General features: G+C 40.5%; 1 protein-coding gene across 1 annotated transcript; it reads left to right on the forward strand.

Moving 5' to 3' along the window:
• The first annotated feature begins 14368 nt into the window (after positions 1-14368).
• Positions 14369-38364, forward strand: ZNF235 (zinc finger protein 235). The gene is made up of 4 exons (XM_007086631.3): positions 14369-14400; positions 17525-17651; positions 18369-18452; positions 35725-38364. Exons 1-4 carry the CDS (start codon positions 14386-14388, stop codon positions 37659-37661), a joined length of 2163 nt encoding a protein of 720 aa, XP_007086693.2. The 5' UTR covers positions 14369-14385; the 3' UTR covers positions 37662-38364.
• The last annotated feature ends 33725 nt before the right edge of the window (positions 38365-72089 follow it).

Below are 72089 nucleotides of genomic sequence, written 5' to 3' on the forward strand. Positions count from 1 at the left end.
GATTCTAATTTCGTTTTAGAAGAACTTTGGGCAAGTTTTGAGCGTCCCTGAAATTTTAACATGCTGCCAGGGTTGGGAGATACTATCTTGGAAGTTAAGGCTCTGGGCAAAAATCCTGGCTTTTCTGTTGGCTACTGGCTTATCAGGGAAAAGTTCCTGAACTCTCTCTCTGTGCCTTAATTTTCTTATCTGTAAAATGAGGATAACTATTGTCCTTATCTCCGTCTTATTGCTGTGAAAATCAAACAAGATATTAAATATAAAGCACTTAAATTACTGCCGTGATATGTGTAAGTGTTCCATAGATGTCAGCTGCTGTAATTATTATTGGCAGAATTTTATTAATGTTTACATTTCATTATGGGATGGAGACTGCCAGCAGTCAGTCAGGCGTGGGGAGGATTTCTTATTTTTACAGTGAGAAGCAAAGAAGGCCACCCAATGTAAAATAACCAATTTTCCATTGACATTTGAGCAGAGACCCAAGGAAAGTGAAGAGTCATCCATATGCTATCTTAAGAGAGTTCCAGGCACAATATAAGCCCCTTTCAAAGGGTGGCTTTCAGAGTTTGTGTTGTGCCCTGTTCTTTTCATTCTCCCAGGCTCTATCTGTGTTGTGAAAGATGAGCTTTTTCACTCCCCCCCGCCCCCTGGAATTTATGGAGCTCTGAATTACTATTTGGTTGTAAAATAATGTATGTTATCACTTCTGCTTTCTTTCCCCCTTCGTTTTCGTGGAGAAACCATCTCAAAGGAGCCAAAGGGCCACTCTCTGCTTAAACACTGCCTTTCAGGAGTGGGTGATAACGTATCTTCTCCCAAACTTGCAAGTTATTCCAACTATCCCAGGGCCTCACAGTCCCTTGGGCATTGGCATCTTTCCAATATGATACTCAAGACAGAAAAAGGATTTAAACTCTGTATGAAAATATCCCCTTGTAATCTATCTGTAAACATTTTAGTAAACATTTTGAGCAGAGCCCCGAAGTTCCGATGTGCAGTCTGGCTCTGATTCTCAAACGCTCTTGTAGGCAGAATTACATAGAGGCTGTTTACCAGGCACCCGCCACAACAACAGAAGAAACTTTTAATGACTATTACAGGGAGGGAGGTGAAGTTCTCTAAACATTTCCTGCCAAGTCATGTAGCACTGAATTGAAAAGTTCATTGAAAAAAAAGAAAAACGACCTCAAACATTTAGATATCAGTATAAATTTAGAAACTTTGGAATAATAGTGAAAAACATTATAGAAAATAAAATTCTGAAATTATTTTGGAGGTCGAGAGTTCATAATAGTGGTTGACTAACTTATAAATGGTTATAAATCTAGAAAACATGATTAGATATACATGTTGTGCAGTAAGATATAAGCTCTACGAACGCAGAGACTTTGTTCACTGCTGAAGCTACGGTCTTTGCTTTTTGCCCCGAAAGCGTATATTTTTTTAATATTTATTTTATTGCTTTAATTCCAGCACAATTAACCTACAGTGTTATATTAGTGTCAGGTGCACAGTACAGTGACTCAACAATTCTATACATTATTCAGTGCTCATCATGATAAGTGTGACCTTGACCCCCTTCACCTATTTCATCCATCCCCCCATCTACTTTCCCTCTGGTGACCAGAAGTTTGTTTTCTATAGCTAAGAGTCTGTTTTTTCATTTGTCTTTTTTTTCTTTGTTTTGTTTCTTAAATTCCACATACTGGTGAAATCACATGGTATTTTTCTCTGAATGACTTATTTCACATGGCATCATACTTTCTAGATCCATCCATATTGTCACAAGTGGCAAGACTTCATTTTTTTTTTTTTTTTACAGATGAATGATATTCCATTGTGTATGTATTTACCACATCTTCTCTAGTCGTTCATCTATCGATGGACACTTGGGCTCCCTCCATGACTTGGCTATGGTAAATGGGTGCATATGTTTTGTTTTGTTTTGTTTTGTTTTGTTTTCACTTAGTGTCTTTGTATTCTTTGGGTAAATAACCCGTGGTGGAATGACTGGATCAAATGGTAATTCCATTTTTAATTTCTTTTTTTTAATGTTTGTTTTTGAGAGAGAGACAGAGCACGAGCAGGGGAAGGGCAAGGAGAGAGGGAGACACAGAATCCGAAGCAGGCTCCAGGCTCTGAGCTGTCAGCACAGGGCCTGACATGGGGCTCCAACTCATGAACTGGGAGAACATGACCTGAGCCGAAGTCGGATGCTTAACCAACTGAGTCACCCAGGCGCCCATATATTTTTAATTTCTTGAGGAACCTCCGTGCTGTTTTCCACAGTAGCTGCATGAGTTTACATTCCCACAACAGTGCACAAATGTCCCTTTTTCTCCACATTCTTGCCAACATTTTTTGTTTCTTGTGTTTTTTATTTTGGCCATTCTGACAGGTGTGAGATGATATCTCACTTTAGTTTTGATTTGTATTTCCCTGATGATAAGTGATGTTGAGCATCTTTTCATGTGCCTGTTGGCCAACTGTGGGTTTATTTATGGCCTCTCTATTTTGTTCCATTAATCTATGTGTTTATTTTTGTGTTAATATTTTACTGCTTTTATTACTATAGCTTTGTAGTATATCTTGAAATCTGGGATTATGATATCTCCAGTTTTGTTATTTTTCAATATTGCGTTGGTATTTTGGGTCTTTTGTGACTCCATACAAATTTTAGGATTATTTGTTCTAGTTCTGTGAAAAATGCTATTGGTTTTTATAGGGATTGCCTTAAATGGGTAGAGTATTTGGGTATTATGGACATTTTAACAATATTTGTTCTCCCAGTGCATGAGCATGGAATATGTTTCATATGTTTGTGTCATCTTCAATTTACTTAACGAATGTTTCATAGTTTTCAGAGTACAGGGCTTCTTTTACTTTCTTGGTTAAGTTTATTTCTAGGAATTTTTTTTTTGCAATTATAAACGGGATTGTTTTCTTAATTTATCTTTCTGCCACTTCATTGTTAGCGTATAGAAAAGCAACAGAATTATGTATATTGATTTTGGATCCTGTGACCTTCCTGAATTCATTTATCAGTTCTAGTAGTTTTTTGGTGGAGTCTTTAGGGTTTTCTATATATGATATCATGTAATCTGCAAATAGTGAAAGTTTTACTTCTTTGCTGATCTGGATGCTTGTCATTTCTTTTTCTTGTCTGATTGCTGCGGCTAAGGCTTATGGTACTATGTTGAATAAAAGTAGTGAGAGTAAACATCCTTGTCTTGTTCCTAACCTTAGGGAGAAAGCTCTCACTTTTTAACCATTGAGTATGATCTTAGCTGTGGGTTTTTCATATATGGCCTTTATTATGTTGAGGTATGTTCCCCCAAACCAACTTTGTTGAGGGCTTTTATCCTAAATGGATGTTGTACCTTGGTAAGTGCTTTTTCTGCATCTATTGAAATGATCATATAGTTTTTATCTTTCCTGTGTTGATGAGCTGTATCACATTGATTTGTGAATATTGAACCACCCTCTTATCTCAGGAGTAAATCCCACTTGATTGGGGTGAATGATTTTTTTAAATCTGCTGTTTGATTCAGTTTGCTAATATTTTGTTGAGGATTTTTGCATCTATGTTCATCAGAGATATTGGCTTGTAGGGGTTTTTTTTGGTAGTGTCTTTATCTGGTTTTGGTATCAGGATAATGCTGGCCTCAGAGAATGAATTTGGAAGCTTTGCTTTCTCTTCTATTTTTTGGAATAGTTTGAAAAGAATAGATACTAATTCTTCTATAAATGTTTGGTAGAGTTCACTTGTGACTCTGTCTGGTCCTGGAATTTTGTTTGGTGGGAGTTTTTTGATTACTGATTCAATTTCATTGCTCATCTATTCAAATGTTCCATTTCTTCCTTATCCAGTCTTGGTAGGCTATATTGTTTTAGGAATTTACCCACTTCTTCTAGGATGTCCAGTTTGTTGGCATATAATTTTTCATACTGTTCTCTTATAATTGTTTGTATGTCTGTGGTATCAGTTGTTATTTCTCCTCTTTCATATCTGATTTTAGTTTGAGTCCTCTCTCTCTCTCTCTCTCTCTCTCTCTCTCTCTGTCTGTCTTTCTACTTTTATTCAACATAGTACCATAAGCCTTAGCCACAGCAATCAGACAAGAAAAAGAAATGACAAGCATCCAGATCAGCAAAGAAGTAAAACTTTCACTATTTGCAGATTACATGATATCATATATAGAAAACCCTAAAGACTCCACCAAAAAAACTACTAGAACTGATAAATGAATTCAGGAAGGTCACAGGATCCAAAATCAATATACATAATTCTGTTGCTTTTCTATACGCTAACAATGAAGTGGCAGAAAGATAAATTAAGAAAACAATCCCATTTATAATTGCATAATCCTCTGGCTAAAGGATTATGAATTTTGTTGATCTTTTCAAAGAACCAGCTCCTGGTTTCATTGATCTTTTCTATTGTCGTTGTTGTTTTGTTTTGTTTTAGTTTCTGCTCTTATCTTTATTTCCTTTCTTCTACTGGTTTGGGGTTTTGTTTGTTCTTTTTCTTGTTCTGTTAGGTGTAAGGTTAGGTTGTTTTTTGAGGTTTTTCTTCCTTCTGGAGTAAGGCCTGTATTGCTAAATTTCCCTTTTAGAACAGCTTTTGTTGCCTCCCAAAGATTTGAGACTATTGTGTTTTCATTTTCACTGGTCTCCATGTATTTTTTTGATTTCCTCTTTGATTTCTGGGTTGACCCATTCATTGTTTAGTAGCATATTATTTAACCTCCATGTACTTGTGTTCTTTCCAGATTTTTTCTCGTGGTTGAGTTCTAGTTTCACAGTGTTGTGGTCAGAAAAGATGCATGGTATGACTTCAGTCTTTTTTAATTTGTTGAGACTTGTTTTGTGGCCTAACATGTGATGTATTCTGGAGAATTTTCCACGGGCACTCAAAAAGACTGTATTCTTCTGTTTTAGGATGGAATGTTCTGAACATATCTGTTAAATCCGTCTGGTCTAATGTGTCATGCAAAGCTACTGTTTCCTTGTTAATTTTCTTTTTGGATAATCTTACCATTGATATTAAGTAGGGTGTTAAAGTCCCCTACTATGGTATTATTCTCGATTATTTCCTTTATGTTTGTTATTAGCTGCTTTATATATTTGGGTGCTTTCGTGTTAGGTGCATAAATATTTACATTGTTATATTTTCTTCTTGGATTCTTCCCTTTATGATTATGTAGTATCCTTGTCTTTTGTTACAACCTCTTTTAAAGTCTATTTTGTACAATATAAGTATTGCTACCCTGGCTTTCTTTTCATTTCCATTTGCATGATAAATGCTTTTCCATCCTTTCACTTTCAATCTGCAGGTGTCTTTAGGTCTGAAATGTGTCTCTCATGGGCAGCATATAGATGTGTCTTGTATTTTTATCCATTTTGCCATGTGTTGTCTTTTGAATGGAACATTTAATCAATTTAAATTCAAAGTAATTATTGATAGGTGTGTACTTATTGCCATTTTGTTATTCATTTTATGTTTTCTTTTTCTAGTTCTTCTCTATTCCTTTATTCTCTTGCTCTCTTCTTTCATGGTTTGCTGGATTTCTTTAGTGACATCCTTGGAATCTTTTGTCTTTATTCTTTGCATATTTATTAGTGGTTTTTTATTTGTGGTTACCATTAGGCTTGTATATAACACCTTCTGCATATAGCAGTTGGTGGTCATTTAAGTTTGAACCCATTCTTTATTCCTCCCTCCCCCCCCCCCCCCATGTTTTAGGTAAATGGTGTCATACTTTATATCCCTTTATTTTGTTAATCATTTGACTTATTTTTATAGATATATTTAATTTTGCTGCTTTTATGCTTCCTACTTTTCTTACTCCTGCTTGGGGCCTTTCCTTTCCACTCAGAGTCCCCTTTAACATTTCTCGTAGGGATGTTTTAGTGGTGATGAATTCCTTAACTTTTCTTAGTTTTTGAAACTTTTTTTTGTCTTGGAAACTCTGAAACTCTTTATCTCTCCTATTCTGAATGACAGCCTTGCTAAATAGAGTTTGTTTTGCTGCAGGATTTTTTTTTTTCTTTCAGCACTTTGAATAGATCATGCCACTCCCTTCTGGCCTGCAAAGTTTCTGCTGAAAAATCAGCTGATAGCCTTCTGGGATTTCCCTTGTATGTAACTGTTTTCTTTTCCCTTGCAGCTTTTAAAACTCTCTATCACTACTTATTGCCATTTTAATTACTATGTGTCTTGGTGTGGATTTCCTTGGATCGATTTTGTTGAGGGCTCTCTGTGCCTCCTGAATTTGGATTTCTGTTACTTTTTCCAGATGCAGGAACTTTTCAGCTATTATTTCTTCAAACAAATTTTCTGCCTCCTTTTCCCTCTCTTCTCCTTCTGGGGTCCCTATAATACAAATGTTGTTATGCTTGATGGTGTTGCTTTTTATTATTCTTTTTTCTATCTCATGTTCAGTTTGATTGCTTTCCATTACTCAGTATACCCATCACTGATCCATTCTTCTACTCCTCTAATCTACCCTTTATTCCCTGTAGAGCATTTTCAATTTCACTTTTTGAGTTCTTCATCTCTGGTCCTTTTTATGTTTTGTCTTTGTTGAGGGACTCACCAAGGTCCTTCACTCTTTTCTCAAGTCCAGTGTGTATCTTTATGACCATTTCTTTAGATTATCTGTCAGACATATTACTTGTCTCCATTTTGTTTAACTCTCTTTTGGTATGATTTTGTCCTGTTCTCTCATTTGTAACATATTCCTCTGTCTCCTCATTTTGTCTAACTCTGTGTGTCTGTTTCTGTGTTAGGAACGTCAGCTATGTCTCTTGCTCTTGAAAGTAGTGACCATATGAAAAAGAGGTCCTGTAGTGCCCTGAAGTTCAATGTCCCCTGTTCACCAGAAACTTGCACTTCATGGATGTCTCCTACATGTGTTGTATGCACCCTACTGTTGTGGCTAAGCCACATTTGCCTTCAGTCCAGTCATCTGCACTGACTCTTTGCCTGTTGTAGGCATAATTTGGTCTCTGTGTTGTTAGGGGGCCAGTCTGGGGCCACCTTAGGCCTGAGTTGGGTCAGACCAGGCTTTTTCCACAGATTTAGTAGCACTGAACTGCAGGGTGCTCTCCGTGTATTGCCCCCTAAGAAGTTTTCATTGGTTTGCAGGGCCTGCAATCAGACCAGATGTCTGTCCCTAGCCAATTGCTTGAGCCACAATTGGACTGATATATGTGCTTATCTTCCCCTCTCTCTGGGAAAAGAGTCACTTTAGAGTGGTGGTACTGGCCTCTGTTGGGGCTGCTTGCATACTGCCATATTTGTGTCACCACTTTGGATAGACTCCTGCTGAGGGCACGTTGGAGATGTTGGTCTACAGGAGAGTACAGGGGAGGGGGCAGCTCATGATGTTAGCAAGGTTTACACAGGTCTGTTGTGGGGGACCTGTAGCCACTTAGGAATACTGCACAAGGTAGGTCAGAGGGTGTGAGTCTTCAGGAGAGTGTGGGGATGGGGCATGCTGTTCGCAAGCTAGGTGGAGAGTGTTGACACTATGCTGACTCCCACAGTTGTCTTGTATCTAGACTGGGGTTGGGGGGAGGGGAATGGTTTCCACCAGTTCTTTTGTTCTTGGAGAAGTCTCATAAAGATCTTTGTCCCTCCAGCACATGTTCTGAGATTAGTAAATAAATCCCCTTCCTTTGAGCCTCAGGTGTTTTTCAAACTGCTGCTTCTAAGCTATATCTCGGTGGGGCTGTTTGTTACGCTCTTTTTAAGGGCAGGGACTCAGTTTCCTATCAACCTCCACTTCTCCTAGATCTGAGCCCCACTGATTTTTAAAGTTCTAGGTGTTAAACCCCACTGATGGTAAGAACTCATGAAATTAAGTCCCTCTGATTTTTAAGCCAAATGTTAATGGGGATTTGTCTTTCCAGTGTGGGTCCCCTATGCCGGGGTTGCCTAGTGTGGTCTGTTCCTTTCCTTTCTCTCCAACTGAGGCATCCTCTTGCGTATGATCCTGCAGGTCAGTTTGGTTCCTATCTGCATCTCCACCCTTCCTACCCTTTTTTATGTGGTCTCTTCTCTACATTTAGGGGTGGAGAGTCTGTTCTGCCAGTCAACAAATCACTTTCTGGGTTATTTACACTGATGTGGATGTTATCTAGGTGTATCCAAGGGACAGGGTGAACTTAGGATCCCCCTACTCCACCATCTCCCCCCCACTTCCTGAAGCTACATCTTACCACTGGTTAGCACTTTGTAGCTGTGCCCAGAACTTATTTGTTAAATGGGTAAAAGGGAGAAAATTATATTGAGTTCATCTCAAAAATTTCATATAAATTTTACTCAGAAGAATCCTGCAAAAGGTCTTAATATAACTAATACAGGTAAACAGTCAAAATGAAGAAGACCATTGACTTTACTGGGGCCTTATTATGTAGGCATGATCGAATGAATCATTAGTCTTGGGGCTCAGTCTCCAGTCTCCTTCCCCTCCATAGATTGATATCACCTGGTTCAAAGTACCAACCCTTAATCACATGGTTAGTCTTTCTGGTGTGATCAGCCCCCATCCTGAGTCATCCATTATCATAAAATTATCTTGCCCTCCCCCCAAAACTCATCTGTCCGGTGTAAACTGTCAGGTGTGGTCTGAGGGAACCCTCATAAATAAGAAAGACTCCTGTCACTTAGCAGATTCTAAGGATTTAATGGCTATCTTCCAGGGTCTGGGGACAAAATTCAGCCTGCCTATTAATTATACAGGTGCACACAATTTAGAATTGTTATATGTTCTTGGTGAACTTAACATTTTATCATTATGAAGGGTCTCTCTAGCAATGTTTTTAAAGCATGTGTTGATTTCACATTTTATAAAAGTCACCCTTTTAAAGTATACAATTCAGTGGATTTTTAGTACATTCACACAATTGTGTACCTCACCATTATTCTCCCTCCAGAACATTTTCATCACTCCAAAATGAAACTCTATACCCATGCACAGTCCCTCCCTATTCTGCCTACCCACCCCCAGCCCCTGGCAACTCCCAGTCTACCTTCTGTCTCTATGTATTTGTGTATTATGGACATTTCATATAAATGGAATCATATACATCCTTTTGGGCTGGTTTCTTTTACTTAACATAATGTTTTCAAGGTTCATCCATTGAAACTTTATTCTACTTTATTCTCTTTTTATGGCCAAGTTATATTCCATAGTATAGATAGACCACCTCTTGTTTACCCATTCATCAGTTGATGGACACTGGTTTCCACTTTTCTGGATATTAATATAATAGGCTTTGAACATCCATGTGCAACTTTCATGTGGTCTATCAATAGTTTTTGACTTAAAATATATTTTGTCTGATATTGTATTTAAAAATTTGTCAAAATAATTTCAGGCTTAGGGTGGTATCTTTTTTCCAAAGAAGATATTCACTTGACCCTCAGGTACCTGAAGGTATTAGCAATTCAGGATTCCTTTTACATAGTTTTAAGGTTACAGCTGATTTGGATTTGGGCTGCAGACCCCTACCAGGGCAGATCTGTACGCTATTCACTCTTACCTCCAGGGTTCAGTGGTTCCTGGTATCCAACACAAAATATAGGAGTTTTATCAGTTATCCACTCTTGGCAGGCCGTGGACTCCAACTTTTATAACCCTGGAGTCATCACAGTGTCAGAGATGAGTGCCTTGCTTCTCAGCCTTACCATTTTCAGAACTGGCCAGTGCCCCTCAGGGGAAAAGTGGCTCCAAGTTCTCCTGAATTTCAGAACTCATTCTCCTGAAATTCTGTACACACTGTTAGCTTACTGGTGCTTATCAACAGACTGTGTGTGTGTGTGTGTGTGTGTGTGTGTGTGTGTGTGTGTGATTAATGGGAGTTACCTATTTTGCCATTACTCAAAGTGGAAGCCTCTGTTATATTTTTTGTCAGTCATTTTTATCTTTCCTATTATCAGGTTGATCCTGCTTAATATATAAAACAGCAAAACAAATGTTACCAAACGTTTTTATTTTGGGGAAGAATCTTTTGATCTTAAAATGGTTCTTTTCTTTAAAATCAGCATTTTTCACATATTTAATGTTATCTATTTTCCTGTTCAGAGGTGCATTGCCCAGGATTTGAATTGGCTTCAGTTGGTGTTCAGATATTTTCACTATCCTCCATGGTCTTTTTGTCCAGAGAGATAAACTCAAATCTATCAGGACTTTAGATTTAAACTTTTAGGAATTGAATCACTATACTATACACCTGAGCTAATATAACACTGAATGCTAAATAATTGGGATTAAAATTAAAACTTTAAAAAATAGGGGCACCTGGCTGGCTCAATTGGAAGAGCATGAAACTCTTGATCTTGGGGTCATGAGTTCAAGACCCATGTTGGGTGTAGAGATTACTAAAAATAAATAAATAAATAAACTTAAAAAGTAAACTTTAAAGGAGATACATAGAAGAACAAATTATTTAATGACACAAAAAATAATTGGAGAGATCCAATTATTTGGATCCAGTTAACTGGGACATCATGACAACTGACCCAATTCCTCCACAGGTCAAAGATCTGAAAAGGTAAACTGAAAGGGCTGTATTCAAGGATAAATGCACCTGAGTGGATAAACGGAATGAACAACTCTGGATGCTGACTTGACCAAACCAGTTATGAAAGATTTGGGAGGTAATTGGAAAATCTGAATAGGGATTGGGTATGTCAAAAGGCAATTTCTGCATACTGAATGAAACAAAGCAGGATGAGTTTATGGCAAGGCTTTTGACCTGCAAACCAGGAATCTCAAAGCTACAGAAACAAGAGTTCTGAGTTGTTCACAGGCTAAGGGGTATTTATGGGACAAATATGGAAATCATTTGTCTTTTTTAGTTGATTGGCTGCCTAGTGGTCTTCTTTCTTATTTGGATCAGGGTAGCTGAGTCAAGGAAAGGAAGTCCAGACACAGCCGTGAACAGACTTGGCATTTGGGGATTGACTGGTGTCCTCCACTGATTTCTGAGATGAGCTGTAAATTCCTGTAAGGTTAGGTTAAGTTTCCTTTTTTGCACCTGCATTAACCATCTCCATTTTGTCCCTGACCTAAGAGACTCCATTTTAGTTCGGTTCTGCCACCAAACTAGCGTGAGTTTGCTCCTTGTTGAGTTACAGATAGAGACAACACCAAATGGAGCTGTCACACAAAGGAAATTTTATTTGCAGCAAATAAGGAGATCACAGGGAATAACTTCCAAAGCTGTGACTCCCCTGGCAGCGGTGAGAGGTTTCTTTTTGGGGTTTAGGATGAATATTCAGTAGGAGGAGCTTTGTCATTTTATGCAAAGGTGGGCATAAGGTCGTGCATAGGCGCTTAGAAAACATGCCTACACATGCATCCTATGTTATGTTAATACCCTCTTGTGCTTCTCTTTGGGTGGAGACTTCAATAGGATAATGAAGCAGAGGTAACTGTCGGACAAGGAGAAGGGGCTATGGGCATGCTCTGAGAGCCAGTATAAACTGGATAGGGTCTTGGGCTCTTTATCTCAGGTGAGGAACGAAAGGTCTTGTTTACTTTGGAAAGCTCCCAGGAGCTTCTTTCCATTTACTAGAAGGGATGCTGCTTAATTCATGAATGGTTACATAAAGCCAATTAGATTTTTTAATTTACTTGGCTTTTTTTTTTTTAAACACAACTCATTTTTTTTAAATGAAGTTCAAGATATTTCTCTTTTAGGCGTAATCAACATTTGTATCTACTTTTTGTAAATTCTTAGCATATTGAAATGAATAGATCATGCCACAAAACGGTGTCAAGAGCCCTTAGGTGCCTTGTGGAATAAAGGAGGCAGAGGAGTCAAACACACTCCCTTCACCTCTGTTCCTTCCCCTCCGCACGAGACACAGCGTGGAACAGCTATGGTCACCGAAGACTGAAATTTCCTATCTACCTACCTCCTTTACCACCGTCTACCGTCTACGTTAACATAACTGTTCAGTCGTCATTAGCACAGGTTTAGTACTCCAGGGGATTCCTGTCCTAGCAAAGTGCTTGATTGTTCAACAAAGGAACTTCCACAAGGTCCATCAATTCTTCAATCTCTGCAAAAGAAAGCAACCGTTGGCACCTAAAAACCCTTGCTGTTCTCCCCAATCCTGGCCTACGCGAGTCGAATCCAAGTCCGTCGCACTGAAAGACCCGCCTGCAACCGAACTTGCAATTCTCAGTAAATTCAACCTTGACTTCGTGTCCGTGTCAAGGTGCCGTGTCCATCGCGGTGGTGTTCTCCCTCCCTGGGATTAGCAATAAACTCCGTGTATTACCCGACGGTGGTATTGGAGATATCGGGGAGCCGGCATTTGATACAAGTTTGAGATCCAGCCTTCCCCTAAAAATTTTGGTCCGTTTTTCTTTAATACGACCGAATTTTTTTCAACTCGCAATTTTCTCAGGCGCTCTAAGAAATGAATAAAACAAAAAGAAACCTGACAGTTACAGCACCAGCGAGGTAACCCAACCTGAACCCGCTTTACACCCAAACAAGAGTCAGCTGTTGGAAGCGCGGTCCCGCAAGCTGCATTCTGGGAAATGTAGTCCAGGAGTTGCGTGAAATCGGAGGCGCTTCCGCTTGGGCATTCTGGGAAGTGTAGTCCAGGAGCGGGGTACAGTCGGGGACACTTCCGCTCCAGGAAGGCGAGGTCGGGGCCGAGATTGTTGGCAGGGAGGTGAGTTAACCCCGCGCCCCTGCGGTCCCTCCGAGCCTTCTCGGCCTCGGCGTGAGGCCAGCAGCCGCCGGGTCCTCGCTCCTGGGGCATGGGAGCCGCGGCGGAGGGCGGGGACGGAGGCAGTGGCGACGAAGCCTCCGCGTGGGGGCGGGCGCGCGTGGCGTGCGGAGTTTGAAGGTCTCCCGCGCTCTCCGCGCCCAGAGCTCTCCTCCCTCACCCCTAGAGCCAGCTGTGCGTGTGCCTCGAGGTGACACACTGGGCGAGTGATTAGCATTTCCCTGCCTCCGTTTCCCCCTGGCTGAAAAGGGTTAGTGCCTGCCCAGTAGTGTTCTTCTAAGAATTAGATGAGATTATATACGAAACGCTTAAAACCAGTGCCTAGTGCCTAGTAAAATGTTGGGTGGTGCCGGGAATGCTGTCATAATATCGGGCCCCCTGTTATTTAGAAGCTCCTGAGAGGCTGGCATCGGGGGCGTGGGGTCGGAGCCCCGGCTGCAGCTCCACTGGCCCTTCACCGATCTCTGCTGTGGGGCCGTCCCGGGATTCCTGGACTCTTCCCAGACCCTTGATTAGGAAGGAGAGTTATCTTCGGCTGGATCCCGGGGAAAGTTCTTTGTGGCTTATCGCAGAGAAACAGTCCTGCGCACGGCTTCGCAGAGTGCCTGCGGTGTACTGAGTCCTTAAGTGTTGTGAACGTGTAATAGCTGCGTGTTGTTCATTTAAGATGCAGCAGGATTTCTTAGTCTGCGGTTTCAATCAGTCATTGCCTTCATGCATATGGGAGAGGAAACTTTGTTGAGCTTAATAACATGCTCAAGTAATTACACCTATTAAAATGGTCATTGGGGGGAAATCATGGCAGTTTTTCATTAGCAGCAGAACAGATTATCTGTGGGCAACCGGTCGGAATTAGACTTTCCTAGGGGCTCCTGGGTGGCTCAGTCGGTTGAGCCTGCAACTTGGGCTCGGTCGTGATCTCACCGTTGGTGAGTTCGAGCCCCGAGTCAGGCTCCGTGCTGGCAGCCTGGAGCCTGCTTCGGATTCTCTGTGTGTGCCTCTCTCAAAAATAAATTAAACATTAAAAAAGAGTAATAATAATTAGACTTTCCTAGGGTATCGGTGACTCGCCACCTGGAGCCTTCATCTCTGAATTAGTGAGTTTCTGAAAAGATTTATTTTCTAGAAAGCACATTTGCAAGGGAAGTTTCGGGAAGCATGAAAGTATCTGCCTGTCTGACACCTTAGGGAATAGGGAATACCCGCATTATTATTATGCCCATTTACAGGTGACTGGATTGAGGCACAGAAAGATTAATAATTAGCTCAAGGTTTACACTGGTAATGAGTAGAAAGTAGTAAGTGGAAATGCAGAGCTTGAACCCATGCACCTTGGCCCCGTTAAGTTATACTGCCTGCCTGCTTCTCATTTCCTCTGAGACCCAGGCTCAGGAATACTCTGGAAGCTACCAGAAGCACTTTGGTGAGGGGCTGTTGCTGAGCTCAGGCAGCTGTCTAGGGGAGCCCAGAGGAAGCTGGAATCCAGCCCCTGGTCTACAGGGGCACCTCTTGGGGTTCCCACAAGTGCCATGTGGACTGACGGCTCTCTCACGGCGGCTTTCCCATCCACAGCTTTGCCTTCCCAGAACTCTGCCCTTCCCCAAAAGGAAAAGGAGAAAAAAATGACCAAATTCCAGGTAAGTTGGTTTTGCCTTTCTGTTGCTTAAAATGACCTCTCGTTTCACATTAATTAATTAATTAATTAATTAATGTGTTTCTCGCATTAATTAATTAATTAATGCGTTTCTCGCATTAACCCCCTACTTGGGAAGGGTGGAAGCATTTACCCTCCTACTTGGCAAGAACCCCAGGCACTTGAATAATTGTTGTGTACCAGCCTCTTGTTTTTTGTTTATTGCCAAATAACAGCGTGAAAATTGATATTTAAAAAACTTAAAAAAAAAAAAAAAACTCGCACGTTCTAAACATGTTTACAAATGAACAGTTTTAATTGTGCCGTATTCTTGGGGCGCCTGGGTGGCTCAGTCGGTTAAGCGTCTGACTTCGGCTCAGGTCACGATCTCACTGTCCGTGAGTTCGAGCCCCGCGTCGGGCTCTGTGCTGACAGCTCAGAGCCTGGAACCTGTTTCAGATTCTGTGTCTCCCTCTCTCTCTGACCCTCCCCCGTTCATGCTCTGTCTCTCCCTGTCTCAAAAATAAATAAAACGTTAAAAAAAAAAAAAATTAAAAAAAATTGTGCCGTATTCTTTCCCATTTGTGTTTACGTGTCTAGACTTGTAATCACAGTTTAAGTAGCATTTTGGATTTTTAAAATTTTATTTCTTTTAATGTGTATTTCGTTATCTTGAAAGAGAAAGAGTGTGAGTGAGCGGGAGAGGGGCAGAGAGAGAGAGAAGGAGAGAGAACCCCAAGCAGGGTCTGAGCTGTCAGTGCAGAGCCCGACGCAGGGCTCAGTCCCACAAACAGTGAGATAATAACCTGAGCTGAGATCAAGAGTCTCAACCCACTGAGCCACCCAGGTGCCCCCCATTTTGGATTTTTAAAATGCAACTTGATAATTACCTACAGTGTAAAAGGTAACATTTTCTGTCATTGACCTGCTGTTTTACCCCATTCTCCACATAAAACCCACATGGGGGGCGCCTGGGTGGCTCAGTCGGTTAAGCGTCCGACTTCAGCTCAGGTCACGATCTCACGGCCCGTGAGTTCGAGCCCCGCGTCGGGCTCTGTGCTGACAGCTCAGAGCCTGGAGCCTGTTTCAGATTCTGTGTCTCCCTCTCTCTCTGCCCCTCCCCCGTTCATGCTCTGTCTCTCTCTGTCTCAAAAATAAATAAACGTTAAAAAAAAAAATTAAAACTAAAAATAAAACCCACATGGATTTTACCATTTTAGAGATGTTTACAGTAACAATTTGCTTACATATAACCTTTCACCCCATACAAAAATTCTGAGAAGTCAGTCGTTTTTTTTTTTCTCTTGAAAGTTCTAGGGGCTCGATTGTTTTCTCACATGTGGTGCCTCATTCTTTGTGATAAGAATGTCTACAGTATGGCTTGGAGCAGCAGAGTCTGCCAGAGACTGAACTCAGAAAATAATTCTAGTTTTCAAACAGCAAGAGCTAGATTCTGAGAGCGCCTGGCTGGCTCAGGGTAGAGCGTGTGACTCTTGATCTTGGGGTTGTGAGTTCAAGCCCCACGTTGGGTGTACAGGTTACTTAAAAATGAATAAGTAAATAAATTTAAATACTTCTTAAAAGCTAGATTCTTTTTTTTAATTCTAAGTTAAATCATGTGTGTATTATATAGTTAAATATTTGTTTTATTCGTTGATGCGTTAGTATGTTTTGAAGAAGCACATTTAAAAAAAAATTTTTTTTTTTAATGTTTATTTTTTGAGAGAGAGAGAGAGAGTTTGAGCAGGGAGGGGCAGAGAGAGAGGGAGACACAGAATCTGAAGCAGGCTCCAAGCTCCCAGCTGTCAGCACAGAGCCCGATGTGGGGCTCGAACCCACAAGCTGTGAGATAATGACCTGAGCCGAAGTCAGACGCTTAACTGACCAAGCCACCCAGGCGCCCCAGCACATACTTATTTTTTAAAATCTTGAGCGCTAGGGATTTGCCAGGCATTTACTCTGTGGGACAGCTGTGTGAGGATATACCTGGTCTTCTCTGCATTTTCACATGAAGAAACAGGTTTGTGAACCTTCAGATACCTCCTGAAATCCACTCGGTTCCCAGCTGACCCTAAAGTTCCCATTGCCTAAGTCGGGAGTTTCAGGTGTCCGATTAGGGTAAATGGAAAGACCCAGAAGAAAAGAGACTTCTCTGTTTGGGGACCTCAGGCCAGGCTACATGTGTGCTGGCAGACCTGGTGGATAGGGGTCTCCAAACATAACATTGTCGTCACCTGATTCCTTTTCTTAGTGCCTGTCTCTTCTGTGTCAGACATGTCAAGTCGTTGTTTAGTACACAGGTGCTCAGAACTCCAGCTAGAGTTTTTATTTCCATGCAGAAAAAGTTATGACACAAATAGGAAACAGGAGTTGGGTGGGGGGGTGGTGGCTAAGAATTTATACATGCTAGAAAAAAGGCTTGATATTCTCAGTAGGAATTTTACTGATGCATAAGATACTCCGGTAGGATTATGAACAAAGGAAATGAACAGGTAATATGTGAAAAAAAGTGGAAAGATGATCTTTTATTATTATTTGAGCGTAGTTGCCACACTGTGTCGAAAAGACTACGTTCTGGTTGTTTCGTTTTGAAGATTTTATTTTTAAGTAATCTCTACACCATACGTGGGGCTCAGACTCACAGCCCTGAGATCAAGAGTCCCAAAGCTCCACGAACGGAGGCAGCCAGGTGCCCCCCAGTTTGGGCCAGAGTGTAGAGAGTCCAGAATACTTGTAATCTTTTACAGGAAGAGTTAATGGGGGAAAATTGCCATTATATTAACAAAATCAGGGTGCATATTTTTCAAGAGTGCAAATGCCACTTCCTGGAACTTATCCTAGGGAAGTAACAGGACAGTTGGCTGAGATCTGTATGAAAACTGTATAAAGGGCACGATGCTACCTGTATACAAGGTGTTTTTCTCCTTCTTCCCTCTCCTTCCCCTCCCCTGCACGGCCCTAGCGTGTTTGGTAAGACTGTGGAAGGGGAAGAGGAGAAACTATGAGAAGAGTTGCCCGGTTCCCTCAGAATCGGGAACGGCTTCCCCCGGACCTCCACCTTCTCCGTGCTGCCCCGCTCCCCTGGCCACGGGGTGCGAGCTCGAGGTTACGTGTGCTTGGTGTTGTAGGAGGCGGTGACGTTCAAGGACGTGGCTGTGGTCTTCACGGAGGAGGAGCTGGGGCTGCTGGACCCCACCCAGAGGAAGCTGTACCGAGAAGTGATGCTGGAGAACTTCCGGAACCTGGTCTCTGTGGGTGAGCGCGAGACCTTTCTGTCACTCATCCCCTCGAGCAGGGTTTCTTCACCTTGGCACTGTTGGCATCGGGGGCAGATATTTCTTTGTTGTGAGGGCCGTCCTGTGCCTACTGGGATGTTGAGTGACATCCCTGGCCTCCGCCCACTAGTTTAAGGCTTCAGGGCTCCTCAGAGACCAGGGTTTCCCAGTCCCTTTAGAACACGGAGACGAGATGTTTCTAGTCTTTGTTCCGAGGCAGACATCGTCTCGTGTAAATGAACTATAAATGAACAGTTAAGCTTGTCTTCGCCTGGCTCCATATTTCAGGCATCTTTTTTAAACTTGTAGATCATGAGCCACTGGTGGGTCAGGACGTTCGTAAATGGCATCGACTGTCTCCTAATCTAGAATACTTACAGGACAGAGCTCCTTAGCGGGGGTTCACCTTGACGCGTTAAGTTCAGCTGTTTCCATTGAGGGGTGTCAGACGGGGAAGGATGTGAGGAAAACAGACGGTGGTTAGAAACCGTTCGTTTGGTCATTTATTTCAGTGATTTGTGTGGTAAGAATAGATCTCTAATGATGCCAAGCGTACCGCTCACCGTGGGTCGTGACGGAAAAGTGTTTGGTAACCACTGCTGCGGGGCGGGGCAGAGCCTCACATTATGGGATGGGAACCCACGGTTTTCAGTACTCGCGCCCTTCGTGTTTTCACTCGCGTCTTCTCTTTCCACAGGACATTCATCCTCCAAACCAGATGTGATATCCCAGTTGGAGAGAGAGGAAAAGCTTTGCACGAAGGAGATCCACACTCAAAGAGGTAGGCGCGGCTCGCGTCCTGGCAGGGGACGGTCCCGTCGATCTGCCTGCGTCCTGGCTGATCTTCGTGCAGCAGCCAGAGAGACCCCTTGAAAACCTCAGTCCCGCTGCGTCACACCTGCTTCAGTCCCTCCCCGGGCTTCTCCTTTTACAGAATAAAACCCAGCGTGTTCCAGGGGCCTGGAAGGTCCTGTGGTATGGGCTCCTTCCCCCAGCCTCACCATTCATTCTACATTTTTCTCCCGTCACGTCCCCCTCCCTCTGTCTGCCAGCCTCACGGCACTCAGGTGCCTCTGCATTAGGACCTTTCCCGTTCTCTCCTCCGGCCGGAACGCTGCCAGCCCGTACACGTCTGACCGCTCTTGCTTTCTCACTCGCTCCTGTCTATCCGAAGACCTTCTACCCAAGGCCTTATCCGACCACCACTTAAAATGCCGTGTCCCTGACTTGCCTTCATTTGCGTGTAACCACCAGACTTATTAGCATCTGGGATTTTTACATTGTGGTAAAATACACATAATACCCTTTATTTCAACCATCTTTAAGTGGGCCTTAGGTACATCCACACTGTCGCACAACCCTCCGTGCTGTCCCTCTCCAGAACGTTTCCATCATCCCACACTGGAACCCTGCGCCGTGAACAGCGCCCCCTGTTCTTCTCTTACCCCACTTCCTGGCGACCACTGTTCTCCTTTCCGTCTCTTTGGATTTGACTATTTCACGTACCTCATGGAAGTGGAGTCATGCGACATTTGCCATTTGCACCTGGTTTATTTCACTTAGCATAACGTCTTCAAGGTTGATTGTGTCGTAACGCATGTCAAATTTCCTTCTTTTTTATGGCTGAGTAATGTCGCGTCGTGTGCACCTATCGCATTTTCGTCATCCGTTGATGGACATTTGGGTTTGTACCGTTTGGTTATGGTGAAAAATGCTGCTGTGAACATGGGTGTACAAATATCTGTTCAAGTCCTTGCTTTCCATTTTTTGTGTGTATACCCAGAACAGAAGTGTTGGATCGTGTTAGCAATTCTATTTTTTTTTCCTTGGGAGAGGAAGGGAGGGGGAGAGAGAGAGAGAGAGACTGCAAGCAAGTTGGGGAGGGCAGAGCGACAGAGAGGGGGGAGAGAGAGAATCTTAAGCAGGTTCCTTGCCCAGCACGGAGCCCCAGGGAGGCTCTATCTCACGACCATGAGATCATGACCTGTGCTGAATCGAGAGTCCGATGCTTACCCGACTAAGCCACCCAGGTGCCCCTGGTAATTCGGTTTTTAATTTTTGAGGAACTGCCATACCGTTTTTCACAATAGCTGCACTGTTTTATGTTCCCACCAGCAATACACAAGGGTTCCAGTTTTCTTCATCCTCACCAACACTTGTGTTCTGTGGGTTGGTTTTTTTTTTTCCCCTTAATAGCCACCCTAATGGGTGCAAAGCGGTACCTCGTTTTGATTTGCGGTTCTCTGATAACTAGTGATATTGATCATCTTTTCATGTGCTTAGTAGCCATTTGTGTTTCTTCTTTGGAGAAATATCTGTGCAAGTCTTTTGTCCATTTTTGAGTCCGAGTGTTTGTTTTCCTTTGAGTTTTAGGAGTTCTCTGCGTTCTGAATACCAATCCTGTTTCAGATAATGTGATTTGCAAGTATTTTCTCATTTGGCGTGTGGCCTTTTTACTCTATTGACAGTGTCTTCTGATGCACAAGAGTTTTTAATTTCCATGAAATTTTCAAATTTGTCTGTGTGTTTTCTTCCCTGTGCCTTTGGTGTCCTAGCCAAGAAATCATTGTCAAATCCAGTATCACAAAGCTTTTGGCGTATTCTTTCTCCTAGGAGTTTTATAGTTTTTGCTCCTATGTTCTGATTTTTGATGCATTTTGAGGTAATTTGTGAATATGGTATAAGGAAAGATCTGACTTCATGCTTTTGCGTGTAAATAGCCAATATTTCCAGCACCATTTATTGAAAAGACTGTCCTTTTCCCATTCAGTGGTCTTGGCACCCTTGTCAAAAACCACTTGGCTGTGTATGCAATGGTTCATTTTGGGGCCTTGTAGACTATTCCCTCGGTCTGTATGTCTTTATGCCAGTACCACACTTTTTTGACTACAGCAGCTTTATAGTAAGTTTTGAAATCAGGAAGTGACTACCTCCAACTTTTTTTGTTTTTTAAAGGTTGTTTTGGCCACTGGGGGTCCCTTGAGATTCCATGTGAATTTAGGATGGGTTTTTCTGTTTCTGTACTCTTGGGATTTTGATAGAGATTGCATTGAACCTGTAGGTCCTTTGACCACGTAGCACTGATATCTTAACAGTAGTAAACCTTCCAATTCAGGAACATGGACTGTCATTCCATTTTTTTAATGTTTTTAATTTATCGATGTTTTGTACTTTTCAGTGTACATGTCTTTCACCTCCTTGGTTCAGTTAATTCCCAAGTTTTATTCTTTTTGGTGCTATTGTATATGGATTTTTTTTTTTTTTAAATTTACATCCAGGTTAGTTAGCATAGGATTTCAGGAGTAGAATCCAGGCATTCATCCCCTGCATATAACACCCAGTGTTCATCCCAACAAGTGTCCTTCTTAATGCCCCTTGCCCATTTAGCCCATCCTCCCACCCACAGCCCCTCCAGCAACCCTCCGTTTGTTCTCCACGTTTATGAGTCTCTTCTGTTTTGTCCCCCTCCCTGTTTTTATATTATTTTTGTTTCCCTTCCCTTATGTTCATCTGTTTTGTCTTTTAAAGTCCTCATAGGAGTGAAGTCATATGATTTTTGTCTTTCTCTGACTAATTTCACTTAGCATAATACCCTCTAGTTCGATCCACGTAGTTGCACATGGCAAAATTTCATTCTTTTTGATTGTTAAGTAATACCTCATATATACATATGGTATGTATGCATATATTATATTATATTATATTATATTATATTATATTATATTATATATACATACACACATATATACACATACCACATCTTCTTTATCCATTCATCCATCGATGGACATTTGGGCTCTTTCCATACTTTGACTATTGTCGATAGTGCTGCTATAAACATTGGGGTGCGTGTTTCCCTTTGAAACAGCACACCTGTATCCCTTGGATAAATACCTAGTAGTGCAGTTGCTGGGTCATAGGGTCGTTGTAGTTTTAATCTTTTGAGGAACCTCCATACTGTTTTCCAGAGCGGCTGCACCAGCTTGCATTCCCACCAGCAGTGCAAAAGAGATCCTCTTTCTCCGCATCCTCACCAACATCTGTTGTTGCCTGAGTTGTTAATGTGAGCCATTCTGACGGATGTGAGGTGGTATCTCATTGTGGCTTTGATTTGTTTTTCTCGATTTCCTTTGCTGATTGTTCGCTCTTTGTATGTAGAAATGCAACTGGTTTTTGTGTGTGGCTTTGTGTCCTGCTGAATTCATTTATTTTAACAATTCTTATGTGGAATCTTTCAGGCTTTCTACATATAAGATCATATTATCTATGAACATAAATGATTTTACATCTTTCTTCCCAATTTCCATCACGCACCCCACCCCCAATTCTCACGACCATAAATCTGATCTCTGTTTCTGTAAATTTGATATTTTTAGATTCCACACATAAATGAGATCATAGGGTATTTGTCTTTCTGTGTCTGACTTATTCCACTTAGCATAACGCCCGCAGAGTCCATCCATGTTGTTACACATTTTCTTCTATTTTATGGCTGAATCATATTCCTGCGTGTGTGTGTGTGTGTGTGTGTGTGTGTGTGTGTGAGAGTGACATTTCATTATCTGTTCATTAGTTACAAACACTTGGATGATTTCCATGTCTCAGCTATTGTAAATGATGCAGGGAACGTGGGGGTGTAAATATCTCTTTCGAACTGTGATTTTGTTTCCTTTGGAAATATATCCAGAAGTAGAATTGTTGGATCTCTTTTTTGATGCAAGTATTTACAGATAAAAATTTTCTTCTTTGCAATGCTTTCGCTGCTTCCCCTAAGTTTTGGTACCCTGGATTTTCATTTTCATTTGTCTCCAGATATTTTCTAATTTTATTTGTGATTGTTTTTCTTTGATTCATTGGTTATTGATAAGTATGTTTTGAGTTCCACATATTTGTCAATTTTCCAAGATTCCTGCTTTTGATTTCTAGCTTCAGTCCAGTGTGATTAGAAAAATTTGTTGTATGATTTCATTCAATCTTGTAAAAAAATTTGTTAAAGACTTGTTTTATGGCTTCACATATGGTCTGCCCTGGAGAACGACTTGAGGAAAATGTATATTATGCTGTTGTTGGGTGGCATTTCCTGTGTATGTTAGGTCCAGTTGGCTTGTAGTGTTAAGTTCTCTATTTCCTTGATCTTTTGTCTAGTTCTATCCATTAGTGAAAGCAGGATATTGAATGTTCCTTCTGTTACTATCGATAGCCATTTATCCCTTCAATTCGTCTATATTTGCCTCATATATTTGGTATTCTGATGTTTAGTATATATCCATTTGTAATTTTTATATCTTCTTGGCACATTGACTCTTTTATCAGTACAGATTGTTTCTTGTAAGTTTTTGACTTAAAACTCTTTTTTGTCTGACATCAGTTATAGCTATCCAGCTCTCTTTTGCATGGGATATCTTTCTGTCCTGTCACTTTCTGTTTTTCTTCTTCTTCTTTTTTAATGTTTATTCATTATTGAGAGAGAGAGGGTGTGAGTGGGGGAAAGGCATGATTGGGGGAGCAGAGGATCCATAGCGGGCTCTGCGCTGACAGCAGCAAGCCCGATGCGAGGCTCAAAGTCATGAACTATGAGATCGTGATGGGAGCCAAAGTTGGATGCTCAGCCGACCAAGCCACCCAGGCACCCCTGTCATGTCACTTTCAAGCTATGTGTGGTCTTAGATATAAAGTCTCTTGTAGGCAGCTTATAGCTGGATCATGTTTTGTTTTGTTTTGTTTTGTTTAATCCATTCCTCCAATTTATGCCTTTTGATTGGGGAGTTTAATCCATTTACATTTAAAGTAATTATTGATAGGGAAGGACTTTTGCCATTTTGTTATTTGTTTTTATATTTGTTTCAGGTATATCATAAAGCTTTTTTGGCCCTCTTTTCCTTCATTATTACATTTTGTGTGTGTGTTTAGTTGACTTTTTTTTCTTTTTTTGTAGGGACACATCTCAATTCTATAATTCTGATACCAGTTCTAATAAGTGGAGGTTATTGCCATACTAAGCAATTAGTCAAGATTTCAGCTGGGTGTCGTACATTTCAACTCAATTCTGACACCATCTGTCTGGATACAGCGTCAGATCCTACAGGTTAAGGGCTCAGTTCTATAAGATCCCCACCCCTCACCCTTCACCCCCTTTCAGAGGCCAGCGATAAGGCCAGATTGTTAACTGTGCTTCAGAGGTTCCCTCAACCCCAACCTTGGGTTCAATTAATTTGCTTTAGTGGCTCACAGAACTCAGAGATACCGTTTACTTACTAGATTATCAGTTTATTACAAGGGGATACAACTAAACAGCCACATGGAAGGGACGCGTAGGGCAAAATATGTGGGGAGGGGTGTGGAACTTCCAGGCACTCTCTGGGCTCACCACTCTCCCTGCATCTCCACATGTCCACCTACCTGAAAGTTCCCCAGACCCCCTCCTTTTGGGTTTTTATGGAGGCCTCATTAGTTAGGCATGATCGATTAGGTCATTGGCTGTTAGTGATTGGTTCAGCTTTCTGGCCCTCTCCCTTCCCCCAGAGGTCAGGAGGTGGGACTACAAATTCCAACCCTGTAATCAAGGCTGGCTTTCATGGCAACCAGCCTCCCATCCTTAGAGGATTTCCAAAAGTCACCTCATTAACCTAAACTCAGATGTGGTTGAAAGAGGTTTGTTAGGAAGTATAGGACACCCATCTCACCTTTATGGAAATGGAAGGATTTCAGGAGCTTAGGAAAAGAGACCAAATATTATAACAAATATGCTCCCATTGTTCTTTTCTCTTAGGAAATTCCAAGGATTTGGGGATCTGCGGGCCAGGAACTGAAGACCAAAATATGTATTTATTATAAATCACAATATCACATTTTATAGCATTCAGTGGATAGGTTTTATATGTATCTTTAATTTTTCAGAAGTGTTTTATTTTTTTGACACTATATATTTCATTTCTCAGTTGTTTGCTTCTGTCTCCTAGGAATACAGTTAATTTTTGACATCAACCTTGTAGCCTGCAGTCTTCCCATATTGGTATATTCTAGAGGCATTATTGCACATTCCTAAAGATTTTCTATGTAGAAGATCATGATGTACAAATGTATATTCTTTCTTCTTTCCAATCTGAATGCCTTTGTTGTTTTTTTTTTTTGTTTTCTTGCTTGCCTCAAGGCAGGTGAACAGCGTCAGTCTTTTCAGCACTGATAATGGCGTCGTCAGCTGTAGGTTTTCTTTTTCGGTTGAGTTCCCTTCTGAGTTTCAGAGTTTTTATCATGAATGGGTAATAGTATACGCATATACATCTTTTGTAAAATACTGAGGTGATCATTACATTTTCTCTTGTATGTTGTAAATACGATAAAATACATTGGCGATTTCACATGTTAAAACAACCTTGCGTTCCTCCTATTAAAACCCAAAATTCGGCTGACTAAATTTTAAAGATCTTACTGGCTTTATTCAGTGATTCCTGAATCAGGCAGCATTCATGAGAGCAGATAGAAAAGCTCCCCCAGGAGCTATATAAAGTAAAAGACTTATAGGCAGAATGGAACACGGACAAGGAAGTTCTGTGAGGCACAAAAGCAGGTTGGTCATTTGCAAGGTTACTTTCCCTGTAGGGGATGGCAGGCTACCTAACTAGAGCAGATCGGGGCTTGGTTTAAGATTGCATTTCTGGGTGAGCCAAAAATTATACTAAGTCTTGGTTTGGGGGCATGAGGCTTAGCATATGCAACTCCATTCGGGGCCTGTCGTCTTGTCTTTAACGCTGGGATTAACCCCACCTATTCATGATGTACTACTATTCTTTTTATTATGTTTGTAGAAACAAACAAGATTTGTTCTTTATTAAGGATATTTGTACTTTTGTTAGGGGGGATTTTGATTCGTAACGTTCTTGGGACTTGATATCTTTGTCTGGTTTTGATGTCGAGGTAATACTGGCTTACACAAGCGACATTCAGGTGTACCTTCCTCTTCTGTTTTCTGGAAGGGTTCGTGTAGGACTGGTATTACTCCTTTCCTGAGTGCCAAGTGGAATCCACTGGTGAAGTCGTCTGGTCTTATTGTGAGAATGTTTTTATGAATTAAATTCCTGAACTCTTTAGATTTTTTGCTTTTCTTGCTACAGATTTGGTTATTTGTATGTTTCAGGGAATTAGTACATCTTATCTAAATTGTTGAATATATCCCCTTATTTTAATGCCTCTAAGATCTGTAGTAATATCCTATCTTTCATGACTGATACTGAGTTTTCCCTATTGTTTGTTTCTATTTATTTGATTTTTACTCTTCTTTCCTGCTCTTTTCACGGCTTCTTGAGATGGAACCTCAGGTGTTTGATTTTAGACCTTTCTTGTTTCCTAATGTAAACGTTTAAAGCTATAAAAGTATCTCTGAGTGCTATTTAACTGCACGCCAGAAATGGTGATATAATGTTCCTTCATCATTATCTCAAAGTGTTTTCTAATTTCCCATGCAATCTCCTGTTTGACGTGTGGCTTGCTCAGAGTGTATTTAATTTTCGTATGATTAGGACTTTTCTGGATGTCTTCACTGTTGTTTCAATCTAGTCTTTTTATCGACATCTAGTTGGCATACGGTGATACATCCGTTTCAGGTGTGCAGCATAGAGAGTAGACAACCGTATGCAGTGTCTGCCATCTGTCACCATACAGCACTCTTACGACCCCATTGCCGTACCTTTCATCCCTGTAAGTCACCCATTCCGAAGCGGGATCCTCTACTTCCCACTCGCCTTCACCTGTCTTGCCCATCCCTCACGCCCCTCCAGCGACCACTAGTTCCCTGTATTTGTGGGCCTGCTTCCATTTTGTTCGCATGTTCTGACCGTTAGATTCCACCTGTAAGTGAAATCAAGTTATTTCTCGGACTTAGTTCACTCAGCATAACACCTCCTAGGTCTATCCATGTTGTTGCAAATGGCAAGATCTCACTCTTTTTTATGACTGCTATTCCGTCGTGTGTATGTATGTCCGTGTGTGTGTATGGACACACACACACACCCCACATCTTCTTCATCCTGTTGATGGACACTTGGGCTGCTTCCATGTCTTGCCTGTTGTAAATGATGCTGCGGTAAATATAGGGGTGCGTGTATCTTTTTGAATTGGTGTTTTGTTTTCTTTTGGTAAATATCCAGTAGTGGAATTACTAGATTATATGGTAATTCTATTTTTTTTTTAAATTTTTTTAAATGTTGATTTATTTTTGAGAGAGAGAGACCGAGCAAGAGCAGGGGAGGGGCAGAGAGAGAGAGAGGGAGACACAGAATCTGAAGCGGGCTCCAGGCTCCGAGCTGGCAGCACAGAGCCCGACGCGGGGCTGGACCCCATGAACCGCGAGATCATGACCCAAGCCGAAACTGGATGCTTAACCGACTGAGCCACCCAGGCGCTCCATATGGTAATTCTATTTTTGATTTTTTGAGGAACCCTCATATGGTTTTCCACAGTGGCTGCACCAATTTACATTCCTACCAGCAGTAGGCAGTGGTTCCTTTTTCTCCACGTCCTCATCAATGCTTATTATTCATCTTTTTGATACTAGCCATTCTGACAGATAGGATGTGATATCTCATTCTGGTTTTGATTGGCATTTTCCTGATGGTAAGTGATGTTGGGTGTCTTTTCATGTCTCTTGGCCATTTATATGTCTTCTTCGGAAAAATGTCTATTCAGGTCTTTTGCCGGCTTTTGAATTGGGTTGTTTTTTTGGTGTTAAGTTATATGTAAGTTGTTTATACGTTTTGGATATTAATCTCTTCTCAGATATATCATTTGCAAATGTCTTCTTTTATTAAGGAGGTTGCCTTTTTATTTCACTGATGGTTTCCTTGGGTGTGCAAAAGCTTTTTATTTTAGTGTAACTCCAGTAGTTTATTTGTGCTTCTGTTTTCTTTGCCTGAAGAGATAGATGTAGAAAAATGTTTCTAAGGCCAGTGTCTAAGAGATTGCTACCTGTGCTCTCTTCTAGGATTTTTAGGATTTCGGATCTCACACTTAGGTCTTTAATCCATTTTGACTTTATTTTTGTGTGTAATATAAGAAAGTGGTCCAGTTTTCCCAGCACTAGTTATTAAAGGGACTGTCTTGGCGCATCTGGGTGGCTCAGTCAGTTAAGTGTCCAACTCTTGATTTTGGCTCAGGTCATGATCTCACAGTCCTGAGTTCTCTCTCTCTCTGCCCTTCCCCTTCTTGCACGTGCACACAAGATCTCTCTCTCAAAGTAAATAGACTTTAAATAAAAGAAAGACTGTCTTTCCCCCGTTGTATATTTTTGCCTCCTTTGTCAAAGATTAATTAACCATATAAGCAGGGGTTTCTTTCTGGGCTCTCTCTTCTGTTCCATTGATCTCTGTGTCTTTGTGCCACTACCATACTATTTTGATTACTATAGCTTTGTAGTGTATCTTGAAACGTGGGATTGTGATACCTCCAGCTTTATTGTTACTGCCTTTGAATTTAATTCCACTCTGGTCAGAGAACATACTCTTCAGTGTTCCAGTCTTTTGAAACTTTTTTCATAACCCCTGGACACGGTTATTTTGATGGATTTTGCATGTGTATTTGGAGAAAAAAAATGTGTGTTCTATAGTTGGGTGCAGTGATGATCTATAAGTTTCATTTTAGTTAAAATGGTTAATTTTAAGGGTTCAGAGTTTGTATTGTTTCACTGATTTTTTTTTTTTACGGTCGAATTGTTTCACCAACTAAGAGAAGTGTGTTAAAATCTCTAACTCTGTAGTTTTGTCCATCTCTCAGTTTCTGTTTTTGCTTCGTGTGTTTTGTAGCCTTTGTTAGATACATATGCGTTTGTAATTTTTACACCATTTTGCCATATTGACCCTTTTATTATGGCTCTCTCTGTCTTTAATAGTGTTCTGTTTTTGTTTCCAGTTTGTATTCAAATTCCAGTTAATTAGCATCGAGTGTAATATTCATTTCAGCTGTAGAATTTAGTGGATCCTCATTTACATACAACACATGCAACACCCAGTGCTGATCACAAGTGCCCTCCTTCATACCCATCACCCATCTAAGGCATCCCTTTGCCCACCTCCCCTGCAGCAACCCTCAGTTTGCGCTCTAGAGGTGAGAGTCTCTTACGGTTTGCTTCCCTCTCTTTTTTTTTTCCTTCCCCTTTGCTCATCTATTGTGCTTCTTAAAATTCCACATGTGAGGGAAGTCATACAGTAGTTGTCTTTTTCTGATTTATTTCACTTAGTATAATACACTCTACCTCCATCCGCATCTATTTCGTAGAGTCTCTTTTTATCTGATACTAGTTTAGCCACTCAATCTTTCTTAGGCTTTGCATGATATATTTGTATGTCTTTTATTTTTTTTAACGATGCATATTTAGAGTAGGTCTCTTGTTGACAGTGTATAGTTGGATCTTTTCTTTTTATGTGATCTGCCAACATCTGCCTTCCGATTTTTGGGTAGTACATTTACACACAGTGTAGTTATTAATACGGGTGTGTTTACATTCATCATCGTGCCTTTGGGTCTTCTCTCTTTGCTCATCTGTCTTTTTCTGTAATATTTTGGGCAGATTAAATATTTTTTGGTGTTTTGCTGTAATGCCTCTCATGACTTCTGGCTGCTGCTTTTTTAGTCCAGGCCCTGGGGTCTTTGCTACGTCTGCATAGTCAAGAGATCGGCCAAAGATGTGGGTAGGGTTTATAGTCCTAGTTAGGGACGGACCCTCTGTGGCTCCCTTACCTTTGATTTTTCTCCCCTAAATTTCCAGTGGTGTTTCTGACCTTGAGTTGTGATCTTTGACACTTCAAACCGTGTTTTGGGTTAAGTAATAGCACTGAGTCAGCAGAGAATCAAACTCACAAATTTTACCCTGTGCCATTAATGGTGAGCCAGGGATTTGGGAAAAACTTAGATTAATCTTACTTCTGTGGCTTTCTGGCTTCCAGGATTTCCATCCTAAATTTCCTGTTCCCCAGCCCTGAACAGTTTTGGCTTTTTCTTGCCAGATCTGGAAGGGGGCTAATACAAAAGAAATCTTTAAAAGTTGTGCACACTTCTCATGCCCACTTGTAATCTCTCCCTCTCTCCCCTTCTTCATGTCCCACACCCGTCCCCAAGCAACTACTGATCTACTTTCTGTCACTCTACAGGACTTTTTTTTAATTGAAAAAAAAATTTTAATGCTTAATTTTGAGAGACAGAGAGACAGACACAGAGTGCAAGCAGGGGAGGGCCAAAGAGAGAGGGAGGCACAGAATCTGAAGCAGGCTCCAGGCTCTGAGCTGTCAGCGCGGGGCTCGAACTGACGAACCGTGAGATTGTGATCTGAGCCAAAGTCAGACCCTTAACCAACTGAGCCACCCAGGGGCCCCTAAAACATTTTTTAAATCATATGGTGTTTTTTCTTTCCCTTGGCTGTCTTATTTTACTCAGTATAGGTTGAGATTCACCCGTGTTGTTGCATCTATCCATAGTTCATTCCTTTTTATTGCTAAGTAGTATTCCAGTGTGAATATACTACCATTTGTTTATTCATTCACCTGCTGATGGGTCTGTCCAGCTTTGGGCTGTTACGAGTGAAGATGCTGAATATTCTTATATATGTGTGTGTGTATTGGCATACACCTTCATTTTTCTTAGACAAGAATAACACATGGAATGGTTGGATCTTGTGGTTGGCATATATGTGTTACTTTTTATTCGTTTTTTTCCACTGGCGTGTATTTAAGTCTATAAATACATTTTTATTTTTATTTTCATTTTTTTAATTTTTTTTACATTTTATTTATTTTTGAGAAACAGTGAGACAAAGCGTGAGTGGGGGAGGAGCAGAGAGAGAAGGAGACACAGAATCTGAAGCAGGCTCCAGGCTCTGAGCAAGCGGTCAGCACAGAGCCTGATGCGGGGCTCGGACCCACAAACTGTGAGATCATGACCTGAGCCGAAGTCGGACGCTCAATCGACTGAGCCACCGAGGTGCCCCTATAAATACATTTTTAAAATAGGTTTTATTTTTCACCTAACTTTTGGGTTCACAGCAAAAGTGAGCAGAAGATACAGAGAGTTCCTCTAGACTACACCCACGTGCAGGCACACACACAGCCTTCCCCTGTCAACATTTGATACTAGAGTGGAACTTTTATTGCAGTCGATGAACCTACCGTTCATCAGCGTAGGTTCCCCGGGATACATCATCATCGCCCGGTGTCTATACTTCAGAGTTTGCTCTTGCTGTTGTACATTGTAGGAGTTTGTACAAATTTATAGTGGTATGTATCTACCATTACGGTGTGATCCAGAACAGATTGCCTTAAAATTCTCCGTGCTCTGTTAATTCCCCCTCCCCTCTAAACACTGTCGACTAGCGATCCTTTTGTCTCCATAGGTTTGCCTTTCCCAGGATGTCAGCTGAATCGTAGAGCTTTCAGCTGTTTCGGATTCACTTCTTTCACTTAGCAAATGTGCATTTAAAGTTCCCTCAGGACTTGATAGCCCTGTTCTTTTTAGCGCTGGATGATAGTCCATTGTCTGGACGTACCACAGTTTATTCATCCATTCGGCTTGATGGCTTCCAAGTTTTGACAATTACGAATAAAGCTGCCGCAGACATCTGTGTGATGATTTTTGCGTGGACATACGTCTTCCGCTCACCTGGTAAGTACCAAGGTGCACTATTTACTTTTGTGGTTTTGTAAGAAACTGCCAGACTACCTTCCAAAGTGGCCACACCATTTTGCGTTTTCAGCAGCAGTGAATTGAGGCTTCCGGTTACATACTCACCAGCAGCGGTGTCGACCTTTGGGATTTGGGCCATCCTAATAGGGGGAGTCGTATCTCATTTTGATCTGCAGTTCACTAAGGGCATGTGATGTTGAACACCTTTTCGGAGGCCTGTTTGCTCTTAGTGTATTTTCTTCGCTGATGTGTCTGTTCAGGGCTTTTGTCCATATTTTAAACACATTGTTTTCTTATCGTTGGCTTTGACGAGTTCCTTTGCCACATCTATTTTTTACAAATATTTTCTCCCTGACTCCCCTTATTCTCTTGACGCGGCTTGCTCAGAGCAGAAACTTCATTTAGGAGTTTGCTAGTTTTGCGTTTACATTAAGGTCTGTGCTTTGAGTTCATGTCTGCAAAAAGCTTAAACTCTCCATGTGGATTTTTTTTTTTTTTCCGCATGTGAATGTCCGGTTGTTCTAGCACCGACTGCCTTTGCTTCATTGTATTGCCTTTACCCCGTTGTCAAAGATCAGCTGATTATATTCGCTTGAGCCCTATTTCTCACGTCTTTGTTCCACTCCATTGGTCCATTTCTTCTGTCGCCAATTCTACACCACCTTGAATACTGCAGCTCTACGGAATAGGTCTAGGTGTTGCCTAATGCGTCTTCCAACCTTGTAATTCTCCTTCAATACTGTGTTGGCTCTTCTGGATCTTTTGCCTTTCCGTGGAAACTTTTAAATCCATTTGTCGATATCCACCAGATGTCTCGCCGGGATTTTGATCGGGATTGTGAAGGACTGACATCTTGACAATCTCGGGGCTTTTTATCCCTGAACATAGACTCTTAGGGGGTGCTAATGTAAATGATAATGCTATCGTAATTTCCAATTCCACTTGTCCATTGCTTGTGTATAAGGGAGCAATATACTTTTCTGTATCAATTTTGTGTTCTGCATCCTTGCTATAATTGTTTATTAGTTCCAGGAGGTTTTTTGATTGATTCTTTGGGGGGTTTCTACATCGACAATCACATCATTCTCCAACAACGTTTTATTTCTTCCTTTGCAATCTGTACCCATTTGCGTTAGCTGGGACTTACAGTACAGTGTTGAAAAGGAGTGCTAAGACATTCCTGATTTTAGCGGGAAGGTTTTATGTGTCTCACAAAGATACTAGTTAGATGTCCTTTCTCCAGTTGAGGAATTTCTTCTATATTCTTGGTTTGCTTGAGAGTTTTTATTATAAACAAGTATTGGATTTTATCAAATGTTTTTTCTCTGTATCTTTTGATAGTCTTATGTGATTTTTCTGTAGTTTTTTCATGTAATGGATTAATTTTCCAGGGTTGAACCTTTCTTACATGCCTAGTATGCTTGACCAGAGCATCTAATTCTTTTTATGCATTGTTGCATTTGACTTGCTAATATTTTTGGAGGATCTTTGGCGTTGATGAAATATATCAGTCTGTAGTTTTCCTGTAATATCTTTGTCTGATTTTGGTATTAAGGTAACGATGGCCTCATAGAATGAGTGAGGAAATATTCTCATTGCTTTTGTCCTCTGAAAGCTATTGTAAAGAAGTAATATAATGCCTTTCTTAAACGTTTGGTAGAATTCACAAGTGAACATATCTGGGCCTGGTACTGTTTCAAAAGATTAATGATTCAGCTTCTTTAATAGATACAGGCCTAGGGCCCCTGGGTGGCTCAGTCAGTTAAGTGTCCGACTCTTGGTTTGGGCTCAGGTCGTGATCTCAGTTGGTGAGATTGAGCCCTGCATCAGGCTCTGTGCTGGCAGTGCGGAGCCTGGTTGGGATTCTCTCTCTGTCCCTCCCCTGTTCGTGCACGCTCTCGGACTCTCTTTCTCTCAAAAAAAGTAAACTTTAAAAAAATACAGATGTAGGCCTATTCAGATTGTTTCTTCTTGTATGAGTTTTAGCAGATTGTGTCTTTCAAAGAATTGTTCCATTTCATCTAGATTATTAAATTTGTGGTCCTGGAGTTATTCATGGTATCCATTTGTTATTCCTTTTGTGTCCATAGTATCTGTATTGATGTCTCCTTTTTCTTTCCATTTTATGGAACTATAATTGACATATAGCACTGTAAAATTTTATTTTATTATTTTTTTAACGTTTATTTATTTTTGAGACAGAGAGACACAGAGCATGAACGGGGGAGGGGCAGAGAGATAGGGAGACACAGAATCTGAAACAGGCTCCAGGCTCTGAGCTGTCAGCACAGAGCCTGACGCGGGGCTCGAACTCACGGACCGCGAGATCGTGACCCGAGCCGAAGTCAGCCGCTTAACCGACTGAGCCACCCAGGCGCCCCAAGCACCGTAAAATTTTAAGGTGTACATCATAATGACTTGACTTAATATTACAAAATGATTACCATAGTAAGTGTCGTTAAAATCCCTTACCTGTTAGAGGTTTTTTAAAAATGGGTTTTTTCCCTTGTGATGAAAACTTGTAGGGTTTATGCTTTTAGCAACCTTCAGATAGGTCACATAAGCAGTGTTAACAATATTCACCATTCCAGTACTTATTTACCTTATAATTGGAACTTTGAGCCTTCTGGTCCCTTTCATCCAGTCCCTCCATCCCTGGTAACCACAAATTCGATCTCTTCCTCTGAGTTGTTTTTACATCTACCTATAAGAGAGATCATACGGTATTTGTCTTTGCCTGACGTGTTTCACTTAGCATAATGCCCTTGAGGTCCATCTGTGTTGTCATAATGGCAAGATTTCATTCTTTTTTATGGCTGAATAATATCCTCCCCCCCCTTATACACGACCCGGTTTCTTTATGCATTCATCCATCGATGGACCCTTGTTTCCACGTATTCGCTGTTGTAAATGCTGCTGCAGTGACCATGGTGCAGATCTCTCTGACAGGCTGATTTTGTTTTCTTCAGATATATGCCCAGAACTGGAATTGCGAGGTCCTGTGGTAGTTCTGTTTTAGATGTTTTGAGGACCCTCCTTACTGTTTTCTGCACTGGCTGCACCAGTTTACAATCCCAACAACAGTGCACAAGGATTCCCTTTCCTCCACATCCTCACCAGCACTTCTTATCTCTCGTCTTTTTGATGCCAGGAATTCTAACGGGCATGAAGGTCGTATCTCCTTGTGGTTTTGGTTTGCATTTCACTAGTGATGAGCGATACTGGACATCTTTTCACGTATTGGTTTCTCCTGCTCTCTGAACGTAGAGGGTTCCTATGAAGTCTTCTGTGAGCCAAAATGGCTTAAAGAAGCAATTACCAGGACACCTGGGTGGCTCGGTTGGTTGGGCATCCGACTCTTGATTTTGACTCAGGTTATGATGTCACAGTTGTGAGATCAAGCCCCGCATCCGGCTCTGTAGTGAGCGTGGAGCCTGCTTAAGATCCTTTTTCTCCCTCTCCCTTTGCCCCTCCCCCTGCTCACATGCTCCCTCTCTCTCTCTCAAAAAAAAAAAAAAAAAAAAAAAAAAACCCAGTTACCAGTCATATATATGGAACATTTTTGACTGTTTTGACTGTTCCCAGACCCAGAAATGACCTCTCTCTTAGGCTTTCTGCTACCTAGGACACATCTTGCTCGTGGGTGCACAGATGAAGCACGGGTGCTCCCAGCCACGGTTAAGGCTATAGTGGCTTCAACACTGAGATGCTGCCTTTAGTTCCGGAGCTTAGCCGTTGGCCCCTTGGGGCATGCGCTGCCTCTGTCACGGCTCACCGCAAAACGAAAGCTAAATGCTATTTTCACTTTTCACCTTTTCTCATAAAAGTGAAAACGCTCTTCGGATTTCTTGTGGTTTAGCAAATGCCAGGACTCATGTACGTTCTTTGTAAAAGTTAAACGGTGTAACACGCGCTTTCAAAAAGCAGGTGGTGCCTTGGGGCGCCTGGGTGGCTCGGTCGATTGAGCGTCCGCCTTCGGCTCAGGTCACGATCCCGCAGTCCGTGAGTTCGAGCCCCGCGTCGGGCTCTGTGCTGACAGCTCGGAGCCTGGAGCCTGCTTCAGAGTCTGTTTCCCTCTGCACCCCCCACCTGTGCACGCATGCTCTCTGTCTCTCTCTCAAAAATAAATAAAAGACCTGAGAAGACCTTAAGCCCTCACTCTGGGCTGATCCCAAATTTCCTTCCCTTTTAAATGTGTGGGTTTTTTTCCACTGGATATTCTATTGTTTGCTGTAGACCTTTGTTTTTCAGATATTTTAGCTAGTCTCTAGTGTTTTTTTTTTTAATAAAAATGTTTCCTTTGCGGAACAAGGGCTTGGAGCTTCTTAGTTCACCACCTTGCTGATGTCAGTCTCTCTGTCCCTGATTCTTTATTCTCTTTATCCCTTCAGGAGGCAGGAATCAAAACGAGAAGGAGACTCTTCACGAAGCAGGAGTAAGGTGCCTTTCATTGGGAGAGTTTTCATGTTGGCAAATCAAGAGACATATCGTGAGCAAATTAACCAAAGATCAAGACTCCAAGATAAATCTTCAAGGAAAGAGTTCTGAGTTCCCTGAACAGTGTGATGCCCCCTGTCGAGTGGGAGCAGGAATATGTATTCAGGCTTCCGTGGAAGACAGCTGTATAATGAACCTTATAGAGGATCATTCCAGTATTCTTGAAAATCAAGAATTTCTGGCCGGGAGAGTTCAGAATTCTTGGAGTAAAATCTATCTCAGCGAAACACAGAATTACCAGAGAAGTTGTAAGCAGACTCCGATGAAAAACCAATTATGTATATTTGCTCCGTACGTTAACCTGTTTAGTTGCATGTCACACCACCATGATGGCGATAAACCTCACAGCGAAGACTGTGGTAAAGACATCTTAAGGGTGTCCCCTCTGGTCCAGCAGACCTACCGCTGTCGTCAGTGTGAGAAAGCATTCAACGATGGCGCCAGTCTTGAACTTCATCAGCAGGTACACTCGAGAAAGAAGTCCTTCGAGTACAGCGCACACGAGAAGGATGCCCGCTATAGCTCAGCTCTGCCCGTTCCACAAAGTGTTTACACGGGGAAAAAACGCTATTGGTGTCACGAGTGTGGGAAGGGTTTCAGCCAGAGCTCAAACCTGCAGACTCATCAGAGAGTGCACACAGGGGAGAAGCCCTATTCGTGCCTTGAGTGTGGGAAGAGCTTTAACCAGACCTCCCATCTTTACGCCCATTTGCCTATTCACACAGGAGAGAAGCCCTACAGATGTGAAAGTTGTGGGAAGGGCTTCAGTCGTAGCACAGATCTTAACATTCACTGCAGAGTCCACACCGGAGAGAAACCTTACAAATGTGAGGTGTGCGGGAAGGGCTTCACCCAGAGATCACATCTTCAGGCCCACGAGAGAATCCACACCGGAGAGAAACCGTATAAGTGTGGAGACTGTGGTAAACGCTTTAGTTGCAGCTCAAATCTCCATACCCACCAGAGAGTCCACACGGAAGAGAAACCGTATAAGTGTGAGGAGTGTGGAAAGTGCTTCAGCTTGAGCTTTAACCTTCACAGCCATCAGCGGGTCCACACGGGAGAGAAGCCATATAAATGCGAAGAGTGTGGGAAGGGTTTTAGTTCAGCCTCAAGTTTCCAGAGCCATCAAAGGGTTCACACGGGGGAGAAACCATTTCGCTGCAACGTGTGTGGTAAAGGCTTCAGTCAGAGTTCCTATTTTCAAGCCCATCAGAGAGTCCACACTGGAGAAAAACCATACAAATGTGAGGTGTGTGGGAAGCGCTTCAACTGGAGCTTGAATCTTCACAATCATCAGAGGGTCCACACAGGGGAGAAACCTTATAAATGCGAAGAGTGTGGAAAGGGCTTCAGTCAGGCCTCCAATCTTCAAGCCCATCAGAGTGTCCACACTGGGGAGAAACCGTTCAAGTGTGACGCGTGCCAGAAGCGATTCAGTCAGGCCTCCCATCTTCAAGCCCATCAGAGAGTCCACACGGGAGAGAAGCCATATAAGTGCGATACATGTGGCAAGGCCTTCAGCCAGAGGTCAAATCTTCAAGTCCACCAGATCATTCACACTGGAGAGAAACCGTTTAAATGTGAGGAGTGTGGGAAAGAATTCAGTTGGAGTGCTGGGCTCAGTGCTCATCAGAGGGTCCACACAGGAGAGAAACCTTATACATGTCAGCAGTGTGGTAAAGGCTTCAGTCAGGCCTCCCATTTTCACACGCATCAGAGGGTCCACACTGGAGAAAGGCCATACATATGTGATGTGTGTTGTAAAGGCTTCAGCCAGAGATCACATCTTGTGTACCATCAGAGAGTCCACACTGGAGCAAATCTGTAGAAGTGTGAGGTGTGGGGGGGTGGCCTTTGGTTAGAGTTCACATCTTCATCTCCATTGGAAAATCGACGCTAGTAATTGTAGAAAGTTCCTTCAGAACTCAGAAGCCTCCAGGAATCTTCACATGCAAGCCGCTCTGTGAAGCGCTCTCTTTTAAGGACAGCTGGGTGCTGAATTCTTTGCGAATCGGATCTCACAGACAAGAGAAAACCTTTTCCGTAAATACGGCCAGTGTTTGTGCCGGCATTCTGAATGTCCCAATTTTTCGAGATGCAACAGCAAAGAACTTCAAAATTCACCCCAGTCTACCCAGGAAAGAGGCCTTATAAGCGAAGATTAGGGGCAGGACTTTTAACAAAAGTATAGTGATGGACAAGTAAAATTAATGTCGGTGGCAGTGTAACCTCCATGTAGGGAGGGAGGTTTTTCACTACTTTATCTCTACTGTGTAGAAAAGTGCGCTCGGCTCGTAAGAGATGCCCAGCAATTACCGGACAAAGTGGAGAAAATCTGTCATTAGGACAGATACAGTAAAACCTTGGTTTTATGTGTGCCATACGTGAGCATAATTCATTCCAGAAACATGCTTAATCCAAAGCAGTTGAATACCTAAGCCAATTTCGTCATAAGAAATAACTCGGATGATTTGTTCCACAACCCAAAAATATTCGGATGAAAAGGATTACAATACTGTAATAGAACACAAAATCATAAAATGTAAGGAAAAATAAATTAACCTGCACTTACCTTTGAAAACCTTAGTGGCTGGTGTGAGGGAGACAAGAGAAAGGAGGGTGACTGTGTAGGATGACAGTCATGGTCACTAACGGAATCACTGCCATCTGTTGGTTCAATGGACTCTTCTTCTGCACAGGGCCCTTGTATGTGGTCGCACGGATGTTGGCTACAGTACGGTATTAATAAACTCTTGTCATATACTGTATTTAATGTAACTGGCAAGAAGGCAGCAGAGGAAAGGGTCTCTAGCTGTAGGCAGCCTGACCTAGAATGAAGCAAAGCCTTCTTAAGCTTACTTTTGTATGGAAAAGCAAGGGGCTGTCCATAGGTGCTTTGAAGTGATAAAAATACACTAGTGCCTGTTGTGGGTACCTTCCAACATTCTGAAAAATCACTGATTTCCGCCGAACACCACAGCCTGAGACTGAGCATCTGAGCCTGGGAATCCTTCAGTGAGAGAGAGAGAGAACCATTGGCTCACTTGTGATCACGTGACATTGGGCATCGCATACGACTCGTATTGCAAGACATCCCTCGTCTGTCAAGTGAAAACATATTAGAAATGTTTGCCCGTCTTGTGGAACATTCGCAGAACAAGATACTCGCAGTCCAAGGTTTTACTGTATTTGAAAACTCTACTCCCCTACCCTGAATTCATAATAACATACTTCAAAGGAATCCTGCAAGTAGCCTTAATGAGATTAATTTCAGGAGATACTCAAGTACAGAAAATTACATAATACTGCCATCCACAGTAATGCAAACTGGGATGGCACTGGTGAATGGCCCCCATCCCCAATCTGGCCCTGGTTCTTTGTAGTGTGTTAGCCCTGTTGTACAGTGTAATATTTAATGTTATTTGTATTTTATAGACTGAAAAATACTGTTTTTAAGCAATCTAATAACATGATACAATTTATATGCTTGGGAATTTTGGACCCTAATCCATTAAGGTAGATTTCACTGTTAACTCTTTAAAAGTGTTGAATAGTTACTAATGACAAAAAGTTTTTTAGTAAACTTGAATTGTTAATAATCGGTTTCTTCTGCTTTTTCCATTTAGGCTTAGGTTGCCTTCTCTGTGCATAAGTCCCCCACACAGACCTCTGTAGGCAGGGGCTTTAGCAGATTTCAAGTACGTTAATTTTGTCACACCCTGCCCCCCACCAAAGGGAGTGTGGAGCAAGAAACCTGTTGAATTTTATTGAGATTTCATTAAATGTAACAATTTAGATGGATTACCATTTGCACAGCATTCAGCATTCAGCGCCTCTCGTTAGGAGCGAACACCATTAGCTGGTCAATATCACAATACCCTTTGACCTGGCAATCATAGCACTAGAGGCTTCGCTTAAAAGATTATAGGGAAAGTGGGAGTGGACACAGGATGCTTATACTTAATTTTATAAAAAAAAAAAAATTCTTAGCAAAATATTGGTGTAAATATGTTCTAATGATATACAACTGCAAAAAAAAAAAAAAGATAACGACCTTGATCTATAATGGCAGGTAGAGAACCATCTTTCATGAGAAAACTAGGTTAGCGCCCTCCCAGTATGTGTGGACCAACAAATATGTATACCTACAGATGTGCTTATGGATGGCTTTATCTCACCATATGTCACGGGAACCTGTTTACAAAGACGCATGAAAGGATGTTCATTGTTTCATTATTGGTTATAGCACAGTTTGCATTCATCAGGTGGGTTGACCAAACAGTTTATGGTTTATTCAGCGCAATACTATGCAAAATCACATGAAAAATAAACTTATGGTTACTAACACTGGTAAATACCCAGGATATGCAAATAAGAGTGGCCAGAGTTTTGTAGGAGATAGATGCATGTCAATCTATTATGTCCCCTTTAAAAGTAATCAGATCATATTCATACCTCTGGATATACTGTGCTATGTATGTAGAATATTCTCATGTATACGTATGATACAATTACCTTTAAAGGGGGGGGGTATTATAGTAAAATTTTAACTTGTTTTGAGAGCATTTTAAAGCCTTTATTTTCAGCGTATTCTAAACATTCAGAAAAGATGCAAGGACAGAATTCCCATACATCCTTAGGTTATCCACTGTGATTACAGACCAAGCAGATCATTCAACTGTATAATACCTGAGTTGAGAGGACCCACACAGCTTTGGTTCCTCGGGCATGTCTTTCCATCTCTGTGGTCGCAGAGCCACTTCATACCGACTGGACACTACGTGGAGGCTCAGAGTATCCTAACAAAAATCAGCAGAAGTACTATGGCCTCGTCTAATCTACCCTCAGAAGTTACAGTGTTAATTCGAGGAGGCAGTTACAAAAACCCATCCAGGATCAAAAAGAGAGGGAGCACGGACACCACCTTTTGATAAGAGGAGTGTCAAGGAATTTGCAAACGTGTCTTAAGATTACCATACTTGGTTATAATGTTTTCTACTCTACAGCTTATTCAAATTCCACAGTTGTCCCATAATACGTTTATAACAATTTTTTTTTTCTCTATTCCAGGATCTAATCTTAAAACAGGTCGTTAAGTTGTCCTGTTCCTTTAATCTTTAAATCTGGATCAGCTCCACGGTATTTCTCTTTCATGAAATCAGTATCTTTGAAAAGTATGGGCTAGTTATTTTGTAGACTATCCCTAAATTTTGGTGTGATCTCTCATGATTAGATTCAAATCAGTGTGGCAAGCATGTTCCATGAATGACACATACTTCTCAGTGCATTAAACCGGGAAACACATTTATCAGTGATCCTAGTTTTGATCATTTGAGTAAACTGACAACTTCAAGGTTTCTCCACTATAAAATTGCTGTTTTGCCTTTGATATTAATAAGTAATTTGTGGGGAGATTTTTGTGTAACAACTACCTTATTACAGTCTTTCACCTGCTAGTTTTATTGTTGATATCTTCGGTCTCAGTTATTACTGCGATGATTGCAAAGCGATGGCTTTCTTGCTCCGTCATTCCTCCTATATTTAGCACTTGGCATTCCATCATTACAGGAGCTTTCCCTTCCCCCCTGTGTCTCTTTTCTATCTGTATGTATCATCAATATGAACACTTGATTTCTGGTCTAATAGCATTTTGGGTTTATCTTGTATACTGCCTGCTGCAGCCACAGATTCTACAAAGACCTGATTCCTTTGAGTGGAATGGTACTTAGAAACCAAGATCTGCGTGCTATGTGTTATCATTATTGGGGTATCAGTCCTTCCTGTATATGTATGTATGCGAAAAATGAAGACACCTTCAACTTCAAATAAGTATGTCTAGTCTGTCCCTCTTCCATATTAACTTCTTTTGCAATAGTCGGAAATCCGTTCCCACTATCATCAATCTGTTTACTGATTATTCAGTCCTTTAATACACAGCAAGTAGTTTTGAGTTGCTAAACAATAGCATTGCGGGGGTAACTGGGTAGCTCGGTCAGTTTTGCATCCAACTCTTGATTTCAGTTCAGGTCATGATCCTACGGTCATGGCGTCATGCCCTGCATGAGGCTCTATGCTGAGCATGGAGCCTGCTTAAGATTCTCTCTCTCTGTCCTTCTCCCCGACTCGTGCGTGCTCTCTCTCAAAAAATAAACAATAGCATTGCAAAAAATAAACCTGGCTGTGTTCAGGACTTGTTTACAAGAATTTTTCTCTTTAAACCAAGTATATAAAGTACTTTAAAAGTAACTTTGTCTATTTCTTTTTTGTTTCCATTCAATCTAGTTATATTATTCATTTGAAAGAAAGTTGGATTCTTTTCTTTAATGTTTATATTCCCTTTCAAGCTCTCCGTATCTTGTGATTTACAAAAATTGGTAAATGAATTAAGTTCTGATGAAACTCCAGTTCCCTAAGTACCCTAATATGTTTTTATTTGTATTGATTTCCTTTTATTTAGACATACGGTTAGACATATTTATTAAAGTTTTTGAGTTACCTGCTTAGAAATATACAATAAGTACTTTTCATTTTTCATGAAATTAATCTTTATATTATATATTCCTTTGTGTAGATAGGCCACAGGAATGGGGAGGTTAAAACGCATGGTGGAAATTGGGTGGATTCACAGAAGTTTGGTGGTTTACAAATGGTTAAGTCTTTGTATTTTCTTTATATTTGAAATAATCCAGGATTAAAATAAAAAAATATATGTGTATATTTATATACACATATAAATATAAATCTATACATCAATATATGAAAAGAGAAAGAACTAGTGAGTATAGACTTTTAGGGTCAGAGAAAGTTTACCAAACTCTGCAGTTGATGTGCAGTTGTAGCTGCTCTGAGACTTGGACAATTTACTGGAAAAAAGCTGCCTGTTAATAAGGCATTCTTAATAACTGCCATGAAATTTCAATGAAGAAAGTTGTCCCCGACCAAGGATTCTAACTCTTCCAAATTGTCTCTTTTCTCTCACATTCCTTGTACTAGTTACTAGACTTGGACATGGGGTAGGTATCTGTTGTTCATTTTCCCTCCCAAACCATTATCTCCATCTCCGCTCTGCCCATTGATTTGCACAAACTACCCACTGTTCCTTCATGCAGCTATCAACCGATCTTCATTCTTCTTGTTCCTTGATTTTATCTCCAGAACGAGTCCGGTTACCCTGCCACTACTCTTGTCACACTACTTGAAGATTATTATATCCACTTCCAAAAACCTGGACTCTCAGTTCTTTGCTGTGCCACCAATGGTCTTGTCTTCCACATCACCTCAGCCCCTGACTCCAATGGTAACACCTTACTTACAAGAAAGTAACCAGAAACCCTCTATAATCTCAAACATTCCAATCCAGTCACCAACTCTCATTTTACCAGCCTATATCCTCTTTATTCTCATTTTAATAACTTTTAGAACCCACAAGGACCTAAAATTCATCACTCCTACTCCCTTTCACTCTCCCACCTTAATTTCCCCTATGTGTGGAAAGAAGATCAGACTTCCCCTTAAATCCCAATGCCCAAAACTGTGTCTCATGTCAATCTCTAACAGCAAGGAATACTTCAAGAGTGTTTTATGTTTCCCAGTCTATAGAAAGGCAGGGAAGAGAAAACTGGGTTAGGAATCTATGCTAGATGAAGCAATCTACAGTTTGTGGTCCAAATAGGCTGTGACTTAAGTGTGTTTTTGCACACTAGCTCCAACCCCAATTTATTATCTTTCACGTAAGAGTCATATTGCAGTTCTAGTGAGAATAAGGCTATTATAATAATAATGCCAACACTCAGGATTTTTACAAAATAATTTCAGGGGTGCCTGGGTGGCTCAGTTGGTTTAACATCCAACTCAATTTTGGCTCAGGTCATGATCTCACAGTTCATGGGATCAAGGCCCACATCAAGCTTGTGCTGAAAATGCAGAGCCTGCTTGGTATTCTCTCCTTCTCTCTGCCCCTCCCCTGCTTGTGCTCTCAAAGAAACTTAAAAAAAAAAAATTAAGACTTTGGAGATTGATCAGTTGCTATAATTACTTATCTGTGCAACATCTCATGAATTACCGTGATGTAGTTGGAAAACACTGCTTTAGAGGTGAACTGCTTAGTGGTGTAAATATATGTAAACAAGTAACCATATATGAAGTATAAGAATGAGAGAAGCATTTTAAATCTGCTGACCAAATGGTCCCTGTTGCACCAAAACTCCAGCAGATGACAAGTATAAATTCTAGACCAAATAGTACAAGAAAAACTATCCAAAGGCATTTGAGAGTGAACAAAAGGCACGCAGATTCTGGAGATGGTCAACACTTGGAAGAAAGAAATAACACAAGGTCAGTTTCCTGATTTTCATGGCTTTTACCCAGAGAGCAAGTCCAGTCTGCACTATTTTGGTCAACTAAAACGTAGATGGAAAATCATAAGTTTTCCAACAAAATTGTTCAAGGCCTACACAACTGCTGCTGGAAAATAAAGTGTGTAGAATATCCTGGAAGAGGGCCAGAGAGGTGAAACCCCAAGTTCTGTATATAAGCATTTCCCAAATGTCTTGTTGACTCCTCAACTAGACAGAGGAGACAAATAATCCAAGCCAATACTAACAGAAGTTAATTAAAATTTGATCCACCACCCACGGGAAAAGGAACATTTTTGGTTCGAGTCGAGCTAAATTAAGTGCCTAATAAAAATACAAGAAAAGAAAATACTCTAGAGGAACATAATGGAATCCAGAGTTTCCTGAATATATTAATCACAATGTCCAGGATATAATTCAAAATTACTAGATATGTGAGAAAACAAAAACAGGAAAACATGACTCATTTTCAAGAGAAAACAAATCTGTGGAGGTCAACACTGCAATGATCCAGATGTGGGAATTAGACAATGATTTTTAAAAGTTATTATAACTATGCTTAAAATGTAAAGGAAACTATGCTCACCAAAGAAGGAAAAAAAAAAACAAGAAACCTTAGCTGGAAAATAGAAACTATCAAAAAATAACCAAATAAAAGGTCCAGGGAGAAGACAGTGGAGGAGTACCCTAAGCTTACCATGTCCCACACATACATCTAGATAACACCCACATCACTATAAATACTCCAATAATGACCCAAAGACTGGCAGAACAGACTCTCCAGAGCTCCATGTAGAGAAGAGGCCACATCAAAGAGGGTAGGAAGGGCAGAGACATGAAAGCTAAATAGACTTATGAAATAGTCTGCAGGAGGGAGGGATGCCGTGGGTGCAGAGAGGGGAGAGGACCAGACCCCATGCCAGGTACCCCAGCCATAGGGGACCCACACAGGAAAGATAAATCCCCATGACATTGGGCTTTAAAAACGAGAGGGGCCAAATTTCTTTAGTTTTTACAACTAACGGGGTTTAACAACTGGAACTTTAAAGGTCAGCAGGTGGCTCTGCAAGAGCTTGGAGGGCAATAGGAAATGGAGTCCTCACCCTTAAAGAGATAGCACAACAAACAGCCCTAAAGAGATACGGCAAGAAGCAGCAGTTTGAGAAATGCCTGGAGTATATGAAAAGGAGATTTATTATTCTCAGAGCATGTGCTGGAGAGGCAGATCTCATTGGGAGACTTCTCTGGGAACAAAGGAGTTGGTAGATGCCATTTCCCAACCCTACCCCCCAGCCTAGATATACACAGCCCTAGATATAAAGCAGGAATTCTGGGTGGCTGCAAGTCCCCTCTTAACTGACCGGTGCTGACCTTGCTGGTATCACTCACTCACTCTGCCCCCACATCTCCTGAAGATCTGCCCGCCCCCCGCCCCACCCCCGCCATACGGCTTTGGCCAGATCCTATCCAAAGAAACATCCCCAATAAAGACCAGCACCACTCCAAAGTGACCCCTGCCCAAGGAAATGGGGAACACAACCACACACGCCAGTCTGACTGTGGCCCCAGCAGAGGGCTTGAAGGCACACATTGGGCCTGACTGCAGGCCCCATCCACCAATGAAAGCTTCTCAGAGGACAACACAAGGAGAGTGCCCTGCAGGCCAGTGCTACTGCGTCTCTTCCAATGATAAAAACTCAGTAAGCTAGGAAGAGTGGGGGAACTTCCTGAACTTGATAAAGAACATCTACAAGAAAACCTAGCACAACATAATAAATTAATGGTGGTAAGCTAGAAGTTTTCCTCTGAAGATCAGAGATCAGGCAAACATGTTCACTTCACCATTCCCATTGAATATTGTACTGGAAGTCCTAGCTAACAAATAAGAAACGGAAATAAGAGGTATGCAGCTTGAAGAGGGAGAAATTAAACAGCCTTTGTTCACAAAGACTATGTAGAAAATCCCAAAGAACTGAAAAAAACAAAAACAAAAAACAAACACCTCCTTCTGGTTAGAGCAAGGTACAGGATACAATATACAAAAGTCAATTTCTTCCCTGTGTAACAGCATGGAAAGTTGTAGTTTGAATTAAAAACAAAATAGCATTTATGTTAGCTCTAAAAATGGGAAATACTTATATACAAATCTAACAAAATACGTATAAGAACCACATGAGGAAAATTATAAAGCTCTGGTAAAAAAAAATTAATGTCTGGGGCGCCTGGGTGGCTCAGTCGGTTGAGCGTCCGACTTCGGCTCAGGTCATGATCTTGCAGTTCGTGAGTTCGAGCCCCGCGTCAGGCTCTGTGCCAAGAGCTCAGGGCCCGGAGCCTCCTTCGGATTCTGCGTCTCCCTCGCTCTCTGCCCCGCCCCTGCTCATGCTGTCTCTGTCTTTCAAAATTAATAAACATTTAAAAAAAATTAATGTCTAGATAAATGGAGAGATATTCCATGTTCTTGGACAGGAGGACTTAATACTGTCGAGATGTCCGTTCTCCTGATTAGATCTACAGACTCAAGATGATGCCAACAAAATTTCAGAATGTTATATTATAAATATGGACAAATGGATTCTAAAGTTTGTGTAAGAGGCAAGAGACTGAGAACAGCCAACAAAGGAAGAAGAATAAAGCCACAGGACAGGACTGACATTACCTGAATACAAGACTTACTACAAAGGCACGGTACTCAAAATGGTATGGTACTGAAAAAAGAATAGACTAACAGGTTAATGGAATAGAGCCCAGAAACAAGCCTACACAAATATAGTCAAGTGATCTTTGGGAAAAAGAGCAAAGGCAATAATATGGAGCCAAGAAAGTCTTTTCAACAAACAGTTGGGGAAGAACTGGACACCCACATGCAAAAGAAAAAAAGAAATAGACACAAACCTTACATCCTTCATGAAATCTTACTCAAAACGGATTGCAAACCTAAATGTAGAAATGTAAAACTGTCAGACTCCCAGAAGATAAGAGAAAATCTAGATGACCTTGGGTTTGGCAATGAGTTTGTAGATAAAAAACCAAAACCACAATCCATGAAAGACAAAAAATGTTAGACTTCCTTAAAATTAAAAACTCTGTTCTGCAGAAGACACTGTTGACAGAATAAAAAGACAAGCCACAAAATCAGAGAAAATACCTGAAAAACTCTGATCTAATAAAGGCTGTGTATCCCAAATATACAAAGAAGTCTTAAAAGTCAACAACGAACCAACTTAAAAATAAGCACAAGATCTGAACAGACACCTCACTAAAGAAGATACAGATGGAAAAAAAAGCTTGTGAAAAGATGTCATGTCATTGGGAACTTGCAAATTAAAAAAATGAGATACCACTATACACCTATTAGAGTGGCTAAAACACCAAATACTGGCAATACCAAATGCTGTTAAGAATGTAGAGCGCAAAAATGATATTTCATTGCTCGTGGAAAAGCAAAGTGGTACAGACACTTCGAAAGACAGCGTTTGGCAGTGACTTTAAATGTATATTTCTAAGTAAAAGAAGCCAGTCTGAACAGGCTACATATTATAGCATCCCAGCTACATGACATTCTAGAAAAGGCAAAACTATAGAAACCATAAAACGATCAGGAGGTTGAAGAAAGTAAGAGGGGAGGTTAACTAAGTGGGACATAGAGTAATTTTAGAGCCGTGAAACTATTATGTATGATACTGTAATGGGAGATACAGGATATTATGTGTTTGTCAAAACCCATAGACCTGTACAACAGAAAGAGTAAATACTCACGTAAATATAGACTTTAGTTAATAGTATGGATCAAGATTGGTTCATCAGTAGTAACAAATATATCACGACAGCAAGATGGTAATGACGGGGGAAATGGGTTGGGGGAGGAGGAGGGAAAGAATGTATGGGAACTCCCTGGCTGCTTTATTTTTCTGTAAACAATAGAATTTCACTTAAAAAACAAATTAATTAGGGGCACCTGGCTGGCTCGGTTGGGCGCCCAACTTCGGCTCAGGTCATGATCTTGTGGTCTGTGAGTTCAAGTCCCACATCAAGCTCTGTGTTGACAGCTCAGAGCCTGGAGCCTGCTTCGGATTCTGGGTCTCCTCTCTCTGTCTCTGTCTCTGTCTCTGTCTCTCTCTCTCTCTCTCTGCCCCTCCCCTGCTCGCTCACACTCGCTCGCTCTCTCAAAAATAGATTTAAAAATATTTTTTAAAAACCAAATGAATTAATTAAAAAGACAATAACAAAAACAAGTTCACTAGATTCCTAAAATAGCAAAATGCTAACAACAGAGAAAAGTATCCATGGCCTTGAAGACAGATTAATGGAAATTATCAAATTTGGGGGCACATGGTTTGCTCAGTCAGTTGAGCATCCAACTCTTTCCCCCCCCCCCCCCCACTGGGCTGTGAGTTTCTCAAATGCACAAGCCATTTATCTTTGATTTCTTTTTTTTTAATATATGAAATTTATTGTCAAATTGGTTTCCATACAACACCCAGTGCTCATCCCAAAAGGTGCCCTCCTCAATACCCATCCCCCACCCTCCCCTCCCTCCCACCCCCCATCAACCCTCAGTTTGTTCTCAGTTTTTAACAGTCTCTTATGCTTTGGCTTTCTCCCACTCTAACCTCTTTTTTTTTTCCTTCCCCTCCCCCATGGGTTCCTGTTAAGTTTCTCAGGATCCACATAAGAGTGAAAACATATGGTATCTGTCTTTCTCTGTATGGCTTATTTCGCTTAGCATCACACTCTCCAGTTCCATCCACGTTGCTACAAAGGGCCATATTTCATTCTTTCTCATTGCCACGTAGTACTACATTGTGTATATAAACCACAATTTCTTTATCCATTCATCAGTTGATGGACATTTAGGCTCTTTCCATAATTTGGCTACTGTTGAGAGTGCGAGCATCCAACTCTTGATTTAGGCTCAGGTCATGATCTTGTGGTTCGTGGGATCAAGCCCCGTGTCAGGCTCTGTGCTAGCAGTGTGGAGCCTGCTTGGGATTCTCTCTCACTCCCTCTCTCTCTGCCCCTTTCCTTGAACTCACTCACTCTCGCTCTCAAAATAAACAAACTTTAAAAAGAGAGAGAAATTATCAAATCTGAAGAACAGAGATAGCCCCAAATTTATTTATTTTTTTTTTCAACGTTTTTTATTTATTTTTGGGACAGAGAGAGACAGAGCATGAACGGGGGAGGGGCAGAGAGAGAGGGAGACACAGAATCGGAAACAGGCTCCAGGCTCCGAGCCATCAGCCCAGAGCCCGACGCAGGGCTCGAACTCATGGACCGCGAGATCGTAACCTGGCTGAAGTCGGACGCTTAACCGACTGCGCCACCCAGGCGCCGAGATAGCCCCAAATTTAAAAGAACCTCTGTGATCAGAAGGATAATCAAAAGGGATAACTTAGTGTATTTATAGTCCTAGGAGGAGGGGTAGGGGGAATAAGGCAGACAATAATTTTAAAAAAATAAAGATGAAAAATCCAAATTTGGTGCAAGATATAAATCTACAGATTTAAGAAGTGTACTTCAAACAGGAAAACCAGACCTATCTACACCGCAATCAAACTAATAAAAACCAAGGATATAAATCAAATCATGAGAGCAGCTAAAGACAAATGACATTACAGAGGGAAACAATGGTTCAAATGACTGTTGGCATTTGGGGAAAAGTCCAATCAGAAAACAACGTGGGGCCAAAAAAAATAGCAGCACTGTCTGTAAATTGCTGCGAGGAAACACACACACGCACACACACACACACACACACACACACATACACACACCAGTATTCAGAATAATGTCCTCTCAAAATAAAGATATTTTCAAATCACAGAGAACAGAGAATTCACTCCTAGCAGAACTGCACATCGAGAAATGTACATTTCCAAGCAGAAACATGGACTTCCAAGAATTAAGGAAGAACGCCAAAACTGTAAATATGTGGATAATTATAAAATGCTATTTTTCTTAATTTATTTAATATACATGATTGATGATGCATAATAACATGTGGATGCGATACATGTAAAAAATATTTTTACAGGAAATGACACAATATTAACTTTAAGACAACTGTGAAAAAGAACATAATCACTTAAGTAACTTAATGCAAATATGTACAGCCTGAATTAATAGTGAATGCTCAAAAATATTCAATTAGCTCAAAAGAAAGCAGGAAAGGAGAAACAAAGGGGACAAAAGAAGGGAGAGCAACTGGTAAAACGGAAGCCCTAAATGTAACCATGTAAATAATGGCATCAAATGTTAATTAACTATACAAATGCAAAGATTGAATGGGTAAAAAATTCACTATACGTTGTCTTCAAGAAAGGCACCTCAAGCATAAAGACACAGACAGGTTGAAAACTCCATATGAACAGTAAATGTGTGAAGACTGGCAGTTATGTTAGTATCAGATAAAGTAGATTTCCTCACAAAAACTCTCACAGAGACACAACAGGGAAATCTCACAACAATAAAAAGGTCAATACATTAGTGACACATACAATTATTAATTTTTTTTAAATATTTTTTAACGTTTATTCATTTTTGAGAAACAGAATGCAAGCAGGGGAGAAACAGAGTGAGAGGGAGACACAGAATCCGAAGCAGGCTCCAGGCTCTGAGCTGTCTGCACAGAGCCCTACCTGGGGCTTGAACCCACAAACCCTGAGATCATGATTTGAGCCGAAGTCGGATGTTCAACCTACTGAGCCACCCAGGTGCCCCATAATTATTGTTTATGTGACAAGTCACAAGGTTTTAGAATACATGAAACAAAACTTACAAAATTAAAGGGGAATATAAGAAAACCTAAAATCAGAAGTAAAGATTTTTAACCTGTCTCAAAAAGTATTACAACTGGAGTTTTTTAAATTACATCTGAAGACAGATATGAACAATATCAACCACCTTGATCTAAGTGATATTTATAGAACATTATACGCAAGAACAGCAGAATACTGTTGATGGTACCTGGGAGTTTACAGAATAAATTTGGTAATGAAAGGAAACTGTATCAATCTGGGCATGTATTAACTTAGTCATTTTACATAAAAATACCCAAATTGTAATTTTTCTTCTTGGTACATTATTCATATAATAATTTGAACTTTAATAACTTCTATTTTAAACCATTTTGACAGTTTATCTCCTAGTGTGTGTGAATAACAACCAAATGATTTTTTTTTTATAATCTTAAATGTTTCACAAGAGAGAGAAAATAGGGGCACCTGAGTGGTTCAGTTGGTTAAGCGTACAACTCTTGATTTCAGGTCATAGTCTCATGGTCCTGAGATCAAGTACCGTGTTGGAATTCACACTGGGCATTGAGTCTGCCTAAGATTCTCTCTCTCCCTCTCTCTCTGCTCCAAGTCACGCATGGGAGAAAATTTAAAAAAAGTGGAACAGGGGTGCCTGGGTGGCTCAGTCGGTTAAGCGTCCGACTTCGGCTCAGGTCATGATCTCACAGTCCGTGAGTTCAAGCCCCACATTTGGTTCTGTGCTGACAGCTCAGAGCCTGGAGCCTGTTTCAGATTCTGTGTCTCCCTCTCTCTCTGCCCCTCCCCTGCTCATGTTCTGTCTCTCTCTGTCTCAAAAACAAATAAACATTAAAGAAAAAAAACAAGTGGAACAGAAAAAAAAAATGAGAGGGATCCAGCTTCAGACAATGATGCATTTATACCATGATGAGGCTACTATGTTCTCTTTGCAAGAAAAAGGAACAAAGTTTAGATGCAGAAAAAGATCTGGAATAGACCCATTCAAGGACTGACATATAGCTGGTTTTGAGAAAATTTGGTGCCTGGTAATTTTTAAAAGTTAAATTTAAAAGATAATTTTTATTTTTTTAACTTTTTTTTTTTTGAAAGAGAGACAGAGCTTAGGCAGGGGAGGGGCAGAGAGAGAGAGAGAGAATCTGAGCTGTCAGCACAGAGCCCAGTGCAGGGCTTGAACTCATGGACCGTGGGATCATGACCCAAGCCAAAGTTGGACACTTAACGAACTGAGCCACCCAGGCACCCCTAAAAAATAATTTTTAAAGTTATCAATGGTCAACTCTTTAAATACAGAAACAAAGGATCAGGTATCTACCAAATTAAACAAAATGCTCTCACTTCTGGGCAAAAAAAAAATCTCCCAATGAATTTATCTTCCCTTCACTTTGTTCCAAGGTGCATCTCAAACAGTCTTGCTCACTTGTAAAAGTTCCCCAAGTGGCCAGTGCAATTCTAAATCATCCCTCTAGAAATTGTGCCAGTTAGGCAACTGTACAAGTTAGACTATTAGTGAGGAAATGATAGAGGCAGCAGGTGGTAAGCCTGGGATAAACATTGGGGTGCATGTGCCCCTTTAATGGATAAAGAAGAAGTGGTATATATCTACAATGGAATATTACTTGATGATCAAAAAGAACGAAATCTGGCCAGTTGCAACAACGTGGATGGAACTAGGTGGTATTATGCTAAGCGAAGTCAGAGAAAGACAAAATGTCATATGTGGAATTTAAGAAACACAACAGACGAACATAGGGAATGGAAGAAAAAATAAGATAAAAACAGACAGAGAGGCAAACCATAAGAACCTCTTAAAGAGAACAAATTGATGGGGCGCCTGGGTGGCTCAGTCAGTTAAGTGACCCGCTTCAGCTCAGGTCATGATCTCACGGTTCCTGGGTTCCTGAGTCTGAGCCCCGTGTTGGGCTCTGTGCTGGCAGCTCAGAGCCTGGAGCCTGTTTCGGATGCTGTGTCTCCCTCTCTCTCTGACCTTCCCCCGTTCATGCTCTGTCTCTGTCTCAAAAATAAATAAACATTTAAAAAAGAGAGAGAGAGAGAGAACAAATTGGGGAGTACTGGAGGGAGGTGGGGGAGGCAGGTGGGGGAGGGGGGTGGGCATTAAGGAGGGCACTTGTTGGGCCGAACACTGGGTGATGAATCACTAAGTTCTACTCCTGAAACCAATACTAAACTGTATGTTAACTAACTTGAATTTAAATACATTTAAAAACAAACAAAAAAGAGACCCCATGAGTATTGACCAGGCAGTAAGGATCGTGCTTGTATAACTTCATGTCTCTGGAGCTCAGCCAAAGCACAACAGCCACCAGTTTGGGCAGACAAAACAAAACAAAGAAGTTCTCAGCGACGCAAACACTAGGGAAGAAGTTGTTATACCATTTTGATAGCGACCTGAAGCAAAGTTTGTGTCCAAAAGGCTATGGTCTGAGGAGACCCTCTGACTTTCCCGATCCCTACAGCAGCTTGACCAGAGTCATGGAACCTGTGCTCATTCTATCAATGAGCAGACAGACCACAGGAGCAGGTGTTAAAAGCCTGGAAAACAATTTCACCAAGGAGCAGTTCAAATTTCATCAGATAGCTACAGCAAAATATCCCGGGGGACTTCAATCCTAGAAAAACAAACCCAATGCCAAATTGCTTCATTGAAACCTCAGAGGTAAGTTCTGCATGAACTTGCCTTCTGGGCAGCACCTTGAACTCAGCTGGGGGTGGAAATGGTTCATACATACACACTGTTATTGAGCAGGAAGTCCCCATCCAAGGCAGCGAGGGCTTCAATGGGATTATAGTGAACCTCCATTCTGTCAATGCCCCCTAGTCATTATCTTCGCTAAACCTTCAGATCGCTATCCAAACCGTAGAAGAACTTCATTATTTGTTTGTGTCCCTGAGAACTGCTGTGTTTAATCTGCCCTACTTGGTGATAACTGGACTTTGGCTCAACTCCAGAGGCACGGAGTTCCACCAGAAACACTCCTGCTATGTAGCCGAACAAGTTAGGCTGATTACTCATTGCAGCGAGGGACAGCAAAGACCGCAACCAAGGGATTTTCAGTGAGTTGTGTGAGGTGATATCGCGGAGGCTTCAAAAAAGTGGGGCTTTGCTCTGGGTTGGGTGTTGTCAGGGGGTAGTTCTGTGATTGGGTATATTCATAAATGTTATGTAGGAGGGAAGGTTGGACCAAGGCTAAGGGTAGAATTGGTGAAGAAACGGCAGTCACTCAAAGCAGCTGGGAGAGGGTGCTAGTTAGCCATTTCTGTCATTTGGGTAATACTATTTTGTCCCTGCTGAGACAGGATTGCAGAGTGGTCTTGTTTTTGCCTTGATGCATCATGGCGAAAAAGCAGCCTTGTTCAAAGCTGAATTTCTGTGAAATCATTTCTTTTCTTTTTTTTTTTTTTTGAGAGAGAGCGAGTACAGGAGGAGCAGGGGAGGAGCATAGAGAGAGGGAGAGAGAGAATCTTAAGCAGGCCCAGCACAGAGCCCAACGCAGGGCTTGATCTCACAACCACGAGATCATGACCGGAGCCAAAATCAAGAGTCGACTCTCAACTGATTGCCCTGAAAACTGTTTATTTTTCAAAAGAAGGCAGGAAAAGGCGAGCAGTGGGAACAAACAGAAATCAAATGGCAGACCAAATTACAAACGTGAAGGGAATTCCAAACATTTCAGTAAATACGTCTAAAAATACAACAATGAGAAGACAGATTGTCAGAATAAAATTTTTTTTCATGACACAACTATACGTTGTTTACAAGAGAGGAGCTTCAGTTACAATGATATAGGCAGGTTAAGAGTAAAATGATGGGGTAAAATTTTACCATGTAACAATCACAAGAAAGCTGTGGCTGTTTGGGAAATGCAAATTAAAGCCATGCCAAGATACCACCACATACTCGGAAGAGTGGATTAAAAAAAAAACCTGACAATCTGAAGGGCTAGTGAGGTTGGAGAGCAAATGGATCTGTTACAGGTCGCTAGTGAGAATATAAAATGGTACAGTCACTCTAGAAAAGTTTGCAGCTTCTTTAAAAACTAAACATGCCATATGACCATATGACCAAAGCGTATCGGCAAATGTTCACAGCAGCTGCAGTTATAATATCCAAGTGGACCCTGGCTAGCTCAGTCTATAGAGCATGTGACTCTTGATCTCAGGGTCATGAATTTGAACCCCACTTTGGGTGTGGAGCCTATTTAAAAAAATAAAGTATAATACCCCAAATTATAATAATAGAAGACAGATCAGTGGTTTCCAGGAGTTGGGGTTGGATAGAGGGTCTATTTATAAAGGAATAATACCAGGTGGGCCAGTTCTATATCCTGAGTGTTGTGGTGGTTACCAAAACCTGTATGTGGAATAAATTTTCACACACACACACACACACACACACACACACACACACACACACACACTTTCTGCATGCAAACACTGATTAAAATATGCAGCTCTCTGCCAAGCCAGCAATTTTGCTCCTAGGCATTTATCCTGGAGAAAAGGAAACATGTTCACACAAAAATCTGTGCACAAATGCTCATGGCAGCTTTATTTGTAATAGCCGAAAAAATGTAATCAGTGCCCATGTCCTCCAACTGGTGAAAGGTTAATCAAACTGTGGCATATTGCATGGGATACTACGTTATCCTAAAGTGTACTGAACTACTGATACCCACAATTGGATGGATCTCCAGGGAATTTTGATGAGTGTAAAAAAGTTAATTTCCAAAGGTTACCTGCTCTAAGATTCCTTTTATATAACATTCCTGAAATGACAAAATTACAGAGATGGACACAGATAGTGATTGCCAGAGGTTAGGGATGGGGTGAAGAAGTTGGAGGTGGTAGGTAGGGTTATAAATAAGACAAGAAGTGTTCAATATTTTGACTATAGTTGTGGATACATGAATCTACACGGCACTTGACATACACATAATGTGTACCAGTAAAACTGGAGAAATCTGATTTAGGTCAGTGCATTGTATGAGTGTCAATATCTTGGTTGCATTATTATATCATAGTTTTGCTAAATTTTTCTATGGAAGGAAACTGGGCAAAAGGCACAAGGGGTCTTTCTGTATTGTGTCTTATAACTGCATGGCAACCTAAATTACCTCATTAAAATTTTCAAGTAAAAAAAGGAAACCATCAAAACCCTAGAGGAGAAAGCAGGAAAAGACCTCTCTGACCTCCGCCGTAGCAATCTCTTACTCGACACATCCCCAAAAGCAAGGGAATTAAAAGCAAAAATGAAATGGGGCGCCTGGGTGGCTCAGTCGGTTGAGTGTCCGACTTCGGCTCAGGTCATGATCTCACAGTCCATGAGTTCGAGCCCCACGTCGGGCTCTGTGCTGACAACTCAGAGCCTGGAGCCTGTTTTGGATTCTGTGTCTCCATCTCTCTCTGAACCTCCCCCGTTCATCTCTCTCTCTGTCTCAAAAATCAATAAAGGTTAAAAAAATTTAAAAAAAATGAATTACTGGGACCTTATGAAGATAAAAAAGCTTCTGCACAGCAAAGGAAACAACCAACAAAACTAAAAGGCAACCAACGGAACGGGAAAAGAGATTTTCAAATGACGTATCAGACAAAGGGCTAGTATCCAAAATCTATAAAGAGCTCACCAAACTCCACACCCAAAAAACAAATAACCCAGTGAAGAAATGGGCAGAAAACATGAATAGACACTTCTCTAAAGAAGACATCCGGATGGCCAACAGGCACATGAAAAGATGCTCAACGTCGCTCCTCATCAGGGAAATACAAATCAAAACCACACTCAGATATCACCTCACGCCAGTCAGAGTGGCCAAAAGGAACAAATCAGGAAACTATAGATGCTGGAGAGGATGTGGAGAAACGGGAAACCTCTTGCACTGTTGGTGGGAATGCAAACTGGTGCAGCCACTCTGGAAAACAGTGTGGAGGTTCCTCAGAAAATTAAGAATAGACCTACCCTATGACCCAGCAATAGCACTGCTAGGAATTTACCCAAGGGATACAGGAGTACTGATGCATAGGGGCACTTGTACCCCAATGTTTATAGCAGCACTCTCAACAATAGCCAAATTGTGGAAAGAGCCTAAATGTCCATCAACCAATAAATGGATAAAGAAATTGTGGTTTATATACACAATGGAGTACTACGTGGCAATGAGAAAGAATGAAATATGGCCCTTTGTAGCAACGTGGATGGAACTGGAGAGTGTGATGCTAAGCGAAATAAGCCATACAGAGAAAGACAGATACCATATGGTTTCACTCTTATGTGGCTCCTGAGAAACTTAACAGAAACCCATGGGGGAGGGGAAGGAAAAAAAAAAAAAGAGGTTAGAGTGGGAGAGAGCCAAAGCATAAGAGACTCTTAAAAACTGAGAACAAACTGAAGGTGGATGGGGGGTGGGAAGGAGGGGAGGGTGGGTGATGGGTATTGAGGAGGGCACCTTTTGGGATGAGCACTGGGTGTTGTAGGGAAACCAATTTGACAATAAATTTCATATATTGAAAAAAAAAGGATGAAAACAAATAAAAATGTGTACAGTTAGTAATATTGTATCAAGGGCAATTTCCTGGTTTTAAAACCAGGAGCGTACAATGGTTATGTGAGATTTTGTCATTGTGAAAAGTTGTGTGGCAATACTATCCTTCCCCCTTGCCCCCGTCAAGTTCTTAGGTCTTAAAGTATTTCAAAATAAAAAGTTTTAAAAAGAAAAAAAAAAAGTCAAAATGGCCACATTAATATAAGACATACTAGTCTTATAACAACAAAACTTACCAAGGATAAAAAGAGATATTATTCAGGAACCTGGGTGGCTCAGTAGGTTAAGCATCCAACCCTTGATATTGGCTCAGGTCATGATCTTGGGGGTCATGAGATCAAGCCCCCTCATTGGTCTCCACACTGAGCATGGAGCCTGCTTGGCATTCTCTCTCTCTCTCTCTCTCTCTCTCTCTCTCCCTCTCTCTCTCTCTCTCTCTCTCTCTCTCTCTCTCTCTCTCTCCCTCTCCTCTCACAAAATAAATAAACATTAATTTTTTTTTTTTTTTTTTTTGAGAGAGAAAGACAGAGAACGAGTGGGGGAGGAGCAGAGAGACAGGGAGACACAGAATCTGAAGCAGCCTCCAGGCTCTGGAGCCCTACCCAGGGGAACTCACCCACTGCCAGATCATGACCTTAGCCAAAGTGGGATGCTTAACTGACTGAGCCACCCAGGCGCCCCAATAAATAAACATTTTTCTAAAAAAAGAGATATTATGTAATGATTAAAGGTCAATTCATTAAGTAAATGTAACAAGGATAAACTATAAAGCCACCTAACAGTGAAACTTGAAAAGACTTAAATAGAAAGCTGAGGAGAGGAGTTAAGATGGCAGGAGTGGGGAGACGGTAAGCTTGTCTCCTCCCTCAAACACAGCTAGATAGTCACCAGATCACTCTGAACACCCAAGAAAGCAGTCGGAGGTCTGAGGGAACAAAAACCGCAAGTAGAAAAGCTACCACCTTCTGGAAGGTAGGAGGTGTGGAGACATATAGCTATGAGTATGGCAGTGGGGAGGGAGCCTGTTTACAGAGCCTACTGCAGAGTGTTACAAGCAGGGGAGGGCAAAATCTGAACTTTTAGAAGTCTGCTACAGTGGGGGATGTGCCTTAAAGGCTTTGCTCAGGTGGCAAAGCAGGGTGGAATCCCAGGAGTGACAGCATGACCTGAGGATCCTTGGGTCGCAAAGACAGGTGGTGCCACCATGCTGCGCAGTTTTCAGGCATAGGAACGGGGACTGGGCCCGAGGGCAGAAAGCGGAGTTGCCGGCTTTCTGCTCTGTTTTGATATAAACCCTAAACTGCTACATGGTCATGTGACTGCTTTCCTTGCAAGGGCCAGCAAAAGTACAGTTAGACCTTCCCGCGTAGCAACAGAGCAGGTCTGCACTGTGGGAGTCCCTAAAATTTGGAGTTTTGAAAATGAATTGCACACCTGAGATTAAAAAAAAAGTTTGGATACAGGCAAGGTAAACACAGGGTTCTGATGGAAACCAGGGACACAAGAGGGGTGACTGACTGCTGTTCTGTGAGGGTTCCCTGAAGAGTGGGGGGACATGATCTTTCAGCTCCGGGACGAGAAAACAGGGCAATGCCATATTTATCCCCTCCCCCCAGTCAGAGCTGAAAGCCTTCAGGGAGCAAAACAGCGCCACCTAATGGAGGCCAGAGCCACTTACGCCAAGCCCTACCCCAATGCCCCCGGAAGCACAGTTCCACTGAAACAAGTCAGCCTGAGAATCAGCCCAGCAGGTCCCTCCCCAAGAAAACCAGCACAAACAATTCCCTGGCACCAACTCTACTGATTATAGAGTGCTACAAAGCTTCAGCTCTAGGGGAAATAGGATCTAGCTTCCTGTTTACTTTTTTTTCATTTATTTTCTCATTTTTTTCACTTTCTTTTTAAATTTTATATATATATATATATATATATATATATATATATATATATATATATATATATATAATATGTATTTGTTTATTTTAATTTTGTTTTATTTTATTTTTAGATCAAGATTATTTTAACAAGCAGACAGAAACACATCCATGATCTAGTTTTTGGGTTTTTGTGGTTGTTTTTGTGGTCTCCCTCTCTCCCTCCCCCTTTCCTTCCTTCCTTCCTTCCTTTGTTCTTTTCTTTTTGGACAAAATGACAAGATGGAGAAATTCACCCCAAAAGAAGGAACTGGAAGTAGAATTCAAGGCCAGCGTTTTAATCAATACAGATATAAGTAAGAGGACTGAAATAAAATTTAAAACAAAGATTATAAGGATACTAGATGGGCTTGAAAAAAGCATAGAAGATACCAGAGAATTTCTTTCTGCAGAAATAAAAGAACTAAAATCTTATCAGGCCAAAGTTAAAAATGCTATAACTGAGATGCAAATTTGAATGGATGTCATGAAGGATGGATGAGGCAAAGGAGCAAATTAGCAATATAGAAAATAAAATTATAGAAAATAATGAAGCTGAAAAGAAGAGGAAAACAAAGGTTATGGATCACGAAGGCAGACTTAGGGAAATCGGCAACTTATTAAAACGTAATAACATTTGTATCATAGGAGTTCCAGAAGATGAAGAGAAAGAGGGGCAGAAGGTTTATTTGAAAAAAATTATAGCCAAAAACTTTCCTAATTTGGGGAAGGACACAGATATCAAAGCACAGAGAAGCATAGAGAACTCCCATTAAATTCAACAAAGCCAACCATTGCCAAGGCACATCATAGTCAAATTCACAAAATACTCAGACAAGTAAAGAATCCTGAAAGAATCAAGGGGAAGATAGTCCTTGCCCTACAAGGGAAGAGAGACCAGGTTTGCAGCAGCAGATCTGTCCACAGAAACTTGGCTTAGCAGAAGGGAGTGGCAGGATATATTCAACGTGCTGAATCAGAAAAAATATGCAGCCAAGAATTCTTTATCCAGCAAGGCGATATATCATTCAGAATAAAGGAGAGATAAAGACTTTCCTAGACAAACAAAAACTTAAAGGAGTTCATGATCACTAAACCAGTCATATAAGAAATTTTAAGGGAAACTCATTGAGTGGAGGAAGAAAAAAAACAGAAAAGACCAAAATCAACAGAGACTGGAAAGGACCAGACAACGTTACCAGAAACACCAACTCTATAGGCAACACAAACAAAATTCATATCTTTCAATGATCATTCTGAATGTAAATGGACTAATTGCCTCCAATCAAAAGGCAATAGAGTATTAGAATGGGTTAAAAAATAAAAACAAGACCCATCTATATGCTGCCTACAAGAGACTCATTTTAGACCTAAAGACATCTGCATACTGAAAGTGAAGAGATGGAGAACCATCTATCATGCCAATGGTGGTCAAAAGAAAGCTGGAGTAGCCATACTTATATCAGACATACTAGACTTTAATATTTTTTAAATTTTTAAATGTTTATTTATTTTTGAGAGACAGAGGGAGGCAGAGCATGAGCAGGGAGGAGCAGAGACAGGGAGACACAGAATCTGAAGCAGGCTCTAGGCTCTGAGCTGTCAGCACAGAGCCCAACACGGGGCTTAAACCCATAAACCATGAGACCATGATCTGAGCCAAAGTCAGATGCTTAACTGTCTGAGGCACCCAGTTGCCCCAGACAAACTAGACTTTAAAACAATTGTAGACTATCACAAGAGATGAAGAAGGGCATTATATCATAATTAAGGTGTCTATCCATTAAGAAGATCTAACAATTGTAAATATTTATGCCCCCAACTTTAGAGCACCCAAATATAGAAACACATTAATCACAAACATAAAGCAACTTGATAATAATGCAGTAATAGAAGGGAACTTTAACACCCCACTTACAACAGTTGACAGATCATCTAATATCCCCGATGAAACCAAATGCAAAAATTCGCACCAGATATGAGCAAATCGAATTCAATAGTATATTTAAAAAATCATTCACCATGATCAAGTGGGATTTATTCCTGGGTTGCAGGCCTGTTTCAATATTCACGAATCAATCAATGAGATACACCACACTAATAAAAGAAAGGATAAGAACCATAGGATTCTGGGGGCGCCTGGGTGGCTCAGTTGGTTAAGCGGCCGACTTCGGCTCAGGTCATGATCTCACGGTCCGTGAGTTCAAGCCCCACGTTGGGCTCTGTGCTGACAGCTCAGAGCCTGGAGCCTGTTTCAGATTCTGTGTCTCCCTCTCTCTGACCCTCCCCCATTCATGCTCTGTTTCTCTCTGTCTCAAAAATAAATAAACATTAAAAAAAATTAAAAAAAAATAACCATAGGATTCTGTCAAGATGTAGAAAAAGCATGTGACATGGGGCACCTGGGTGGCTCAGTTGGTTAAGCGTCTGACTTCGGCTCAGGTCATGATCTCGCGGTCCGTGGGTTCGAGCCCGGCATCAGGCTCTGTGCTGACAGCTCAGAGCCTGGATCCTGTTTCAGATTCTGTGTCTCCCTCTTTCTCTGACCCTCCCCTATTCATGCTCTCTCTCTGTCTCAAAAATAAATAAATTTTTTAAAAAATTAAAAAAAAAGAAAAAGCATGTGACAAAAATACAGCATCCATTCTTTACAAAAATCCTCAAGAAAGTAAGAAAAGAAAGAACATACCTCAACATCATAAAGGCCATATACTAAACACCCACATCTAATATCATCCTCAATAGGGAAAAACTGAGAGCCTTTCCCTTATGGTCAGGAACAAGACAAGGATTCCCACTCTCATCATTACTATTTATAGTACTATTTATAGTACTGGAAGTCTTAGCTTCAGCAATCAGACAACAAAAAGAAATAAAGGACATACAAATCAGGAAGCAAGAAGTCAAACTTTTACTATTCGTAGATGGCATGATACTCTATGTAGAAAACCTGAAAGACTGCACAAAAACTGCTAGAATACAAGAATTCAGCAAAGTTGCAGGATACAAAATCAACACGCAGAACTTGGTTGCATTTCTATATACCCAATAACAATGCAAAAGACATGAATAGACACTTTTCCAAAGAAGACGTGCAGATGGCTGACAGACACAGGAAAAGATGTTCCACATCACCCATCAGGGAGATACCAATCAAAACCACAATGAGATATCACCCAACACCTTTCAGAATGGCTAAAATTAACACAAGAAACAACAGGTGTTGGTGAAGACGCAGAGAAAGGGGGAACACTTTTGCACTGCTGGTGGGAATGCGAACTGGTGCAGCCACTCTGGATACCAGTATGGAGGTTTCTCAAGAAACTAAAAATAGAAGGGCACCTGGGTGGCTCAGTCATTTAAGCATCTGACTTTGGCTCAGGTCATGATTTCATAGTTTGTGAGTTTGAGCCCCATGTTGGAATCTGCTTGGGATTCTCTCTCTCTGTGTCTCTGCCCCTTCCCCCATTTTCTCTCTTTCTCAAAATGAATAAATTTCAAAAAAAAAAAAAAGAAAAAAACTAAAAATAGAACTATGCAATGATCCAGCAATTTCACTATTAGGTATTTACCCAAAGGATACAAAAATACAGATTTGATGGGGTAAATGCACCCCAATATTTATAGCAGTATTATCAACAATAGCCACTATGGAGAGAGCCCAAACTTCCCCCGACTGATGAATAGATAAAGATGTGGTGTAAATATATACAATGGAGTATTACTCAGCCATCAAAAAGAATGAAATCTTGCAATTTCCAATGATGTGGATGGAACTAGAATGTAGTATGCTAAGTGAAATAAGCCAATCAGAGAAAGACAAATACCATATGATTTAACTCATATGTGGAATTTAGGAAACAAACCAAATGAACACATGGGAAGGGGTGAAAAAGAGAAGAGAGAGAAACAAACCACAAGAAACTCTTAATGATAGAGAACAAACTGAGTGTTGATGGGGGGAGGTGGGAGAGAGATGGGCTAGATGGGTGATGGGTATTAAAGAGGGCACTTATTGTGATAAGCACTGGGTGTTTTATGTAAGTGATGAATTCTACTCCTGACCAATATTGCACTGTATGCTAAATAAAGTTTAAATGAAAATAAATAATACATAAACAAAAATTAAAATATAAAATGGCAAAATGTAGTCATACAGAAAAAAATTTAAAAGCAGCAAGAGAAAAGAAAACAGTTATATAAAAGGGAAACCCCAGAAGGCTATCAGGGGATTTCTAGCAGAAACTGCAGGGCAGAAGGGAGTAGCATGACATATTCGAAGTGCTGAAAGAAAAAAATCCTGCAGCAAAGAGTACTCTAACCAGCAAGTCTATTATTCAGAATAGAGGAGAGAGAAAGGGTTTCCAGGCCAGCAAAAACTAAAAGAGTTTGTGACCACTAAACCAGCCCTGCAAGAAATATGAAAGGGGACTCTCCAGAGTCACAGAAGTGACTGTATGAAGGTAGGAAACACAAAAGCAGGATTGATAAATATTTCTGTAAAAATATCAGTCCAAGAACTCACAAAGTAAAGGAATGTAAGTATGACTCCATAGACCTAAATGAGAGGAGTAGGAGAGTAAAGAATGGTTTCAAACTTAAACGACCATCTACTTAATATAGACAGCTATATGCAGATGTTATATGCAAACCTAATGGTAACCACAAATCAAATACCACTAATAAATATGCAAAGAACAAAGAGAAAGAAATCCAAATATATCATTAAAGAAAACCAGCAAACCATAAAGAAGGGAAAAAGAAAGGATCAGAGAAAAACTTCAGAAACAACCACAAACAAGCAATAAAATGGCAATAAACATACATCAATAATACTTTGAATGTAAATTGACTATATGCTCCAACCAAAAGACATTGGGTACAGAATGGATAAAATAACAAGACCCATGTATATGCTGTCTACAGAGACTCATTTTAGACCTAAAGATACCTGAAGATTGAAAGTGAAGGGATGGAGAAACACTTATCATGCAAATGGACATCAAAAGAAAGGCAGAGTACCAAAACTTCTATTGGACAAACTAGACTTTAAAAAAAGACTGTAATGAAAGACAAAGGACACTATATCATAACAAGGGGGACAATTCAACAAGAGGATATAACAATTGTAAATATTTATGTATCCAATATAAGGGCACCAAAATGCATAAAACAGTTAATAACAAACATAAAGGAACCAAACAATAGCAATACAATAGTAGGGGACTTTAACATCCTACTTACGTCAATGGACAAATCATCCAATCAGAAATCAACAAGGAAACAATGGCTTTGAATGACACAATAGATCAGGTAGTTTTTTTTTAATGTTTATTTATTTTTGAGAGAGACAGAGACAGAATGCGAGTGGGTTAGGTGCAGAGAGAGAGTGAGACACAGAATCCAAAGCAAACTCCAGGCTCTGAGCCGTCAGCACAGAGCCCAACATGGGGCTCGAACTCATGAGCTGTGAGATCATGACCTGAGCAAAAGTCAGCCACTCAACCGACTGAGCCACCCAGGCGCCCCTAGATCAGGTAGATTTAACAGATATATTTAGAACATTCTGTTATAACACAGCAGAATACACATTCTTTTCAAGTACACGTGGAACATTCTCCAAAATAGATCACACTTTAGTCCCCAAGTCTCCACAAATTCAAAAAGATTGAAGTCATCCCATGCATCTTTTCTGACCACAATGCTATGAAACTAGAAATTAACCACAAGAAAAAATTTGGAAAGACAACATATACATGGAGGTTAAATAATAAGCTATCAAACAATTAATAGGTTAACCAAGAAATCAAAGAAGAAATCCAAAAGTACATGGAAACAGATGAAAATGAAAACATAATGGTCCACACTTTCTTACACCATACACAAAAATAAACTCAAAATGGATGAAAGACCTAAATGTAAGACAGAAAATCATCAAAATCCTTGAGGAGAAAGCAGGCAAAAACCTCTTTGACCTTGGCTGCAGCAACTTCTTACTCAACACGTCTCTGGAGGCAAGAGAAACCAAAACGAAAATCAACTATTGGGACCTCATCAAAATAAAAAGCTTCTGTACAGCGAAGGAAACAATCAGCAAAACTAAAAGGCAATGGACAGAATGGGAGAAGATATTTGCCAAGGACATATCAGATAAAGGGTTAGTATCCAAAATCTATAAAGAACTTATCAAACTCAACACCCAAAAAACAAATAATCCAGTGAAGAAATGGGCAAAAGACGTGAATAGGCACTTCTCCAAAGAAGACATCCAGATGGCCAACCAACACATGAAAAAAATGCTTAACGTCACTTATCATCAGGGAAATACAAATCAAAATCACAATGATATACCACCTCACACCTGTCAGAATGGCTAACAATAACAACTCAGGCAACAACAGATGTTGGCAAGGATGTGGAGAAAGAGGATCTCTTTTGTACTGCTGGTGGGAATGTAAACTGGTGCAGCAACTCTGGAAAACAGTATGGAGGTTCCTCAAAAAATTAAAAATAGAACTACCCAACAACGCAGCAATTGCACTAGTGGGTATTTATTCAAGGATACAAGTATGCTGTTTTGAAGGGACACATGCACCCCAATGTTTACAGCAGCAATATCAACAATAGCCAAAGTATGGAAAAAGCCCAAATGTCCATCAATGGATGAATGGATAAAGAAGATGTGATGTTTATATATACAATGGCGTATTACTCAGCAATCAAAAAGAATGAAATCTTGCCATTTGCAACTACATGGATGGAACTAGAGGGTATTATGTTAAGCAAAATTAGACAAAGATAAATATCATATGACTTCATTCATATGAAGACTTTCAGACACAGAACAGATGAACACAAGGAAAGGGAAGCAAAAATAATATAAAAACAGGGAGGGGGACAAAACATAAGTAACTCTTAAATATGGAGAACAAACAGAGGGTTACTGGAGGGGTTGTGGGAGGGAGTATGGGCTAAATGGGTAAGGGGCATTAAGGAATCTACTCCTGAAATCATTGTTGCACTATATGCTAATTAACTTGGATGTAAGTTAAAAAATAAATTTAAAAAAAAAGAAAAAAAATTAAACAAAAAAAAAGAGAAAAGAAAAATATAAAAAACAAAAAACAAAGCAAAACAACAAAACATAACAGTCCAAAACCTTTGGGATGTAGCAAAAGCAGTTCTAAGAGGTAAGTCTATAGCAATACAAGTCTACCTCAAGAAGCAAGAAAAAGTTCAAATGAACAACATAACCTTACACCTAAAGGAGCTAGAGAAGAACAAAACCCCAAACCAGGAAAAGGAAGGAAATAATAAAGATTAGAACAGAAATAAATTATACAGACGATAAACAAACAGTAGAACAGATAAATGAAACCAGGAGCCAGTTCTTTGAGAAGAAAACAAAATTCATAAACTTCTAGCCACATTCACCAAAAAATAGAGAAAAGGCTCAAATAAAATTACAAATGTAAGAAGAGAAATAACAACCATCACAGAAATACAAACAATTGTGAGAGAATATTATGAAAAACCATATGCCAACAAATTGGAAAACCTAGAAGAATGAATAAATTCCTAGAAACACATAAAACTACCAAAACAAACAAGAAGAAATAGAAAATTTGAATATGCTGATTAACAGCAAGGAGATTGAATCAGTAATCAAAAATCTCCCAACAAACCAAAGTCCAAGACCAGATGCTTCACAGGTGAATTTTGCCAAACACTTAAAGAAGATTTAATGGTTTTTCTTCTCAAACTACTCCAAAAAATAGAAGAGAAAGGAAAACTTCCAAAATCATTCTATAAGGCCAGCATTACCTAGATGCCAAAACCAGATAAATACACCACAAAAGAGAGAGAGAGAGACAACTATATGCCAATATCTTTGATGAACATAGGTGCAAAAATTCTCAACAAAATGTTACCAAACTAAATCCAACAATGAATTTTTAAAAATCACTGCAATGAAGCAATCAAGTGGGATTTATTCCTGGGTTGCAAGTGTGCTTCAATATTTGTAAATCAAGCAACTGGATATATCACATCAATAAGAGAAAGGATAAAAAGCTGTATGGTCATTTCAATAGATGCAGAAAAAGTATTTGACAAAGTACAGCATACATTCATGATAAAAACCTTCAACAAAGTAGGTTTAGAGGGAACAAGCCACAACATAATGAAGGCCATATATGAAAAACAGCTAACATCATCCTCAGTGGGGAAAAACTGAGAGCTTTCCCCCGAAGGTCAGGAACAAAACAAGGCTGTCCACGCTCACCACTTTTATTCAACATTGTACTGGAAGTCCTAGCCACAGCAATTAGACAACCAAAAGGGAAAAAAAGGCATCTAAATTGGTAAGGAAGAAGTAAAACTTCCATGATTTGCAGATGACATGATACTCTAAATAGAAAACCCTAAAGACTCCACCAAAAAACTATCTGAACTGATACATGAATTCAGCAAATGTTGGGATAAAAAAATCAACATAGAGAAATCTGTTGCATATTTTTTTTTACATTTTTTAAACATTTATTCATTTTTGAGAGAGTGCGAATTGGGGGGAGGGGCGCAGAGAGAGAGGGAGACACAAAATCTGAAGCAGGCTCCAGGCTATCAACACAGAGCCCAATGTGGGGCTCAAACCCACCAACTGTGAGATCATGACCTGAGTTGAAGTCGGCCGCTTAACCAACTGAGCCAACCAGGCGCCCCTGAAATCTGTTGCATTCCTATACACTAACAATGAAATAGCAGAAAGAGAAATTAAGGAAAGAATTCCATTTACAGTTGCACCAAAAGTAATGAGATACTGGGGCTCCTGGGAGGCTCAGTCGATTAGGCGGCCAACTTTGGCTCAGGTCATGATTTCGCAGTCCATGAGTTTGAGCCCCGTGTCAGGCTTGTGCTGACAGCTCAGAGCCTGAAGCCTGCTTCAGATTCTGTGTCTGCTTCTCTCTCTAGCCCTCCCCCGTTTGCACTCTGTCTTTCAAAAATGAATAAATGTTTAAAAAAAATTTTTTTAAATAATGAGATACCTAGGAATAAAGCTAATCAAAGAGGTGAAAGATCTGTACTCTGAAAACTATAAAACACTGATGAAATAAATTGAAGATGTCACAAAGAAATGGAAAGACATTCCATGCTCATGGATTGGAAGAACATATATTGTTAAAATGTCTATATTACCCAAAGAAATGTACACATTTAATTCAACTCCTATCAAAATACCAAAAGCGTTTTTCACAGAGCTAGAACGAACAATCCTAAAATTTGTAGGGAAACAAAAGATCCCAAATTGCTAAAGCAATTTCAAAGAAAAGCAAAGCTTGAGGCATCACAATTCCAGACTTCAAGTTAAATTACAAAGCTGCAGTAACCAAACCAGTATGGTACTGGCACAAAAATAGACATATAGATCAATAGAATAGAACAGAATAGAGGACCCAGAAGTAAACCCATAATTATATGGTTAATTAATCATCTACAAGGCAGAAAATATCCAATGGGAAAAAGACAGTCTTCTTCAACAAATGATTTTGGGAAAACTGGACAGCTACATGCAAGAGAATGAAACTGGACCACTTACACTATGCACAAAAATAAATTCAAAATGGATTAAAGACCTAAATGTGAGACCTGAAACCATGAAAAACCTAGAAGTGCACATAGGAAGTATTGTCTCTGACATTGGCTGTAGCAACTTCTTTCTAGATAGATCTCCTGAGGCAAGGAAAACAAAAGCAAAAATGAACTATTGGGACTTCATCAAAATAAAAAGCTTCTGCCTGCACAGTGAAGGAAACAAGAAAACAAAAAGACAACTTACCAAATGGGAGAAGATTTTTATAAATGACATATCTGATAAAGGGTTAGTATCCACAATCTATAAAGAATTTATACAAATCAACACCCAAAAACCAAATAATCAAATTTTAAAATGGGCAGAAGACATGAACAGACATTTCTCCAAAGAAGATATACAGATGACCAACAGACACATGAAAAGATGCTCAACATCACTCATCATCAGGGAAATGCAAATCAAGTCTATAATGAGAGGATGGCTAAAACCAAATAAGTCAGAGAAAGACAAATATCATATGATTTTACATATGTGTGGAATTTAGGGAACAACATATGAACATAGGGGAAGGGAAGTAAAAATAAGATAAAACAGAGAGAGAGGCAACTGTAAGAGACTCTTAAATACAGAGAACTAAGGGCTGCTGGAGGAGAGGTTGGGGGGGGGGGATAAGCTAAATGGGTGATGGGCATTAAGGAGGGCACTTGTTCAGACGAGTACTGGGTGTTATATGGAAGTGACGAATCCCTGGATTCTAAACCTGAAACCAATACTACACTGTATGTTCTAACTTGGATTTAAACTAAAAAATCAAATAAAATGCAAGAAACAACAAGTGTTGGAGAGGATGTGGAGAAAAGGGAACTGTCGTGCCCCATTGGTGGGAATGCAAACCAGTAGGGCAACATGGAAAACAGTGTGGAGTTTGCTCAAAAAGTTAAGAACAGGGGCACCTGGGTGGCTCAGTCAGTTAAGCATCTGACTTGATTTCGGCTCAGGTTATGATCTCAAGGTTCATGAGCTCAAGCCCCATGTGGGACTCTGCACTGACAGTGTGAAGCCTGCTTAGGATTCTCTCTCTCCCTCTCTCTCTGCCCATCCCCAGGTCATACTCTATTTCTCTCGAAATTAACAAATAAACTTTTAAAAAAGCTAAAAACTACCTTACAATCCAGCAACTTCACTACTGGGTATTTATCCAAAGAATACATAAACACTAATTCAAAGAGATACATGCACCCCTGTGTTTATAGCAGCATTATTTGTATAATAGCCAAGATATGGAAGTAGCCCAAGTATCCATCAACTGACAAAGAAGATGTGAGACACACACACACACACACACACACACACACACACACACACACACACAGTGTGATAGCTTTGAAGTAAGCTTTGAAAGGATAATTGACTATTTGAAACATAAATAATATTTCTGGAAGTTTATCACACACACAGTAAAATGTGTAATCATGGCAAAAGGATAGAAGGGAGGGATGAGAAGTGTACTGTTGTAATAATCTGACACTATACTTTAAACAGTATTGTATTATTTTGTAGATTATGATATTGCATATTAGAAACGCTAGTCTAAAAGCAAAACAAATGGTTATAATTAGTCAATAGAGATAAAATAGAATCACAAAAAATAATCCAACAGAAAGTAGGAGAAAAGGAATAAAGAACATATGAAATATAAATATAGGAAGATGCTAGATTTAAATCCAGACCGGTCAACATTCACATTAAGTATAAATGGTCTAAACAACGAAATAAATAGGCAAATATTGTAATATATTTGTATTTGTATTGTATTTGTATTGTAATATTGTATTTTTTTAAGTTTATTTATTTGTTTTGAGAGAGAGAGAGATTGGGGAGGGAGCAAGGGAGGGAGAGATAGGGAGAGAGAGAGAATCCCATACAGGGCTCAAACCCATGAACCATGAGATCATGACCTGAGCTGAAATCAAAATTTGGATGGATGGATGGATGGATGGATGGATGGAGAGATGGATGGATCGATAGATAGATATATAGATAGATAGATAAATAAATAATTAGAGTTGCATACTTAAATGAAAGAGTCACTTGGGTGCCCCTAATATTGTATTTTTGAAAAAGCAATACCCAACTATATGTTGTATACAAAAACATATTTTAAATACAAAGATGCAGATAGGAAAAATAACATAATGGAAAGAGATGCAAATACTTGTGGGGGAAAAAAGCTACAGTGTCTATATTATTATAAGAGTGAAGTTTAGAACAAAAAAAATATTAACAGGTATAAATAGAGACATCCCACAATGATAAAGGAGCAAATTTATCAAGAAGACATAACCAATGTAAATGTGTATACATCTAATTAAGGTACTTAAAGATACATGAAGCAAAAGAAGATCTTGACACAGCCATGATTAGAGTTAGAGACTTCCATTCCAACAGAATAAGTAAATAGATAATCTGTAAGGATTTAGAGAACCTAAACACCACTATCAACCAATTTGACATAACTGGCACTTGTAGATCACTGTGACCAATAGCAGAAAAAAGTTCCTTTAAGATACAGTGCAACTTTCAAAAGAGTTGAATCAGAAATAAGAGATGGGACAGAAAAGAAATCACAAAAATTAAAAGTAAAGTAAAATACAGGGGCCCCTGCGTGGCTCAGTCGGTTAAGTATCTGACTTCAGCTCAGGTCATGATCTCATGGCTTGTGGGTTTGAGCCCCACATCGAGCTCTGTGCTGACAGCTCAGAGCCTAGAGCCTGCTTCAGATTCTGTGTCTCCCTCTCTCTCTGCCCCTCCCCTGCTCATGCTCTGTCTCTCTCTCAAAAATAAACATTAAAAAAAAATTTTAAGTAAAATAACAAAAACATTAAAGTAAAATACAAAAGTAACTTATGCAACTAAAGTGATGCAAGAATTTATAACATTAGGTGTTTATATTGCAATAGAAGAAATCAACCACCTAAGCTTTCACATGCAGATACTAGAAAAAGAAAAGTCAATTAAATCCCAAGTTTAATTTGGAAAAAAAAATAATAAAGTGGAAATACATGAA

Source organism: Panthera tigris, chromosome E2, assembly GCF_018350195.1.
Source record: "Panthera tigris isolate Pti1 chromosome E2, P.tigris_Pti1_mat1.1, whole genome shotgun sequence".
NCBI lineage: Eukaryota > Metazoa > Chordata > Mammalia > Carnivora > Felidae > Panthera > Panthera tigris.

What these genes read in the sequence shown, in the direction of transcription:
- ZNF235 (XM_007086631.3), top strand. An exon ending in CCGGAACCTGGTCTCTGTGG is followed by an intron (nt 17,652 to 18,368) that starts GTGAGCGCGAGA and finishes CTCTTTCCACAG; the next exon opens with GACATTCATCCTCCAAACCA. An exon ending in GGAGATCCACACTCAAAGAG is followed by an intron (nt 18,453 to 35,724) that starts GTAGGCGCGGCT and finishes TTATCCCTTCAG; the next exon opens with GAGGCAGGAATCAAAACGAG.